General features: G+C 30.4%; 1 protein-coding gene across 1 annotated transcript; it reads left to right on the forward strand.

Annotated features, from left to right (window-relative positions):
• Positions 1–18,471: 18,471 nt before the first annotated feature.
• On the forward strand, positions 18,472–60,442 carry LOC116768125 (uncharacterized). Its single transcript, XM_061523629.1, has 7 exons — positions 18,472–18,681; positions 51,364–51,462; positions 51,950–52,308; positions 55,236–55,455; positions 55,823–55,997; positions 56,669–56,805; positions 60,243–60,442. Exons 2-7 carry the CDS (start codon positions 51,405–51,407, stop codon positions 60,440–60,442), a joined length of 1,149 nt encoding a protein of 382 aa, XP_061379613.1. The 5' UTR covers positions 18,472–18,681; positions 51,364–51,404.
• Positions 60,443–72,089: the final 11,647 nt, after the last annotated feature.

Below are 72,089 nucleotides of genomic sequence, written 5' to 3' on the forward strand. Positions count from 1 at the left end.
TGAAAGTTATGCTGACCATTGTCATTTGATCGTGCTGGTCTTTATAAATGCTACCGAACTTGAGCTAAGTGTAAAAGGATCTTAATGTGAGTAAAATCTATCATTGTATAGAAAAATTACGATGTAACTTTCAGTATTATCTACTTCATTTAATTAAAGGAATAAAACTTACAATTTCCTTCAGCAATATCTTTATTACGCCTACGCTAATGTTTTAATTTTTGGTGACTTAAAAAATTGAATTCGTGTTAGGGAGTGAGAAATCAATTTTCACTTCACCGATTTACAACGGCCGAAACTATGTGTTTTAGCCTTTATCATTGGCATTCTTCCAATTCTCCATTCCGGACAATAGTCATATATAAATTACGATTCAGAATGCATTGCTGGCAACGATGTTATCTATGTAAGTCATAAAAAATATTACTGCGTGCTTCAATATTTTTGTGTAATATAAAAACCATGTTCAACTGCCCAATGAAAAACAAAATTATCTTCCAAATTCTCTAACTTAATTTTTCATGTTTCTCTCATATTTGAAATTTTTTTTTTTTTGGAAGAATTTGCTAAAAAATAGACTTTATTAAGAATTATATCTTAACGGACCCTCGGAGACGTATGTCCCATTTAAAACACATTTTATGCTATTATACCGTCAATTAAAGTTGGTAAATATTTTGAACGACAGTAGACTGATACAGCAATTATAAGTTTAGCACCCAAGTCATTTAAACTAGTCGGAATTTCATTGGCTTAAACCATTCTTAAAAGTCGCCATGAACGACACAACATATATTATTGTATAATGTGCGTTTAAAATCCAATAAAAAATCGCTTTAGTGTAAATTTTTTGGGTAAATAAAATTTCTAGGCAATATTAGTTTTTTAAATAATCTCTTCCGTTTATGAAAAAACTAAAAGAAAGAAGATTGGACAAATTCTAATCCTATGACAGAAATATACTTAGAGCTAAAGCGTTTATTGAACTTGTTATAGAAATATATTAATTTATACTGAAGGGAATAATCCAAGGTCGTGTATAACTGAAATAACGACAGAGAATACAAATGAACTGATGTCATAGTAAATTCTCCCATAAAACGTTTTACTACCACTGCGCCGCTGCGGAATTAAGACGATGGCTGCTACGTAATATTTATAAAGAGAAATCTGATTTCATTGCCAAATAGAAAAGATTTTTTTAACTCTTGTTAAATTTATTTTATATTTAAATTTAGTTTTCTTTAAGTGCTATTTAAGAATAACGATTTAATATTGCAATGAGCTAAATATTTTGTATAAACCTTAGTTTATTTTCTGATAAAAAAAGTATATCTTATACATAGTGGTTGATGTTTTTTTTTTATTTATACAATAATTGTTGTATGGAATTTTGTCTTGATAGTTAATTTGTAATATATAGACAAAGAAATCAACATAGAAATCAACATTTAAATAACGAGCAAAATTTTTGAAGTGAAATGAAAACGAAGTAATTGAAGTTAAAATAACAAAATTATAAAAAGTAATATTTAAGTTGTAAAAATTAAGTCCGCTGAAAGCAAAGTGTGTTTTTACTGTTATGTTTATAAAACAAAAATAAAACTAATATTTTTCTGATTTACTGCGCGAATTTTATTATTTTAAAAACTACATATTACCGAAGTTTCGGTTACTTTTCAGCAACCGTGATCACGGGCAGACGAGACGTGAATATAATACGCGTACATAGAGAATCCGAAAAATATTAGTTTTATTTTAATGAATATTCGCGAAAGTCTTAGATCTTATTATTATCTTATATTTAGTAAGGTACTATTAAGTGTAGTTAAAATATGTCACTTACTATTACTATTTGAGCCTGTTATAATGATTTTTGTATATTTTTGATATAAATAACACTTGTTGTCTTCTTTAAGATTTTTTATTTTGGTATTGTTATGTACATATATGAATATTTTAATACATGTATGAGGCATTCGCTGTTATTTTAAATATTAGAATATCTAATATAATATGTAGCAACATTTTTTTTATAAAAATATTATTGAATCTGTAATCATGTAAAAGAGGCCCATGACAGATAAACTATTAAATTTATTAATAGTTTATCTGTCATTTCATTCCCCTCCCCTGTATGACTACCATCCACGAGATTCGTTTTTTTTATATAAGACAATTAATGTAATAAATTTATTGAGGTAAACAACCCTATTTCTGGTTATCAAAATTTATACACATTTACCTAGCTCGTGACACGATGACAAGCGTTGATCCACTTATAAAAGTATGTCAAGTATAAAAAATAAATTAATTCATGTTGGTTTATGGAATGATATTACTAATGGTTATTTCATTACTATATTAATCAAAATCTAATTTATACATATTATTATGTGAAAGATGGCAAACGAGCAGACGACTTGGTGGTCAGTAGCCACCGTCGCCCATAGACATCCGCAACATCTCTGTTGTGGATGCGTTGCCAACCTTGGTTTTTTAGGAACTGGGAGGGGTGGGAAAAAGGAAATGACAGGAAAAGGTGGGAATAGGGCAAGGGCAACCGGCTCTCTCACTCATCGGACGAAACGCAGCCATTAAAGGCTACTTCACGCCGATCTTCTGTGAGAGGTTTGTACTTCCCCGGTCGAGCCAGCCCATGTTCGATTTGTAGTTACACGACTACAGCTAGGCTCTACCGCCCACTTACATATATATATGATTTATAACTCCAACTTAATACTGGGAACTGTTAAGTATCAATAAATATTTGATGCTTGTAAAAATCTTGATGAAAATATTACAGTAAATTAAGAACTCCTTGCTGTCACCTTGAAAAGATTTGCTTAAGATTTTATTTTAATAATAGATTAAAAAGGTTTCATCACATTTTTACAACTAGAATATCCTATGAAGCCTTTAAGACTCAAGAACTGAATAGGGTAGTGTTGAGACCTAATATAGTGTATGGGGCTGGATGCAAAAAAGGAAAAAGAAAGTTAGATATGGTAGCATATATTTCATTATAAATTTCAGTATCCCAGTATGATTATATCACTATATGAAAAAGAACAGCTTTTAACCTAAATAATAAGACATATTATTAATGAAATTTACACATGAAAAGTTGTAAAGCAAAATCTTTTAAATCTTTTTGTAGTAAAAAAGACAAAACATTCAATATCCAGGAGCTCTTAACGCTGGTTTAATTTGTCATGTTTGATTCCCGATGGAAATCACTTTGATTAAGGTGCAGTCATTCTAAATATTTTTTAAATTCAACTCGGTTGTCGGGTTACATATAAAAGTAAATAAAATAAAGCTAAACTTGGATATTTGTATGTAAATATATAAATACATTGTCATTGAAGTTGCGTGACATGAAGGAATGTAATCTACCTTGTGTAAGCCTGGAGATCAATACAAGTAGATTCTTTTTGTACATAACATCTACGCTTAAACAAATTGATTAAAGTATTAATCTTTGACAAAAAGAAATAAGGGATCATTTTCAAGTTTAATGACAATAAAAAAGAAAAATAAAATTTCGAACAAAAAATTTAATAACGGCTATATTTGTAATAATTTTCCAAAATAATTCTTATTAAATCAATCATATTGAAGACTTTATTACTACCATTAATATCGTATTCGGACACTTAATACTTAGTCTTTAAAAGATATTAAGAACTTTGAACCCAACGTTGAATAATTGTTTTATTACTTTAGATGTTTCTTAATTTATAAGAGATTCGAAAATCCGTTTCGAAAGTTACTCAAACTTTTGTTTGATCATTCTCCAATACAAATAAAGTGTCCTTTTAAATTAAGAACTTTTCATTATTATTCTTTACAATCTTATGTCGTGTGTATGTTTTATAAATACCTTATCAATTATAAGATTCTTTTTGATAAACCGAGAGTATTTAGTATCAATTTCAAAAATTATGTGATCTCTTTGTTAAAGGAATGGTGAACTAGTATATTTACTGGTTATTAACTAAAATTATATCACGAAAAGATACTGCCCAATATGTGTTGTGTAATAATTTTGTACAAAAATCCAATTTGATTATAATTTATTATCAAACCACTGATTAAATAGACGATCGTAATTAATAGGTCTGAACGGATTAAATACATATGTATTGTAATTTTGTTTGAGCATTTGTTAATCACTAGTTTAATATTAAAATTGTAATATTTTAACTGCTATAATAATAATAGTTAAAAAAAATAAGTATTATCATATTATTTGTAATTGCAATTATGTCTTTACGTACATTACTTTTGAACAAGCTAAGTATTAAGATGACCTTCCTTACAATTTTTATACATTCAAGGAGTTTGCGTTTGCCTTAGCCGCTTTTACCAAATGTTGTCTGTTGTACCATGATCACGTATAGATAACTATAATATATTTAGTTCTAATGGCGGGTAAGAGTTTTGCTTACGAGTTTGACAATTATTAATTATGAACTGTAAAATATTTTTATAATTAAACTTACATAAAAGGTTAAATCTATAAGTCAAATATAGATTTCGATCTTGAAATCAAGTCTCTTAATAAAATATTTTATTTTTAATTAAAAAAAATAACGACTTTAAAAAAAAACAGCATAGAAGACAGGAACTAAAAAGGAAAAAATATTTTTTCACTTAAATACGACTTCCTAGCCTTATCTATCTTATAATAAATTCTAAATATCTGCATAAAAATCAACTCAACACCTAATGCAGCTAAAGGAACTCAATTTTTTTTTACTTCTCAATAATCTAATTTAATATCAAACGAAATAAATACAATTTCTTAATATTTGATCACATTTTGAAGTAGGTTGCCTTCTACAGAGTATGTAAGTAAACAATAGTATTAAATATTAGATTACTAAATTAGAACCAAGAATTAGTCTAAACCTTCAAGAGCCATCCAAAAAACTTGAACAACGACTTTATCAAATGCGTCTTTACATAAAAAGAATTGATTTCCCTCATTTTTTTTTATTTCCTTCAATTTCTAGAGGATCCTATTGCAGAAACTTGGTATGGTGACCAGAAGGCCACTTGGGAAGGCAATCTTTCAAATAAAGACATAATTTCCAAAATCGGTTGAGGAATATTCCAGAAATCGGGGAACAGGCATTAAAAAACAACCTCCTCTTTTAAAGTTGGTTAAAAAGAAGAAGACGTCGCCAATCAAATACAAAGATGCAGAAAAAAAATAATTCTGAAGTAAAGTTCTAATAATTGATGATGAGATATGAGAAGGTAAAACGATGTATATTTATGACTTACTAAAACTGCCTGCTGTGAAAGGATATTGGTGTGTTGACCAAATTAGTGTTATAAGTAAATATCAAATTCTTTAGTGAAAATTTTAAATACTAGATATACTATAAATACTCGATACTTATGTATGTTTTGTTTTGAACCAGTTACTTATGTATTTTCTTATTACACAAAGATAAATTTATGTTTTGACACCGATTGGGTCCTAACGCTTTGTTTAATTTTACTATTGGCCTGTTATTTGATTCATTCAGACTACATCCTTAAGCATTTATATTAATTCCTAAAAAAAAATCAATAAAAGATTTTTTGGAACTTTAAATTAGATTATGAAAAAAAAAAATAAAATATCAAATCCGAATTTTAATTCGATTATCTGATAAAAGGGACGAAGACATTGTGATTGAGAAAATTCTCGCAGTCATTTTACGATTGCAATAAACTCGGGAGGGCGACAAATGATCCTCTCTGATCGATCAATCTAATTTGGTGACAGATCCATAAATATTGGATAAAATTTTTCACCGAAAATTATGAATATAATTATATTATTCGAGTATAATATTTTTCTTAGTGAAACTATGTTGGACTTTATATGGTGAGCCGCAATGAAGAGTTTCGTAGTATAACATAATTCATTGAAAGCGGCGGAAAATATTCTCCAGCAAAATTTTCAGCTTTGCTATAAAGGCACTATGGTATCAAGTCTTGCGGAAGCCGCATACATTGACTGAACATGGAAACGAATAGACCAGATACGGCATAATAACTCGGCGAATGATCTAATTTAAAGTTAAAATCTGATTTTGCAATTACATATATAATTAGTAAAAAATATTATCATAGTTATACTTATAACAGTGTGATTTGTTCAAAATTTTATATTATAAATATTATTTTTTCGTTTCATAATAACAAAAAATCCGCTTATAATTTGTTGCTTAATTTTTACGTTAGAATTTTTTTATCGAATATTAATCATAACTTATTGTTCTTAGTAACAAATCTTGCTTTAGAGCCTATATAACGTATCTAACTTCCCGTGGCTAGATTGACTACGTCACTTCCGGCGACTATTTCGAACAATTTGCTTCAATAAATCTATTTTCAAAGCTATGAACTCTAGTTTATGATATGACCCCCCGATATTCTATGAATATACAATTCTCTTTCCAATTTTTAGTTACCCTGTCTATTTTAAATGTAAGTAATTCTTTACACATTAAATATAATTTGTTATAAAATATTAAAAGTTAGAAAATAACGTTCCACACGTTATTGTAGAAAAAAATGTTAGGAATTACAATTATATAACTTAATTCCTCTTTCTTTATGTCATAAGTACTACTAGAAGAAATTGAAAGGAAATTTTTTTTTATATGAATTCCAGATCAATAGAGTTAATAAAGGATAAACACAGATTAATCAAAATATTTTGCTCCACATTAATCTTTGTTTTGCTTAATAAAACCTTCTCTTAATTCACCTTTTGTTCCATTTCCCATTACTAAGGTGTTCTTCACTTACATTACTGGAACAAATAGGTAACAAGCCACGGTATTTTCATGTCACGGAGCTTCGCTGAATAAAGATTTCACTGTGTGTTTGACATCGATAGGGGTTTTATTGAAACGAATATATTAATTGTGTGCAACAAAAGATAATGTTAATTAAACTGATAAAGTTGTTTTTAAAAAATCTGTGATATTTCATGTGTATTTTTATTTAAGTTAAACAATTATTTTTAAAACAAATAATTAAAGTAAAATAAATGAAAAATCAAAAAACCCAAGCCATAATTTTGTTCATATGATTTTTTAAATCCAATTACAAAAAAAAATCCTATAATGAAAGAGATATTATATTTGCATTAATGCTCTTCTAAGAGATTTATATTTCATGTTCTCATATATAAAGTAACATATTTAAAGATAGCTCGTATGACTTTGCGATAGAGTATAAATTCGTACATACAGCTCAGTCTAGTGACATAGTTATAAAAGAGGAACAGATACCCTGTTTGGCGTTGTGGCGTTTTTTATGGCGTGTCGGAAATAAAGCCAGGAGGCACTTCAGACCGATGATATTTCGTTTGGTACAAACTCATGTAAAAATCTAGGGCTTACAAAATATGTTATTCATATTCTATGGAAATTATTTAAGCCGGTTTGTTACTTTTGTATTATATAGTTTAACATTTAAATTGAGATAGATTTGTTGAAAGGAAACTATAAAAAAAATTGTGTAGTAAAATTGTAAATTATTTAAAAATATGTAAATAATTTTATGAATTTTTTTTAATAGCCGATAGTGATTGCACCTTTTTTTTGTTATGACAAGATATAAGTCTTTAACTTAAGTCTTCAGTGAGTCGAAATCGAAATCGGATATTTCGAAACCTATGCAAAATATATGATTTTAGAGGGAATTCTTACTTTCAATCTATTTCTCTGCATCTTAAAAACTGTCACCATATTAAATATCTTCAATTTGGAAGTTATGTGTATCAAGCCACATATATTAATTTTATTAATTGAAAATTCTTTTATACTTTTCTATTCTTAATCAATGGCAATTCCGTAAACGTCATTGCAATTCGAAACAAGGTTTCTTTTTTGTCATTTATTCTTTTTGTCCTCATTTAAACCAAATTCACACTTGTGTATATGGGCTTAGTAAAAACTCAGAAACAAAGGCGTTAATGAAAATAAAAAACCTCAATGCTACAAACCTCCTCGAGCGAGTGACTTCTAGAGATGCCCTATTTATATCGTTCTGTTTTACCTAAGGTCACAACAGGGTCTTAAAAAAGAGGTTATGAAAACGAGATTTTTGGCAGAACGGAGAGTGAAACATTGAATAAAATGGGCCAAACGGCTACAAGCCAATGTCAAAATCAGTCGCCAAGTAGAATTGCATAACAACATCAAATATAAAGGTGATCTTAAACTGTTTTTAATGTTATATTTCTTTATATATTTTTAGATTTTTAAATTAATGGGCCGCATCTTCAAATACTTATATAGTATAATATAGCTAAAAGCTATTAATTTATCTTGTGCACCTAAATATTTTTAGTTAAGAGTGTTACTTTTATCCTGTTTCAGTCAAGTCCTAGCTATAATGTCTTCTTATCTTCGTTCTTATATAAAATCCATTTCTTAACTTCCCCGATCTCTTATATTTTAGATGTAACACATTTAACAACAAAGATAAAGTAAAAAGCCCGGAGCGTTTCCCTAAAAGTCAGATGGAACTGTACAAAGTACGATCGGATCCAATTTTTTAAAAGGTCGACCGTATAATTTAGTCCAGAGTTTACGATAGCCTTAAAATCTGTAAGAAGTGTGTCAAGAAAGAATTTGGCGCACAGCAGATATTTGGCAGAAGAAAGGATCTACTGTATGTTATAATGAAAATACATTTGGATCAGTGCCTAATTTTATTAGCAAAAAGGCTTTCACGCTCGAATGTGTACGGTTGACAACAATTCGTGAGATGGCGTCTAAAAGCGATACACGCTCTCTTCATACGTATTAAATAAGGGTACGTTAGTTTGTACGATGAAGAGTTGGCGATCCTTGCACAAAAATAGGTCTACTAGTTGAATAAAATTCACTTACCGATAAGCTTAACATTATTTGCGCATTTATTCTTAATTGTTGCCATTTATTAGAATGCTTAAATAGCAAAAAAATTTATTCTTTTAAACATAATGTTCGCATCATCTTCTTCTTTTCTAGTTTTAAAATAGAGTGTTTATTTTAATTTTATTATATATCTGTATAAATAAAATATATTTTAAGTAAGAAACATCAAATATTAAAATTATGCAAAAATTTTTGTTACAATATTGCCACTTCATATGAAGGTACATTTGGCTAAAATTTCTCTAAGCCTCTATTTTCATAGTGAGGCATTCACGTACTAAACCGGCTTGTTACATAATATTATGTGTAACATAAGGCATTACAGAAGCTCACAAAAAGTAGTAAATCGACTAAGGAATATATTTATGTTAGGATGAGATTTAACAACTACATTATAATAAAGGGTTACTCATTACACAAGTAGTTTTATTATTTATAACGAAAGATTAAACTAAATCTATAAATAAAATATCACAGCGGTATATAATATTTTTTTCAAATAAATACACTATACATATTAAGTAAATATGTTTTTAAATTGCTCTACTGTGTTAATAAAATTCAAATTGGTTTCAATGCAGCGCAAAACAAACATTTAAGACCAAATCATTTTATTTATTATTCAACATCCGATTCACCAACAAACGTAGGAAAATAACGAATTCTAAATGAGTTCATTTTAATTCCACAGTGTCCTTTATAGGGTTTTCAGACTGCGGGCGTATAATACCAAAAAAAAAAGGAAACATTTTTCGTGAAATCGACGAGCGCAGTAGACGTCTACATGTATTTGTTTCGCTTCCACTTACTCACATTTGCTATAAGACTTAATAAATTACTATTTTAATTTTCATTAAAGATTCCATTAATAAGACTTTCAATAGATATATAAGTTGGATAGCTGACATAAGTTGCATGCAATGACTTGTTTTCAACATTTGCTGTTGATCGTTACTCAAGTTAGAACTCCATTTATGTGAAACAGGCTTTAAAAATAAGTAAATAAATCACATTTCTTTGCGCTTGGGATACAAATGGGCTAATCCCACACCCTTATCATGCTTACACGATTAATCACAAAGGTTTTTTTTTTACATATATGTATATTTGTATTATAACGTGGATATCTGTACGTTATTCGAATAAATTCTTATTCATTTAATAACATTCCGAATGTTTCAGTGTTTTATTATTATGTCCTATTTATAAAAATAATCCTTTATCTGAATCACGAACATTAAATAAATTACGTAATTGGTTAATAGATTCTTTTAGACAATCATAAATACTCATGCCAGTATTCTGCGACGTGCTCTTAATTGTTATGTTGTATACAACATGTCTTATATATAAGAGTAGGAGATATATAAAGTATGTGTAATGTACCCATTCATATGATGTAACGTAAATAAATCTTAACAATGTAAACATAAAACCTACTTACTTACTTTCATTATGATATAAACTGTAACATCTTCATGGCGTATGATTCAAAATAACTCACGCGAAAATCGCGGAACAGATAGACGGTTTTAAATATTAAATGGGTATAATATCCCAAAGAGGCAACGTGTAATGACGTCATAATTGTCTCAAGGAATTAATTAATCCATCCCAATGGATTATTAAGATGGCGTCAACTGTTCTCGGAATTAGAATGACATTATCTTCTTGTGTCAACAAAGTTAAAGTCCTGCCCCTGGGTAAATATTAAGTGATTCTCGATGAGTGACTTCAGTAAATAAAACAAAAACAAAGTAAAAATTTGGTACGTTAAATACAGTTTAATAAAAAGAATTAAAAATTTGTGTTAGGATCATAGTGTTGTAATAGTAGTACTGAGTTATGATTTGGGGGTAGTTAAGAAAAGGGTGAATAGGCTGTTACTGAGACAGTGCGTTTACTACCCACTACTGGATGACGATGATGGAATGACAGTCAAGCTTAATCCGGTCCAAGTCAAATAAATTAATATATTGTAGGAATATGAGAGGGTAGAAGAGAATCAATGTAGGAATATGAGAGGGTAGGAGAGACTCAAACGACATATAAGCCGTTGTCAGAGGACATCAGGGCTCTTTTTTCGTTCGTAACGCGCGTTGGTGTGATAGTTTAGTCGTTAGTAGATTTTCGAAGTGTGTTTAAATCTTTCGATTGTATTATATTCGGATTTCATTTAACGATTAGTTTAAATCAAGATAGTTGAAAGTTATTCATTTAGAATTGTTTTTATTTTTGTGTAAATTTAATAAATTTGCAGTGGAATTGTATCGAATGTTATTTTTTAAAAAGCCAATTCTTACCTTGTTTCTAAGATCAGAAGTGGGATACGTACCTTGAGAACCCCGTTTGGTAAGGCCTTGTTATTTCAATTTACCCACACATTATTTTTTTTTGTGTTTTATTAAATATTTCATTATAACTTTTTTTAGACACTGAGTTATTTTAAATATCGTGTTACGTTATTATCGAGAATATTAATTTGTGTTAATTACTTTGTTTAAGCGGTGAGTAAGCTTTCATTGCGTTTGTTTGTTGATACGTTAATTTCTAGCGATCATACTTATTTAATTATTTTATTTTGTTACTAAAATGTCTGAACGTGAACGCAATTGTAGCCGCAGTGGTCTTGATAGTAATCCTCGTCGTGATCGTAGCTAGAGTCAGGGTAATAGTTCCCGTGAGCAATCCTTTGATGAGAATAACATGTTGAGACTTGATATGGAGGCAATGATGTCTCGTCTTAAAACGTTAGAGGCGAAAACAAGGGCTTCGTCCATGCCGCGCCGCGCGTCGGTGAATTCACACAACTATGAGGAATTGCGTTACAAAGGTTTGACGCCCGGTAGCGTTTGTAATAGGCAGTCATCACGACAGTTGCAGACACCAACGCGCGTCCGCGATATATCTCGCGTTTCCGATCGTCGTGTACCCTATAGAATGCGTGAATTATCGTCGATAGGGCATCTGGTTTCTCCGACGCATGTGACTTGACGTGAAGCTACCATTCAGAATGTTATCATCATCAGGATCCGGGACCTCGCTCGATCACGACAAGTAGGCGACGCGGGTATACCGTTGGAATTAGTACAGGCGAGTGTTACCGATTGCATTGCTAGTGCCTTCAAATCAATTAGTACGGCTGAAAAATTTCGGTATTACTATATTTCGAACTTTGATCCAAATCTACACAATTTTGACGATTAGTGCATACAAATTGATTGCGCGAAAGTTTAAAACAATTGGAATGATTTAGAATGCCTTTCACGAATAGGAAATTGTTTGTTAGGGGATGCGAAATCTTGGCTCAATAAATGGGTGTCTAGCTACCGTAGTTGGACCAATTCTAAGAAAGAATTCAAACCTTTATGTCCTGAAGTACCAGATTTTGCTGGAATATTGTTTGAAGTTATGAGTAAGAATTCCGATCACTATCCAACGTACGCGTAATATGTACGCCGGTCGTTACTTTGCTTACGTATAGTGCAAGGACTCGATGAGGAGCTTATTTCGGTTATAATTATTCGCAGTGTCATTGATCCAAATATTAGGGCTACGGCGACAAATGCTAAACTATTTCCGAATGATTTAGCCGAATTCTTTTCAATCTATGTTAAACCAAATACAATTAGTGTTTCGAGACAACTATACTCGCGTTCGGAATTGTGAAACGTTACGACAGATAGACGATCTCTGGAGTATTCACGTAAACGTAATCTGAGTGATATCAGGTGCTTTTTCTGTGGGCAGTTGGGGCAAAAAGAAGCTTTGTGTAGTAAGAGACCCAAAATCGAACGGTTATCAGGGAGTTTATCAAATAGTGAGGACGTTAAGTTATCTAGGCTCGAATCATGCACATATTTTATGAATTAATAGTGATGATTGTTCAGTCTGATGTTTCGATGACAATTGATACACCTCTGGTAGGTAACTATTTAGAGAGGGTTACTAAGAGGATAATTAATGAATTCTCTCGGTACTTGATTACGGGAACTGCTACATCAACCGTAAACATAGGTAGCATGTCAATTAAACTTAAATCCAGCATTCCTGTGTATAATCGGTCATATCAACTCTCACACGCTGAAACGATCCGTGGTCGTGACATAATAACAGATTTGCTTGAAAAGCAAATAATAAAGGAATGCTCGTTTTTAGCTACCACTATTGAATACCTGGGTCGAACGATTAGTAAAGGTCAGGATAGGCCAAGTCGTCAGAAAGTGCGGGCCTTAATTGATTCAGCCGAACAAAAAAAATCTTAAGCAAGTAAGGCAATTTCTGGGGTTAGCTAGCTATTTTAGGCGGTATATAGTTGGGTTTGCCCAAAGGGCTGCTTTCATAGCGGCACTTACTAAAAATTAACTTTCATTGAGGTGCTGAAAAACAGGCCGCTCGTGACTACATCATAGATTGTCTTACAAGTGAGCCAGTACTTGCCATTTATGATCCTACGCTGCCAATAGAAATACTACACAGATGCGAGCTCGATTGGTTACGGAGTCGTCATGATGAGAGTGCATAAGGGAAATCGTAAACGAGTACTGCCTTATTGTAGTAGACTCACTCAGGGGGCTGAGAGGAAGTAGCACTCGTACGAACTGAAGACGCTGGCAGTGATTAAGGTATTAGAGTATTTCAGGCATTATCTTGTGGTTGCACAGTTCATCGTGGTTACTGACTGTAACGCGTTAAAACTTACCCAACGTAAGAAAGACTTGTTGCCAAGGGTGGCTCGGTGGTGGGTATACCTCCAAGAATTCGATTCTAACCTGGAATATAGAAAAGGTTGTTTTTTGTCCCATGCAGATTATCTTAGCCGCAATCCGGTTAACTTATGTACCATTAAAAGACCGCTAAATTGGGCGCAAGTTGCTCAGGCTTCTGACGAGAAAACTCACTCTCTAAAACAAAAACTGGTGAATGGGCAGTTAAACCTCAGTCGTTATGACATCCTTTAAGTCAAGCTCTCACCTATTGGTGAAAATCCTAATTTTTGTTGTTATATTCCAAAAGGCCATAGACTGTCTTATGTGTATTTTCACGACGAACATGATCATCAAGGGGTTGATAAAACTGTAGACTTGATAACAAAACACTTTTAGTTCCCAGGGTTGAGAACATTTGCAAAGAAAAAAAAATACATTTCCCATTGTTTGGTTTGCCTTTCTCATAAAAAGGTAGCTCGTGCTCTTTCACGGCTCATTCATTCATGGGAGAAAACCAGACGTAGCATTTGAGGCAGTCCATATGGACACCTTGGGCCCCCTACCAGAAACTGACGGTCACCGTCATGTACTTATTATTATAGACGCGTTTTCAAAATTTTGTTTATTGTATCCCATGTTCCGACAAGACACTGACGAACTAAAGCAACACTTCACTACCATGGTGTCTCTCTTTGGAACTCCAAAATTAATTGTCACTGATCGGGGACGCATGTTTCAATGTTTCAAAGCACTGATTTTATTAATTGGGTCAAGGACTTGGCCAGCTGTTTTGTTGAGGTTACAGCTGATCCTAAACATAACAAAACGCAAGACAACTCAATATTCTGCTTTAAACCTGCTTATAGGTGCTGAAGCTGCTACACCGCTCATACGTAGTTTGATACGAGACGTTACTGTTGAAGGCTCAAGTGGTAATCGAGAAGTCCTTCGTCAAATGAGTCGTCAGAGGGCATCTAAACTCCTTCGTGCCAACTAAACTCGTCAAGATGCCTATGCTAACTAGAGACGTAAACAGCTCACTCTTTTGAACTAAATTCCTTAGTTTTTGTTAGCAAGGTGGCTCAGTCAACAAGGAAGCTGGACTCATGTATGCGGGGACCATACCGGGTTATGAAGACACTATCACACTGCCGATATGAGCTGCAGATGTTAGCTGGCTCATACGGCAAATCGACTCGAGCAGCTGCGGAATATATGGTCCCGTGGAAGTGAGAATGGACTCCCGATGTGTGTTCTGCTTTCTTTGATGGTGAGGTATTTGCCTTATTCTGCCTGAAATTTTGACTAAAACTCCTTTTGAGATTTTATTGAAATTTAATCCCATTGTGTTATTTATTTTAATTTTGTTTTGACACAAATCTCTAAATGTATTGGGGTTAAAGCGAGGAGACATGAGTTACTTGTTACGATGTGAGCGTTTGTCTTGGAGTGTATCGGACACGCTGTATTAGAGGTTAGATCTCTGGGTCTGGGATAGCTGTCTTGGAGTGCATCGGACAGGCTATGCCAGAAGTGGCGCTGTGCCTGGGACAACCGTTTGCCTTGGAGTGCATCGGGCCCGGTTGTCCTAGAAGTGGTGTTGTGTCTGGGATAACCGATTGCCTTGGAGTGCATCGGGCCGGTTATCCCGGAGGGGACGCTTAGGTTGGGATAACCATTTGCCTTGGAGTGCATCGGGCCGGTTATCCTAAGAGGTACGTTGAGCCTGGGATAGCCGTTTACCTTGGAGTGCATCGGGTTCGGTTATCCCAGGAGGGACCATAGGCCTGGGATAATTGTTTATCTTGGAGTGCATCGGATACGTTATCCTGAGGATCTGGTCTCTTGGTTAGGAATTAATTTAGTATGTTCGGAAGCTTGACTTTGATAGTGAGTTGTCTATCGACCTGTGGTTGTAAAAGATCATGAGTTTATTTATGGGATGTTGGTCGGCCAACATTGCCTGTATCAGATGGTATGTTTTGCAACATGTTTTTATAATAACCTTCACACACACACCAAGTCATGCCTCAAGCAATTCCTTGTGGGTCTCTGACGAGGTGTGAGGGGGCGATCTTCCGACAAGTCCCGCCCCAAGTGGTTGGTTATTGGGATGTTTTACAACCACTTTGTGTGGGCTATGTTTGTTTAGCTCACTTTACATTGACGTTAACCATGATGTTACTGTTGAGTTAAATCAAAAATCGAAAAGATTTCTGCCGTTATATTTCTCAATTTCAGACATAGACAATGAGGGAGAAGAGTTGTGTCATGACGCCAACTTGCCTCCGGAGGTTGACCTGCCTGTGGAGGGGACTGAGCCGCAATCAAGCCCGTCTGGAATGTCAAGACATTCAAAACTGAATACGTCTAGTGCGAATGAAAAGAATTTCCTGCCCTTGGTGCTAATACTACGTTTTGGACGTCAAGAAAGTTAAACACAAAGGAGCCCGGGGACGTGCTCATGTCAGGAAAGGCCGTGTAGGAATATGAGAGGGTAGAAGAGAATCAATGTAGGAATATGAGAGGGTAGGAGAGACTCAAACGACATATAAGCCGTTGTCAGAGGACATCAGGGCTCTTTTTTCGTTCGTAACGCGCGTTGGTGTGATAGTTTAGTCGTTAGTAGATTTTCGAAGTGTGTTTAAATCTTTCGATTGTATTATATTCGGATTTCATTTAACGATTAGTTTAAATCAAGATAGTTGAAAGTTATTCATTTAGAATTGTTTTTATTTTTGTGTAAATTTAATAAATTTGCAGTGGAATTGTATCGAATGTTATTTTTTAAAAAGCCAATTCTTACCTTGTTTCTAAGAATATATATATATATATATATTTGTGTGTAGTGGTGGCTTGGAGGTTAAAAGGCCCGCCTCTCATACGTGAGCGCGGGTTCGGAACCTGGCGAGTACCAATGTGGTTTTTCCGAGTCAGTATGTATTTTCTAAGAGTATTTAGACGGTGCTACCGAGCAGTGGCGGGATAACCAACAAGCCCAGCCGGGAAACCGGCTCGAAGGAGGCTACAGCATGCATCTTGGGTTCTATATATAAAGTGCTGGTGCAGAAGGCAAGGGGAAACCACTGCAACTATCTTCCCAAGAAAGTCATCATGTATACCGATCACTGATACGTGATGACCACGACGAGTCTGCAAAGACTCTTGCGACGATGATGATTCAAATAATAGAAGAGACAAATGTGTGTTTATCATATGTACATATATCAATTTAGTATGTGTGTAAAGTCGTATAAAATAATTTATAATTTACTCATATTCTTCTTACCGGAATAAAATATTATTTTATATAGTTAAAATATAATGTGGTTAGAAAAAAATATATTTTTTAATTTTTATTGGAATAAAATAAAATTATGCTCAAAGATAATATTTTTATGTAGATATTACAATAACTTGGCAGAGATGATTTGAAAAACTCAAATCACTAAGATAATTCAAAGTGCACAGTTGGCCACAATTTTGAAATACTAAAACACAAATGCTATGAAATTGGAAGTGTCAGCCCATATACGACCAGGGTTGAAACACAAAAGAAAATGAAATTGTAAGAAAAATCCTAATTTTTGAGTATCTTCAATAAATTGTTTGATGTTTTTATCACCTCTAATTAAACTTTCATGGGGTGGAGTTAAAATATCACAGGTTATTTTTTTGATTGAGCTACGAAATATATATGGGAAGGTGACCTACGTATGTCAACCCTGACCGCGAAAGTGAGGCTTATACAGCATTTTCGTAAAATATTCACATTAGAAGCTTCTGAGCTAAAAGTTGAAATAACCATAGCCATACTTTATGTACAATACAACTAAGAGGGATGAACATAACATTTGTTCAATTCGACAAAAACAAATGGGTATTGTAAGAAATATGGGTTTAAAACTAAATTAGAACAAATGTACGTCAGCAATATTGTTCTATATAAAAAATAACCTCTTTGTTACATTCCATTCATACCAAGTAATTAATAATAACTTACCTGCTTTTAATAACGGCCACAGAATTTAATATGCAGAAAGTAATATCACATACCATCGAATATTTTTATTTTTTATGTCTATTCAGCTTCTTTGAGAGATGTTAGTTGTTAGAAAGTAATTAAAATTGTCAAAAATCCACTTTATTATATAGATAATATTTTTAATAAATTATATACCCAACATTGTCTTTGCCAAGTAAAGTCAAATGGGAATCGAATTTCCAGTTTCTGTGCTTGTAGAGGACGCACATGCATACTTACAAAACTGAAAGTAAATTATCTGAAGTCATCTAAATTTTTCTGACACTTAGTATAACTATTGAATCGGGAACATTTGACTTAATGTTTTTCCTCAATAAATAAAAAAGCATCTCGAATATAAGACAAGACCATTAGGGTTCCGGCATCCATATTCAGTAACTTTGAATATAAATAACGAAAAGTATTAATAAATTTACTTTTCTCTCCCTTTGTAATACGAATATTTTAAGGAAAATCGTATTTTACAACCAGCATTATGTTAAAGTTTTTTTTAACTAAGCTATTAAGTCAGTGACTTGAAGGATAAGGTGTAAGTTTTTATAAAATTTAAAAGGATCGAATTCTAGTTTCACAAAAGAAGATTAAAAGTTTTCTATTTCTTAAATAAGTAAAACTAAACTTTGCATTTTTTTTTTCTAAATCAACATTTGCAAATCTCTTTAAATATATAGCTAGAAAATTAATAAAAACTTTCTTGCTTTTTCTGGTGTTGAAGTAATCTGTAGTTTGGACTTGCGCGCTCTATATAAAACCGTAGCAGTCAGCCGTGCTACCTCGAGCGCTACGCACGCTACGACCCTATTTCAATGCTACGGTATGTCTACGAACGAACTTTGTCAGAACCCATAACAAAGTGTGTGATCACAGTGAACGAAATATTGTGTGAAAAATTTACGTGTTGTGTTAAAAATGAATGTGTTTTTTAAATAAAATTATTTTGTCTCCGTTGTAATTTACACCAATCGGCGATGACCTTTCCATTTTACAGGTTAGTTGTGTATTTTTAATTAGGATTCTGTGTTTCGCTGTTTATCTTTACCCGAAATTATAATCTTTAAGGTCAAGATATTTTAATCTGCGAAATCAGCATAATATCTTATTAATATAACATAAATGAATCGCATTGGAAACTATTTCATAACTACAAATTATTTTGATAGGTTTTATATGAAGTTTTTAGCGTCAAATATAAATCGGAAATGAATTAAATCTTTATGGATGTCTGAAGAAATTGTATGTGTTCAATTATTAAAGAAAATATTAGCTGGATTTTAAATAAATATAAGAAATAGAAATTTATTTAAAACAGTAAACAAAACTTTTAAGTTACGACAAAATCATCTATTTAAAAAGGTTTTCTGTTTAATTTAGTTCCAACAATTTTCTTGTGATCAATTTTTATTTCGATTAAATGTATGTCTTTGTATGTAGAAAGTTATTAAATACATATAATTTATAAATATTTATGAAATCGTTTGTTATTGCATCTATATCAATACCTTATAACTATAGTAACCTCTAAATACCTTTTTACGATAGTAACCTTTGAGATAAAAGGTCCCATACGAAGTAAGTGACAAAAAATTTTCTAATCGTTTTATTAATACAAATACTCGTAAAATTATTGGGACTACTAAACAACGAAACTTAAATTCGGTTCTAGAGAGATTAAGGAGGCGTATACTTAAATGTATAATGTCATCCCGAGAAGGTTTTTAGGCTTCTTATTATACATATAACTATCAAAATTTTATTTTCACGCATAATAATTAAAAATTTTCTTTTACAAAAAAAAACAATGTAATCACACACTTTTTTTAAAAATAGTTTTCATTTATCATAGTAATAAATTTATTTCTGCATGTTTAAAAATAACTAAGATACAATAATTAGTATCAGATAAAAATCAAGAAAGTTTTTATGAAATAGTATCGAATTTCTACACCTCATAACAAACTATACAAAAAAAATATTACACTCACAGCAGACAATAGAATTCATGCTCTTTTGAACAGTAATAGGCGTTTCGTTACAAAGGTGTAAAACTGAAATCCTGTTTTACATTTTTGTATTTACATATTATAATTTTCACATTAAAATAAAGTAGTCTCTGCTATATTTTTGGATCAATGATATAAAAAAGTAATGCAATGCTCGGCAATGCAATATAAATTAAGTCACTAGTAAATTAACTTATAGTAATAATAATAACATGTTTATAGCATATATATAATTGGCAGTCTTTTTTTTCATTTATGTATAGTTTTAATGTCACAAAATAAAAATTCCCATTCTGGTTTATCACAAAGACGTATATTTTATTCGTATATACAGCTTCTAGATGGCTTATTTCTTAAGTCTTTCAGCCTCAGCATACTTCTAAGCTCAAATAAAAATTGACTTTCACATCATAAGAGAAATGGCTAGAAGCAAATCTTATAAATATTATGATGAAAAGCTTTTTGAGGCTTTCCACTAGCTGTTTTGAGTAAAACGGCTGTTTTAATAATTTATCATTCTGGCTTAAGGTTACTTTTGTTTCTCACAGCTTGCTTCAGTCTCGACAATATTCACTAAGTTGAATTTCTTATCTTGTAAGTATTTGATAAATTAAAATTTCACCCAGAACCGTATAGCTGTTGCTATTTTTTGGTCTGTCTGTATAATATTTAAAAGAAATAAATAGTCATGATAATTAAGATCATTTTTCATTATAAATTTATCAATCAATATTAGAAATCTGAATGAAAAGTCGTGAATCTACTATGTGGCTAATGTCAGAGTTTGCTAAATAGATCAATCGATGAGTTGAATAATTTAAGAGTTTATTTTTAATGGACGTTGTTTAGTCTGTATGCTCATTTATTCTTGGGACCTGTGGATATTTTAAAATGAACCTTACTTACTATTAACAGTTTTGTATTAACAGAAAAATTAGTATAACATTGAGGCAGTGTTATAAAAGTATAGATATAATATTTTAATATATGGTAATACCTCCTCAGGTGTCATCGGATACTTAACTAGCAGGTTTTAAAAACTTTACCCAAAAATAAAAGACTAATGGAACTTCCGCGCGTATTCGAATCACGTTTGTATATCTTTTACAATTGGGGCCAGGGAGATACTTCGGTTCATTCCCAATGGAGCTTGCGACTATCCATTCTGGATGAATCCTTTCACAGTGAGAGTTTTTGATGCAGTTAAAACAATTTGTTTTAAAATCCATAAATTTGTCTATATTTATACATGCATTATTACATATATATTGAATTGTAGTATTATAACTGAGGTAAAAATAGCACTAAAAAATGTTTATATAATAGAAAAAGATCTAAATTATCAATGACGGTAGAAAAATATATATTATCAAATAATGTGTATGTACAAAATATTTTTATATTATCTTAGATCCAATATGGCATGGCTTCGGAGAATATTCAAGAATATATATTATTTCAAAGCCACCTCTATATTTAAGAAGCCTCTTTTATCCCTAAATAGGATAACTACTATCGAATAATCGGGTTCATAAAAAATGTAACCGATACATTACACGAGTGATAAGCTGGTGAAAATACTTTCATTTGAATAAACATATAATATATTTGATATCATCTTTATCACGCCATATGTTGCAACCATTATGATAGTGATGTACATACAAATGCCACCAACATTATTTAAATCAGACGAGCTCTACTATGTCGTTACAACCCTTTAGGAGTGCTGGCTTATTTGTGTATGATGTGTATATTTTTTTAGCTCAAAACACTAGAAATAGAATAAATATAAATTGACCGATTTTACTTTCATAGTTTTTTTCGTTATAACATATCCATGACGTAGTCAAACGCGCTTCGTTTAAATAGATTTTCAGTCTTAATTGGAAATTTTTCAGATTTGAATATTTTTTATGAATTTTCACTCTACATATGTACTATAAAATTACGTCTAAATAAACCTGAGTGTAATGACTTAAATTGGTTACTTTATTATAAACACAGATTTAATGTAATCATATTCATCAGACATTCCTGAATCCATCTGTAGGCCATCGATCACCAGCACGTAACACTGATCATTGAAGGCCAATTAATTTAACTGAAATTGATTTAAGGCTAGCCTGCATTTATTTACTTTTACGGCTTTTATGACAACGTGAAACAAAATACTTACTTTTATACCACCACTAACATATTTACAACGTTTTGTTTTAGAAATATATTTTTAAAATTCTGTTAAAATAATAAAATATAATGGCTGGTGTGAATTTTATCGCTTGCACGTTAAACAATATTTATTTTTTAAAAAATTTACGACGAAATTTATCACGATTTTAATTTCTCACATCGGTGGATTTTCCAAACTCTTTGGTTTCAGAAGACTTTATTCTTTAATGAGATGAGGAGGGAGCCATAAAACAATTATGAAGAATTTTGTTTATACACACAAAGTTTTAAGTGTTATACTTTGAGAGTTGACTAACACGTCTTTCAAATTCATGCGTCACAGTCGCTAAGCTTAACTTTTGGAAATTCTGTTATTGTTCACGAGTAACATTTTAAGATAGGCGTACGGAATATACGGAATACGCATTGTTTAAAGCCTGATCGTATTAGTTTTCTGAAGTTACCTCTTAAATATTCCTACAAAATTGTATTCTACTTATTTTATCTTAATATTCAGTGAAAATTAATTATTAGTTTATTTTTATAACATCAGATATATTAATTTAAAAAATACAAAATTAAATTTTAACAAACAATTTTTTTTTTATTTGTTTTACTAATTAAGCGTTTTAAGTTTATTAAATACGAATGTGAGGTTATATTTTTAATTTGTATAGACTTTAAATTTTATTTTCTAATAACATTTTTGTTGCGAAATAAATCTTTTCATTGGAAATTTTTCATAATAATATTTTGTAAATTAAAAGTACATAAAAAAAATGATATTTATCTTATATCAATGCTAGGATATTTTACTTGAAATTGGATGTTTAATAGCAAAAGTAAAATTAATTTTATGGGTTTATTAAAATGTGTACTATAACTATAGCTAGTACGAATAGTGTAGGTGGCTATCGTATGTAACAATGTACATACCTGCTGATATTCACATAAATGGGGAGCTTTAGTCAGTCTCACGTTCAGATAAAAAAGAGATGAAGTTTCAAAAATAAACACATTTTAAAATTACGTGTGGTACTCGCAATTTAATTGCGGTTCCCGCAAATTATTCACGTTATTTAAATTTGCCATGCACTTCAAAGCATCAACGATAGATTTAAGATTAAATGTGTTATTTTAGGAATTAACTGTACTGTTTTATGATATGTTTTAATATTTTATTTTATTTTTATTACAATAAATTCGTAGTTATATACAAACTCGCTATCTTTTTGGTAATTTAAAATAATTTAAGCATAAACCTGTTCATATTTAAATTAAATATTCATTTAAATATTATTTAAGAACTGTAAATCAAAATTGTGGCTAGAAGAGTCCAGAGAAGAAAGAAATGAATAATTAATATAAGTGCATTTTGAACTCAGTTAAATATTTATTCCATGAATAATTCTGTCCCCTTCGGATAGTAGTTTAAAGTAGAAAAGTGAAGCAATTTATGTGGTCTGTTTGAATGTTTTCATTGCTGTTTTTATTTTATAAATGGGCATACTAAATAGACACTTCGTAGTTTAGGAGAGTTGTAATAGATATTTATATATTCCTTTAAATAAAAATCAAGTAAATATTTCTCGTCTTATTATTTGTTACAGTATTCAAAAATATTTGAACTCTAACTAACCTTTATTGTAAGGCAAGTATCAAATGATTTAAAATATATAGATAATGGAAATAGGGTATTTCCTTATATATCAATTTATTGTTAATAAAAATGATATCAATATTAAATGACATTGTAATAGCTAATAAGTCAGTTGTTTAAGATTTGTTTTGACATTTGATACTGGTGTTGGATTATTACAAAATATATTCCAAGCTAGGAAGCAATAATAAGAAATGATTCGTTCTGACTGTGATTTGTCCGGCGGTTTGTACCGATTATATTACGATTAGACGTAATTAATTCATATTGAAATTATGTGTTTTCAAAATATATCTCTAATAGAAACCAGACTTTGAAATTTTTACATAACTAAGGAATCGATAATGGTTAACGTTTCATCACTTTTTATATTTGTCTTTGAGATACCGAAAATATAATACCTTTGTTACCATGAGAACAAATGGCAAAGTGTTGTAACTTATCGCTTATTTACTATTACAATATTAAATGCTTTTTTAATTAAAGTTATCAGAACTTGTTGTTAAGTATGTTAGTGTCGCCATTTGTTATTAATTTTTTTATTAACAACATGTAATTTTTATTTAGAAATTATAAGGTTATATAGATAATGTAGCCAACTAGACTGAGTTGTAGTCTAGATTCTTTTTTATTACATGGTTTGACCGCGGTCAGGTTCCATCGAAAAATATTTTAATAGTTTGTAGCTTATAATCAGCCTATACATAAATAGGAGCCCACTGCTGAGCAAAGGCCTGTTCTCCACTTGGAGAAGGTTAGAGCATTAATCACCACGCTTGCTCAAGACGCGTTGGCGATTTCAATCTTATAATTTGAAATTGTAAGACCAGGTTTCCTCACTATGTTTTCCTTCACCGTTGGTCAGTGGTGTCTAAATACTCTTAGAAAGTACATTTGACTCGGAAAAGATCACATTGGTACTTGCTAGGTTTCGAACCCGCGCCCTCGCGTATGAGAGGCGGGCCTTTTAACCTCCAGGCCACCATGACTTTTTTTGTAGCTTATATATGTATTAAATTATAAATTAATTGAAAGTTGGCGTTAAACATTTAAAGTTTGGGGTAATTAATATATTATTATCATGTCACAATGTGTCCATTTCGTGCTAAAGACCACTGTACACTTATATTATACTCCAATCTCGTTAATGTCATTGTAGGGTTAAGTTTACTGTGCTCAACCCTTAACTTTGATACTATAGAATTTCTAAGCACATATAAGTTAGTAACTTAAGCATAATTGTGTTATAACTTGAGTGTTATATAATGATTGCGGTAGCTGTATTTACTTGGTAAATACATAAGTGTGTTTGATTAAACAATAAAAATGTTTTTGATTGCGTTGTTTGTGTTTTCAAACATGGCAACATATAATTAATTGAGACACTATTAATTATTCAGACTAAACAAGTTGACTGGTAATAATATTGACGAGTGCGATTTACATTATAATATAAAGAACTGCGTGGAAGGAATCCTGTCTAAATTCCAATTTTAGGTAAGTTGAATAAGAATATATAAAGTATTTATAAAGTTTAAGCCACAACATTTACCTTTTAGACAACAATCCAGAACTCCACATGCCATTGAGAAAGTTCTAAACCGCCTCGTTAGAGTAATGCGTGTACCAAATCGCCAAATGTTTGTTTAAACCGCTGTGGGCCTGATGGACAATCTGGTTTAGTGAGAGGTATTATTGCATCTACATGCATAGGTGACCCATCTTCGTTATATGTGTAAATAAATATTATTAGTCCTATTCCATATAAATTTATGACATTACATTTGTATAAAGATATTTTACTTTAAATATAAAAATGTCTGCTTTAATTACGTACAGGTAATGTATAAATTTGTGCCAAACGTTGTGCCTTGATGTGTAATTAAGTTTAGTTGAGGGTGCCTAACTGCAATTGGCTAAATATTTGGTACGAGTCAGGTTTAAACTAAATGTAGTATGCTTTCTGGATTGTTAGTTTTCTAATTATCGTTGAATTTCGTGTTACAACTGTAATTGGATAATATGCTATCATTGAATTGAAATGAAAAGAAAATTCTTAGACGTTTAAACCAGATCAAAGAAGCTTGTGCATTGAAAGATAACACCTTTCACGTTCAAAGTAAATAGAGCGAACTCTTTAGTTTTACCAACATATTTTATTTATTGAGCCTTGAGACGTCGATTCGCATTACATGGAAATAAAAAATAATAGCTTGGATAATATTTGTACTAGAAAATATATTTAGAGCTAGTATCATTAGTCTTCAGCTAATTTGTTTTCCACAAATCTAGGTGATCGACCACGACAAACGGGATTTAAGTTTTTAGATTGCCTCTATCTCTTAAAGCAATGATACTTAGATGAAACTTGTAAGAAATAGAAAGCATGACATGTCTCAAGAAATGTATGTGATTTAAATTATATCATAACAAAGTGTGTATATATTAAAATATATACTAGGTATAAGAAAAAGGAACATGTCAAATAAGTAGTTGTACAAAATAAAAAAAAGATTAATAAATTATTTTCATTTTCTTGATTCAATCGATTCACTATTTGAAGTTTGAACAATTTTTTGTGGCCCCTTAAGGAATTGTTAGACAATAATCCTAATAGCTATTTCATATAATTTTGATATATTAACGAAGTACGGTAATGTTACAGGAAATTATTTCTTAAGTGGTTCACGTAAAATCCATCAGAGATCCTAATTTGATAAATACTTCTGGGAATATAAAAAAAGTATGTAAGCTTTTATTGTTTGTGATTCTTGCTTTTGATGAATTATGTAGCTAGCAATCGTAGGTTTTGACCTCATTTAAAATTTATTATCTTATTTATATTTCATCAATTTTATATTATTTTTTCTCATTAAATTCCATATGTTTTTAGTTCAATCAAAACTTTTATATAAATAAAAGACCATAACATCTCAATAAGTTAAATTCACCTTATCACAGTTACATAGCATTACCAATAAAAGATAAATTTCGTTGAAGCTTTTCTCCGTTACAATACGAGGTCGATGGTCCAACAAAACAGATCCTCTGATCCCTGGAATTACAAGTAAGCCTGAACGTAAAGTAATTTAGACCGCGGACGTACAGCTTGTTTACCTTTTGGAAACTATTTTTCTAGACTCTATACACTTGGATTTGTAACATGTTTGGTATGAAAGAGAAGTATTTTGTTATATTTTTAAATTCAAACACATGTAAGGAAAACAAATTTATAGGAATTCACTAATGAAATGTGGAAAAATTCTATTACAAATACTTCAGTCCAATGTTAGTTAAATACAAATAAAACTATACAAGTACGTAGAGGTAATTATGATATCACATTTAGTTTATATATGGCATTAAATTTAGATGAAATGAATATTAAAAAGATAAGAGATATAATAAAACCGAAATCGCTCTTATAATTTAATATCAACTTTAATGTTATTTATCCAATTTAAGTAATTAGCTCTCGTTGTAAAATGTCACATATTTTTCCAATTAAAAGGCAGTTTTCATTTTAAGTGACGTTTTCAAGAGATCAGATAACCTTCAAAAATTTCATGTTTAAAATATAAAGTCGTATTTTTTAGTTATACGTATTGCAATATAGTTTATAAATGTGGCATCTAATTGAAGAAAAAATAATTTATAAGACTTTTACCATAGCAGGACTTATTCTGTGATGTATGATAAAGTATTGAATTAAAAATCAATATATATTTTTTGTTTGAACGATAACTTAATGAAAAGTTTATTAATTTTAGAAGAAATTAAAGCTCTGAGGAAGTCTCGGTTTTTTTTTCACGTCAAAAGGGATGACTGCTTTAGCTTCTTACAGACCTTTTCAAGTATTTCCATTAACTCCAGGCAGCTTTAAGCTAAAGTCTTGAGCCCTGTTACCTTTAGCTGGAATTAAATCTTCTAACTATTTTTGCGAACTTAAAAAAAGAACTCATTTAAAATAGTTTTATCTCTTTATGTATTTTGTACCAATTAGGAAATTTTATGAAATTTTATCTGTTTTTAAATAAAATCATAAAATATTTTTGTTTAAAATAAACTGTAGAACGTTTAGTTTTATTCATATGTCTACTCCACTATAATCATCCTCAAGAAAGCAATGTAACTTTCTGCTGTTTACTTGTGAATTATATATTGAAAGTGGGTATTTTCTTATCGATCTATGTCGAATGCTCTCGGCTTTTTGTTGACGTTACATGTGTGGCATGCAATACATTTGATCGAAAGAACCACCAGGGTTGGTGTAGATAAGGTTAGATTTATTTTCATCGACCTTTTTGTTGGTCTTCATTGCATAAAACGGATATTTCATGTCACAAGGAAATGTTTACTTCTCTAAAAAAGAATACAATAACAACTTCTCACTTCTTGTTTGAATGAATTGTATATATGTATGTAATTTTTGGGAAAGTTTCTTGTCTTGCCCTTAAAGACTATCAGATGCATATACGAAGAGTGAGAATATTTCAAAGAATCTGACAGAAATTCTTGATAAATTGTTAATAGTAAAAATCAAGGCAATCAATTATTTTTTTCCACAAGTTTTTTATAACAATTTTATATTTGTTTAATTATGCATTGATGAATCATCAGTAATTTTCAATTTATTTTAAATGTAACGTACAGATTGAATACATCGACGTAAGTTATAATGCTTATTAAAGCGAACCTCCAGCGGCGGCTGACATGCTTGACCTGTTTTATAGTCAAGACCTTGTTCAAAATATATATTTGTTAAAACTGTAAAGCGCACAAGAGCAATAAAGGCAATTTTCTATTATTTTTAATGTCGTTATGAAACAAAGAATTTTATACAAAGTGACAATCGTTCTTACTGTACGAGTACATGTCGGTTTTATTTCAACGTTAGATACTAGGTATTTGTTTCCTTGTGATATTTTTTAATAATTGTTTTTGTGCATCGTTTCAGGAACTGTTCATTTGATTTTTTGGGTTCAATTTGATAAGTAGAAACAAAAAGTATCATCATTATTATAGATAAAAAGTTTTAACATATCTTTGATTAAATTAGAAGTTATATCTACTAGAATAAAAAAAAGAACTCGGAAAGAAAGGCCTAGAATTCGGATTTCACGTTTATACTATATAACGTAGACTCTTCAACGTCAATTATCTGTGGTAAACAAAGAAAGAACAACATGATTTTGTGAGTTATTTTTTTTTTATTAATAACATAAATATGTTTTTTATCAATACATATTTTCCCTATCCATCTTACTTTTTTAAGTATAGGTAGGATAATTAATTATAAGAATATGAAATAGGTATAATGTAATACTTTTTAAGAAAGTTACATAAAAAAATAATTTAAAACCTTTACTTACTCATAAGCAGAACAGTGGTAGAGATGTATGAAATTACAAGTTGTTCGTTTTAATACAGTGATTGGTAATACGACTAAATATGTTTTATTTAAATTTACAAAATATGTCAATTAATATAGAAGTTGACTAAATCAGTGAAGAAGTAGTTATAAAAATGAGATTTCAATATAATTGTATCATAACAAACGCTTAGTTGTACTTAATATTAGATAAAAATACTTAGTACTTAGATTCAAGAGTAATTTCAGAAATGATAGCCTATGAGGTGAACTCATATAACCTTAAGATATAATCTCAAACCCAAGTATCATCACTATTGATAACATAATTATTACATTGCCTATCTTCTCTTCTTTCACCGAACTTACCAAGTCACAACTCAATGAATAGGCAAAAAGGTTAGAACTTGTCTGTTCATCCTACTTTTTTTGTCGTTAATCTAATCGACATGTCTTAATTTATTGCCTGAAGGTTTCACCCTAAAAGATGAATTGCCTAACTAAAGGAAGAAATATACAGGAAAAATTTCAAATTCATGATGTGAAAATTATTATGACATTTGGTCTACTGCTGCTCACTGCTGTATTTTCATCTTTCTTTGATAATCCCCATAGAAAGTTCAGGACTGAAATTATGACCGAAAATTTAAAAAAAAAAACATTTAATTAAAAAGACTAGGTGAAGTACACTCGACTCGATCGATCTCGGTGTTCAATAGACCCGGAAGATATATCAGGCATTGCTTATTGATCAACATTACCACAACTATTAATATATTTGTATTTTTGCGGATGATTATTTATTTTAATCCATTTAAAATGAATAATCATCTTTTATAAATACTTTTATAACATAATTTAAATGGTATATAATATGCTAGTTCATAATATACACTGCTATACAAACTCTCACGTACGCACTCAATCACCCACATATGGTTAAATATTTATAGTTAACTGGGGTAATTTTGCATTTTATAAATCCAGAGCCTGTCTCCTTGACATGCTTAATCAATCTTAAGAGACCCAAACTAGATACGATTTACATCTTCTATTTCGACATTGGCCACTCCAACCCAGCTTGGCAGTTTCGGTCGTTAGTTGAACCCATCGCAGAATATAGCATAATTATAGATCCCTTTTAGCTGAGGATATTAAAGAGGGAAAACAAGAAGCTTCCGTTTTTTTATTTTGATTAAAAACAATAAAAAAAGTTCTTGTATATATGTATACGACTTAATAAATTTAGTTAAATTATACAAAAAGCTTTGATGTTGCTTAGATTTAAAGCTTCGAAAATATTCGATTTAACGCTATTGCAATAAACATATTTGTTTCAAATGTTGTTTTTTTTTTCAAGTTATTTCAAACCTTCAATGAATAAAGTCTACAATGATGTAACTCAATCTTAACAAACGGTTGGACGAATACGTCAATCAATGACTGGTTATTTTGTGAAGACCATTATAATTTGTGGCCAACGCGATATATAATTTTAGTTTGTTCAGTTCTACTGCCAGTTTACTTTATTACTTTTACTTACCACTTAGAAATATTGTTGAGTTATATATTTTCCCGATATTTGATTGTAGCAATACATTTATAGATCTATATAGTTACTTCATTTTAATTTTGAAACAGTATGATCGTAATTTTTACTAATATATTTGTTTACTTGCCAGTTTGTTATTCTGAAAATACTGTTACAAGGCAGACCTTTTAATAGAGTGTGCAAATTTAATTTAGAAGTAGTAGTTTTAATAGCTCACGTGTTACACATATCCAAAACACGAAAGTAAAGCCGATAAAACGTTTTGGCTTTTCGTTAAAGCAGATAAACAATGACCGGATAGAATGAAAACACATATGTGTGTTATGTCAGCAAGTAAAAGTTTGCGGCTTTATCTGAATCTTTTACTCAACTTGTTCGGTAAATTTATGGAAGATATAGATTTAAGTTCAAGATGTCAAACGAATTGTGCATACTAATCTTAAGAAATAATAAACGTTTTAAAAAGATGTCCTGATATTATGACACGAATATATATATATACATATATAGTAGTTTTTTAATAGTTATTCCAAATAAAACTTTATTGGAACGCTTTTCCTTGATTACACATAAAATAATTCTGTCAAACCAAAAATGTGTTGAAAAGCGAGGAAATACAACATTTTACCGAGTGAATTGTATTACGGTATCCACGCGTAGTGTTGTCTAGAACATTTTTCGGAGATATGCAATGGAATGTAAACGTAGATGCCATTGCTATTTGGCTTAAATAAATATTCATGTGAAAATTTATATTCAAGGTTCGAAATCTTATTTACTGTACGGAATAGTGACGTACATGTCTATGATTATCTTGGAGAAGTAATTGCAAATATTAAACATGCCTTTAAAATAAGCTTAGTTTGTGCTACATTTTTGAATTTAAGGTAAATTATTTTTTAAAAGTACGTATTCATCATCAGCCTATCGGAGCCCACTGCTGAGCAAATACTCACTCACATGGAAAAGTTAGAGCATTAATCACCACGCTTGCTCTAGACGGGTTGGCGATTTTAATCTTAGAATTTGAGTTGTTTAAAAATTAAGTAACATTAAAATAAAACTAATATTTTTCGGATATACTGCACGAATTTTATTATTTTTAAAACTAAATAATCCCGACGCGACGTTTCGGTTACTTTTTAGCAACCGTGATCACGGACAAACAAGATGTGAATGCCTGTCAGTTTGCCCTTGGTATTTACGAACTACCGCCAACGATTTCTTAATTTTCTGGCGTACCGCTCTGGATGCCGGCAGAATATAAAATTCACGTAGTAAATCCGAAAAATATTACTTTTATTTTAATGAATATTCGCGAAAGTCATAGATCTCATTCATTAACGTTGTCAGATTATAAAATTTAATCTTACAAAGTTTGTGAAACATTTTAATTTTTATTAATCATTTGAGAGAAAATACAGTAAATTTTTGTCATCATCCACCATCACCTCGCCCCTTGTACCATATATTTCCGCTTCCATTTGCTTATCTGTCCTGAGTTTGCGAGCGCTACATTGAATGGCATTCGAGTATCATATGTTACCATTGCGACTTCATAACATCTCGCCGCGTGAACATAAAACGTGATGTTTTGTTTGATGTCTAATATTCTAGCAGCCACACTTGAGCTCCGTGCGCTATGGTTTTAAATACTGAGATAAAGGACGTTTGTTTGAGTGTCATGAACAGTTTTAGAGAGTACTCCTGTTTCCTACCCTCGCTTTTATGATGCGGTTGTGTAAATAATTTTTATTTGAATTATTTTCTGTTTTGTTAAACACGAATTATGTTTTAAAATTTGTAGTCAAAATATACCAGGAAAGGTTCGTTTAGAGATTTAGATTGACCTAGATTGGCTTGAAAAGTATCTGCCTCTCGCAAATAATCCGTGTGAAGTAGCTGTTAAACAGAATGTGTTCGATTTGTGAGAAAGCCAGAGCCCCTGAGTGTCCATGACATATTCGCCATTTTTATAATGTTTTATCTGAAGTACGTTAAAAGAGGAGCCCTTTCATCGTTTCGATAAAACCCTATAATATATCAAAATAAAAATCTTTTACTCAAACAATCAGAAGTACTTATAAATTTTTAGCTACTCGAATTATTTTTATTATCATATATTTAATAACTATGACTATCCCACTTGTTTAAAATGTCATTCTGTCAAGAGTAGCTTACGTGAAACTCGGCGGTTAATGTTTAAATCTTTAAATCTTTAGTGTACATAGTTATTGTAAATATATCATAAAAAGGACATTATAGATATACATACTCGTTATGTATATAGTGATTTTATATGCCATTTTATGTTTTTCATCATAAAGCGATCATACTACCCACTTCACGTTTTGTATCTCATTTGTTCGGGACCTTTTATAAGTGGGCGATCTGTCAGCGCAGGTATAATGTATGGCATTGATGGTTACAAATGCTGGGACATTTGGTAATTTCGGCCATTTTTTAAGAGATACTGGATTTTTGAACAGTTCTGTAGTTTATATGGTACGGGACTTAAATTAATTTTTAATAATTCTGTTGTAACACACTTTGGATCTTTGTTTTTTTTTTTTGCAAAACAATTGTTAGATGTAACTTTAAATACGGGATAAAATATATGTTTTGAAATTAAGTAATTACTCTGATTTTATTTAAATACATATACTTTTTGATATTTACTTGGTTTCTATGCAATAATATTATAAGCACATAAAATAATATGGTTATTAAAAACATGTGATGGAAAGATTTCGAAATAAAATACTTAATCAAGTGTATATTTACTCAGCTTTTTCAGAAGCCTAATCGAGTGTGAATGATTTCATATCACATAAAATGAAAACACCGAAGATAAATCTCTGGCTGTCATATAATAAGAAACATTTATTTCACGTTGTTTCTCGATGGTATATATATAACTTTTAAATATAAATATCATAAGGATATAATTCTTGAAAATCAATTTAATATAAACAATAAACAAAAATTCAAAATAATCTTATTTTATTAGGTTGTGACGAATACGTTGAGTGTATTTTATAAAGAGCGTCTAAACATAGAATCAAGTGTTATCTTTAAACGACATGTTCCCGACGTGATCTTGAATCACAAATTGCCTTTTAGAATGAAGAAATGCTCGTTTCGGATACAAAATAGTTACCTACTTCTGGCACTTTACGAGGTGACGTATCCGTTGCTATACTCGATGTAATTATTACGACATATCTCTTACTAATATATTTTATTGTAAATATTTAAATTGAGGCAGCTATTTTTGTTGCATGGTAACAAAGTACTAACGTTTTTTGTGTTTGTTTTGCATTCAAATCTTGTAATGTTTCTCATTTTGGAATAGATATCAAGACCAATTAGTTTACACAAACAAATCGCAATACCCGCACTAGCACAATTAGAGCATATTTGAAAAATTACTACTACAATCGGTAGTAGTATTTTACAAACACATTATAGTTATATAAACTTAATGAGCGATTTGAGTGGAATTCTAATTGTTTCCAAACAAGTAACTAACAAGCGATTTACAAACACTAACAAATAAAACAGTTTATATGGCGGGTATGTGGCATGGAACCGTTATTTATAATATATTTTATTTAATATAAGCATTTGGGAAACAATATGTGGTACGATATAGCGTGTTTTCATGGTATCGATTTCACATAAAAAGATATGCCTTATGAATGCGTGACGAGACGTTTTAGACAACGGCATGCCAATTGTGAGTAAATTTTTTTAATGGCATCATATTATCGGCTATGAAGTCGTTCGAATATTACGCTACGAGATTGTCATGTTAGATTTAGAGATTATTCGTTTTTATTATAATGAGTTCCTGTTTTTATTGTTCGATTATAAATATATTCGTGTACGCAAACAATAAGAATATTTTTATGGATATATTGAATTAATAAGAAGAAGTTAACATCATGGCGAGTGTATACTAGTCAAAAGTGTTGCTATAAAATGTTTTATTATAAACGTTGAATATAACCGCTATCATATGCCACAAATTTTTAGTCCACAATTTCTCATATAAAATTTCATTCAAGACTGTTTCAATGTAATCCTATACATCTAAGTGCTAGTGCGTACGTTATGAACGTCGTATCCGTGTATACCAGGCACCGTCTTTATGGATATTAAATCAAACGTTTTTGTTCGTAGAAAAAGCCAATTCTTTTCTATGACCCGCTTATTTCGGTTTTATTTTCCTCTTTAACATTAAATCTATTGAAGTACTAAGAATGGAAGTAACATGGTTAACTTTTGTTCGTGCTTAACGCTTTCCAGTTATTATTGAAAATGTATTGTGTCGTGTTACGCGTTTTAGAGTATGATAACTTTCTATACATATGAAATGTATTAGATTCTTATTGAATGTTTTATATATGTATATAAAATTTCAAATATGTATGAGAGGGACTTTTCAACAAGTTGCCATGTTCACTTTTAAACTAACACACTCTTTCTAATAAGATTGAACAAAAACTATCTGCAATAAATTTACCAAGTGAGCAACAAAGTATAATTCTATAATATATCTCACTTACTTTTTTTTACAAAAAAACATTTATTGCAAGACGCTTTGTAGTTTTAAATCTGTCTTTAATATAGTGTGCTTGCGAGGGATTAATATTAGAAGCCGCCAGCGATACTGCAACTCTGTTCATATTCTCATATTTTGGGCTGGATTTTTGAATTCATATATTTACCTTCCTCCTATATTTCTTTAGAACTTAGTCATGGTTCACCCTGATTGAATATGTATTTTCTAACGCACATATTAAACTCACCGAACATTCAAAAATAAGTTATCTTAAAAACTTTGAATGTATTATTTTTATAATGAAATATGCGGTCGTTAATAAGACCAGCAATTTTAAGATACAATGCGCACAATAAAAACATTTAGTAAATAGGGACAATGGAACGATGGTGATGTTTTTTCCAACCAAAAAAGACGGTGCCAAAAAATTTTAAATGCAGCCAAATAAAGGGTAAACTTTAATTTGGCACAATAATATAATATACAATTTTTGCCAAAAACTCTTTTCAAGGAAATATAAATGACACAAACGTGTTCAGATATTTAAAAACTTATATAACGTGGCACTTCTCGTATCAATATTATGCAGATTAATTTTTTTTCACACCTGTTCTAACTGACCCAGCTTCGTTCGTTTTATTTTAGATCGTGCTATAACTTAGGATGAAGGATTTTATAAAACGCAATATATTACTAGCCATTTTAACGAGATTATTAAAGTTTGATCAGATAGTCGAAGGCTAACGGGTTTTATCGCAATGAAGTTATTATCAGTGATTAACGGGCCATACATCCCAGCTAATAATAGTTTCAGTTTGTTTGGAGATTATAAATTAAACAGCTTTGATTAGTTGCTCACTAAGTTGTAAGTTGCTTTATGTTGCTTCGTAAGTAATAATATTAATTGAGCTATTATTTTGTGTATTATAAATATCTTGGACTAATTAATATTGCACTAATACTTTCAGCTTTGATAAATTATTTAACAGAATTCATTGCGGACCGTCTGGGCACTTTGGTAAAATACATACGATACAAGTAGTTCGAAGACCAATGTTCAACGTAAATACACATCTGATAGAGCGTAAATATTGCTACCAGCGTTGTGGAAGAGACACCAAGAGATAGTGATTCTCTCAGCTATATCCCAATGTGACCAACTTATTAGTTATGCAATCCGATCAAAGATCATCGATCTGTGTGATTCCGTTCTAGAAATAAACCAGTATTTAAAATAAATCGCTAAAAGTAGACAAAACCTTAAGTGTTAGGTTAAGTTGGGTTAGGTTATGAACTATAAATATTAAAAGTAGCGATTATCGATATGGCAAAGACCAAATTATCTCTTCACCAAATTTAAATAGCACAGCTTGTCTGAAAAACGTTGGAAAGTGGAATGAATATATTTAGATATTCCTCAATCAATACTAATGTTTCACCGATATTATTTTCACTTGAATTTGATTATAGATATATTTAAAATATGATAAGATATTCCTTACGAATACGGAATACCATTCCAAACATAATTTAAAATTTAAGTAGGTTTCCAACTAAATTTACTTTGTTAATTTTAAGGAGTTCAATATTTGAACACAATTAAAGGATTTTAAATGAAATTCTTAATGAGTATAATATTTTTTGGAGCCATACTTAAAGAATATCTTTAATGTTGTTTTGAAAGAAATTTTATAAAATTGCATAATATGTATTGATGTGTCAGACCGAGTGAAAGAAATAAGAAAATAAAAATGGGTTATTTTTGACAGTAGTAACTTTGGAAATTCTTTGTTATATTCTAAATTATTCTGGAAGCAAAATATTTAATCATAAACACAAACTCATTTTCCCTATATCCTCGTATATGTGTATTTTAAAACACATGATTTTCAGATTTCCAAAATAAATTAGAACTTCGACACACCCATCAAAATGTTAAACAAATTGACAATCGATAAAGAGATTACAGAAACAATAAAAATCAATTTACCATGCGCAAAATAAAAGACATCAAATAATTTCCCACGAGAGCCCCGCTAAAATTAATCATGGTTGACACGAAAGCCGTTTATATCACACTGGAGCTTTTGTGTGAAACAGGTATCAAGGCCAACTTTGTAATTCTGGACTATATCGAAATACATTATAAAAACTGCAGTAGCAAGGGATATTGTTATGCCTAATTTAAATAAACAATGTTCAAATGGTAAGATTTTTTATATTCTATCCGTAATTGTTCAACTTTTGAGTCTGTTTAACGAATCATATGGTTTATACATGCAAATTATTTCTTCGATACATTTCTAAAAAATATGCTATATTCCATTGAAGTTGAGTATTATGAATAATGTTATATGTGACAAACCGCAAGTACGAGTATCTTGGTATTTCAAATGAAGAATCTCGACCAAGGAAACTTATGTTGATAATTTGTAAACAGAGAAGATAGGAACATTAACAGAGGTAAATCATATTTAGAAGGTTCTTTTATTTTTATGACGAGATTTTATGTCTCTCGCAATAATTCTAAGATGGTCAGTTTGTTGAGATGAAATATTGCAGGTTTTATCTCGATCAATTGATGATTCGGTTATAATTTAGGATTCAGTTTAATTCCGATTAATATTTTTTTGCAATATTTTCACTATATGGAATAGGGAAGTCGGGGGGATATTATTAAATTGTGTAATTTTTAAATTGGCGAATTGTAACATTAAAATTATATGAGACATGTTTTTGGAGGAAGAATGAATATGTATATACTAATGAAATTTTTGCATAAATTTCGTTCTATAATGATATAATAAAAATAATACACAGCGCATTGCCAAGGTTGGTGGTTTGCTGAAGCAACTCTAAGGCGAATGACTCTTGGGAAATAAGGAGAAAACCAACATCAAGGTCGGTTACAGCACTACCACGATACTGTACGCTTAAAAATTTTCAATGTTGCTTTTACATGTATCAAAAACTAGTTTTTCCGGAGCTTAGCTCTCGATCTCAAGGGATACTAGGGACAAAAGATGTATGTATATACTAGAGCTATAACTATGTTAAACTGTATATTTTCATTGAAAATATTATCAGAGATGGTCCAACAGTTCGTTGCATAACTGATTAAGAAATAAACATGCACACATAATTAAAATGTTAACCATTCTATCATGCGAAAGAAATACTAAATAACCAAAGAACCAGACTTGTCTGTGTATATTTAAGGTACACGTTTAACCTCTGAGGACTTAAATATATTTTCTATTCAAATACGTGTCTTATCTACCATCACTTCTAATTCATAGTTCGTGAGACGAAGCCTGATCTTGGGAATTCAGTAATTTTGATCAAAATTCACGCAAAATAGGCGCATGACGCGTAAGTGTATTGACTTTACTTCAATGTCATTTTAATACTACATGACAAGTTCTACTACATTTATACATATTTAATATTTATACAAATTTTATTTTATTTTATTATTATATGTCTTGCAAGACAAATTGTTTATTAATTATATATATTATATTATGATGTAATATGGTTATGGTTCCTTAAAAGAAAATATATTATTAAACAAAGATACCCATGTAAACATTTGATTTTCTAATATATTTGAACAAGGATTTTAACTTAAATAAAAAAATATAATTTACAAGAAAATGTTTCGTACAACAGTAACATGTGCTCGTATTAAGCTAACACTTACATTACAACAACAAAAATAAAACGGATGACAAAGATAATACATCACGTATCCGAGATCTGAATCTCAGTGACTGTAAGAACATTTATCTTTGCGAAGTGGATTTTAAAATGTTTCGCATCCGTGGTTCTGAGATGGCCGAACTTGTCTCGAACATGCGCTTCACCCATTTATATCTTTATAGATAATGACAGTTCCAAAGACCGCATCTCTTTTATATTTTTCAAGAAATTTTCCTATTATCTTTACCTTTTCGACGACAATTTAGATTTCTAAAAGGATTCACTTTATAAATCAAGATTTATTGTTGCTGTTTGTGTAGGACCAAAAAATAAATGTCGTTACTTTAAATCATGCTTTTGAAAAATAAGATATTTACGAGTGAAATATTTGTTATTTTTTGAGTGTGTGTTAACGTTCATCGAAGCACACCATAATATTTCTTTCAATAAATTAATTACAAGCACTCAAGGAATGCGAGTGTACAGAACTCTTATTTTTTATATACAACAAATATAAATAGCAACACTTAAGTATGATTAATGAAAAAACCTTACATACAAGCATTTTTAAATTTGATTTTTGATATTGAAATTTACACATGTTTAATATTTTAATTTAACACTGTTAAGGGTTAGTCATTACCAAATATGATATTTCAAGGATCGTAAATTCTTTTCAGAATCAAATCCATTCATATATTGAGGTTCTTAATAATGTAATGCCACGAATTTTCCACTTATTCGAAATTTAAATTATGTTTTTATTTGGTAAAAAAAAACTTACGAGAGCTTTAAATTTATACATATAAAATTAATAGCATTTTTCGAAATATGAAATAACTGTATAAGTTTAAACATAAAATAATATGCAAAATATATTTAACCCAAATACATCCTGGTTATTTCGATAAAACATGGTCAGAACTCATGACAGTCGCAATCGGAGAATCCGAACAGATAAAGAAATATACATAGTCCAAACAACCCCAGCCACATGTCTTTATATAAAGCAAATATGACTAAGACGATTGGAATTTTAAATCCACTTACATTTGGTTATAGGGTTGGAACTCTTTTACTATTTGGTCTTTGGTTTTTGTATATCGTTGCTTTGATAAAAATGTTATCTTGAGTTAAATTTATGTCGGTATTATAAGTTCCTATCATAAATCCCAATAAAGTTGCCTCTTACAAAAATTTTATGTATACATGATTGTACATGAGTGACACTTTCACTATTTTTGTTTATAAAATAATAAGTTGGGCTAATTTTATTTAAGATATATATATATTTTAAATATCAAGGTAAACTAATCGAATACCAACCGAATTTTTTGTATTTGACCCACTTAGAGTTCTACTTAAAATAACAGAAAAACTTTGATTTGCTGTGTTCGTTTGAAATTTGTCTATTAATGAAAATTATCTGAAATTCTAAAGTGAATACAAAGCTTTTAAATACTTAACACGAAGATGTTGTTGATATATACTTTTGTTAACATAGATTCTAACTTAATTTATTAGGTTCATGTATTTAAAAAGCTCGTAATACTGGGTGTTCACTGGTTAAAGCAGAGTTAATTGAGGCGTCGATCAGTCAAGGCGTGGTCGTTAATCAACCGTTCGCTCTCATGTTGTGGATCAAATAAAACGAAGCCCAATTATTTTACGTCATGAAACGATCGTCGGTTAGCGAATTGATAGATTCTGTGAACAAATAGGCGCTATCATTTATTCTAACGATATAGTAACTGATATTAGGAAATTCTCTTCCCCTGATTTTTTAACTCTCATTAGGTAGATTTATCACTTTCGAAATCCTACTTTTAAATGGCAGTAAATTAAAAAGTTAGTTTTACCTACATAATTTTACGTTTTTACTAATTTTTCACGATGAATGGTGGACGTCATAGTAAAGTACATTTAATAATTATGCATAGTAACACGCAAGCCTCAGAAACATTTAAAAAAAAGTAGAAAAGTACATGCTTTTTTATCTTATTTAGTTCCGCGGAAGAATTTTTATTGAGAGATCAATAAACATTAATATCTTATTAAAGGTTATAGTGTTCTTGTAATAGAAAAGCAAAGCGTAAAGGACAATAATCCCAATGATAAAGTTAGCGATAAAACTGTTTCATTTTTCACACAACTGGAACAATTACAAAAGGATCTTGTGAGGACACAAAATAATCCAGCATTGTTGTATCTTACTATTGTGTCCTGCTAAGTCTTTTATATTTTTCTTTTCTTATTTTTAAGATAAGATCATAGTTTTGTAAATAATTTTATCACATATAAACAAAATAGAGCAAGCAAGGTATATTCCGATGATAGAGAAGGATGAAGGCGCTTTTTCTAAAAAAAAAATTGCAGATATCTTTGTATATTTAAGGCTTTGTATATTGAGACTTTCATTTAATAGCCTATTTTGTATCTATTTGGCCACTGAAATATTTATTCATTATATATATAAGTATCATACCAAAAGATATAAATAGCTAGTTATGGTTTTGTTCCTGAGATATATATATGGAGTATAATCAAAAAAATATATTAAAAACTATATTAGGATAAAATTTTTATGTAAATAATGTAAGGTCTTTTAAATTTGTTATACAGAATAATGTATTTTAAGCCTTTGACCAAAGCAGCAATCCAATTTAAATAGACTTCCTAACCATAATTGAAGGAAGGTTAAATTTTTAATTTGGTGCGCTCGCAGTGCCTATTTTAGAATGAAGAAATTACTTTCAACTTTAATTTAATTATTAATTAGCCATTTTAACAATTCCATTAACATTTTTTCTTAATAACAAATTAAGGAATTAAACTTTCTTTATTATTTAGCCGGTTTGCTTGATTTTGTGATTATGTCCGAGGACGTCAAATTATTCTCCTTGCAGATATATCACTTATCTTCATTAACTGCTTGATGGAGAACATCAGTATAAATTAATTATTAATTAATTAGAACAATATACATGGAACCTTAAAAATAACAAAAAGGGTGATCTTTTCAGTATCTGATATACATAAACAAACAATTCTACAGCAACATTATAATGTCAATATTATTAAACTATTAATTAAAGTTATTATAAAATGGGCATTGAAAATATTAAAGCTCTCCAAAAGAGCCATATCAATTACCTTATGATCATACTCGTACATATTATAAAACAAAGTCCCTCGCCGCGTCTGTCTCTCTGTTCGCTATAAACGGAAATACTACTGCACCGATTATCAATCAGTTATCACCACTCGATAGAGGAATCTCGAGGAAGGTTTTAGTATATAATTTGTTAACTTTTTGTATTTACTTCTGTGGACAATATCGATATTTTTGTTAAAGTTGACGGGAAAATATGAGCCGTCTGAGAGCTTTGAACGAAAACGCTGCCTAAAGTCTTTGAGATATAACGAAATAATATATGGTGCAATTGTGTATCTTATATAGGTCTACAGAAAAGTCCACGGTGGCATATGTCTATACCTTAAGGATAACATACTATATCCATTTTACAACTAAAAATTAACATTCCTAAAGCGTTTATTTGCAAGCTATTTCCATAAATACGGTATTAATTCTTTTTAAAAAAAATTGCTTCGTTTTCAAGCCTACATCTTTGATAGTTTCATATATCATAATATAAGTTTAATAATGCTCAAATTTAAATAGGCTATTTTATATTTTTTGTAAAGAACCCGTGCGAAGCCGGGACTGGTACCTAGTCTACAATATATACTTTAAAAGAATCCTAAGCTATTGAATTATCATGTTAATACACATCCATTACTTCCAGGAAATATATTGTATTTTTTTATATAGGATTTATTTGTAGTTGTTTTGAAAGAAGATTCACATATAAAGTTTGGTTCCAACGGATAAAAAGTGAAAAGCACCTTGGGTGTTAAGCTCAAGGAAAATCTATTGATCCCTTAAGCCTTCTGGAAAATTTATAATAATAGCGGGATATATTCCCCACTCTTTCTAGCAAGTTATCTTCAAAAGTAAAAGGTTCCAAGTTGGCTGTGACATACAGTATACAGTTTAAGCTTAAAGCATCTATCAGAAAGTTCAGAATTTTCCAGATAAAAGATTAAAAGATTTTTTCAAAGACAAATAAACTTCAATTTTTTATAATACTGTTAAGTAATTCAATTAAAAAAATACAGCATCTTACTTCCTCTAACGAACGAAATTTTTTGGACCAATATAAAATTATATTATTCTTGTTTAGAAATATCGGACATATTAAGTATACGTACTTACATTTTTGTTGTAAAAATGTTAGAATATGTGTAAATTTTGGTCTTTATTTGATATTGTCAAAAATATTGATGCCCATTATTTTACTGAAATTAATTTTAATATTTGTGTACTATTACGAAAAGATCATTAAAACAGCAATCACAATCATTTTTGCTATTAGATTTTAAGGACTGCATTTTAAAGATTGCAATATATAAGAAATAAGCACATATTTATTTTTGGTAAGTGCTAGGATCAACAATGTTATTTCTGAGATCATTATACTTTCAATTATTTTTTACAGTCAATGAAAAATAGATGTTGAATTATTCCTAATTGATATATAAATCAAATAAAATCCGTTACAACTTCTCATCGATGGAACTTTAATTGGACCAATACATAAATAGGTAAAATAACAGATAAAAAAATAGCATATTTTAACCGAGATTAGATATGGAATTAATATTCTCGAGTGCGATACCATTTTCATTGCTCTCATCTCAAGCCCTTTCATGGAGCTTAAGGGACAATAACCGATTTAGACAATGGGACTGATATTAATCCTGCGGAGACCTATTGAAAGTTACCAAAACCTTTATTGGTATCGTAAGTGTTAATATTTTCTTTTATTGCCTTTTATAAATACCGTATCGACAAAAATATCTAAATATATCTTCAAGACATTCTGTAATAAAATTTTCAAAACATGAAACCTGTTTGTTAAATATCTTGCAATAAATATTGTATAAAACGATTTTTTATAAATTCACCTATTGTTGTTTGGCTTCGATCACACTTCACTTTGTAAGTTATGAAAAATAACTCAATTTTTATATAAATATTTTTTATTCAAACAAATCCCAAAGGACACTGAAACAAAATATGTTCGTGCTGTATTGCCGGGATATCGATAACAATTTTTTATTTATTACTGATACTATTTTTTGTGAAATGCACACCATTTTAATTTTAAAACTTATAAAATAAAAAAAATCTTTCCATCAACTTTAACAACAGATTTATTAGGGATTTTTTTTTGTTGTACAAGTAGTTTTTAGGCCCTAAAATAAAAACCAGAAGTTTATGGTGTTATTCCGGCGGAATTATTATATTTCTCAACATAGAAAACATATTAAAAAATAAGTTATGTTCCACTAGCGTTACGAAACCAAGAAATAAACGTTTGTAGAGGCTTGTAGAGGTTTGTAGAGGACTCTCTTATTTTCTAATAAAAAATATATCGATGCTAAAGAAAACTTAAATAATAAAGTAAAATGTATCAATATAAACAGAAAATTTCTCGCTCATCTACAATTTACTAGAAAAATTGAGCTGTCGATGTCAAAAGTGTTAAAATATTTAAAATTCACACCTTCTGTACTCTGTATTCAGTCTTTGTTATTTCTTTTTCATGGTTATTTCGTACATATTTCATGTAACTGAATTATATATGTGCTTAGATTAGATTTAAATAATATATTACAAGTATTATCAAGTCAACATATATGTATGATAATAGTTATTATTTATGTACATATGTAGTTATTATGTATTTTTCTTGTAAAAAAACAAAAACGTGCCTGTTATTTATTTTAGACATACTAAAATAAAGTATTTTGCGGTTTATGACTATACGAAAACTAAGTTTTCGTTCCTACCCCAGAGGAATTCTCATGACAATCGTTATAGACTGTACACTCATTTTTCAGTACGAGGCTTCATGAACCTCTCTGAGTCATGATATCTTCGTTATTTTCCAAAATATACGTTGGTTTCTGGCAGTCAATATGTATTATATGCTTACACATATTTCAGTCTCGTACATATACTCGTATTTATGTCAGTAACTATGAGTATGTATATACTAACAATATTCTTTTAATGTAATGAGTCTCCTTGGTCAATGTGTATGTATTCGTCTCATCCACTACTCTGAAATCCATGTCAATGAGAAACAGTTCGTTTCTATACTTTAGCTTTTCGACACAGGTTTGGCATGACATGACAACTCACATGATTTATGTGGGGTTAGTACAATCTATGGCAAATGGCTTAGTCCATGAAAGCTGTCGAAAGCGACTCAGTGACATTTTTCTGGTATATAAGGTTATCATTTGTTAAAAACTCACATGACACCTCTCACTTCTTTTCACAATAGTGTAATTAAATAGCTTTTAAAATGCATATTTTTATTTTATATGATATTCATGAGCTCCTGCTATTGCACGTCGGATGACGCTGAGTATTCTATCGTGGTTGGACAATGTGTTGTTTCTATACGTGGCAAAAGATCGTTAAATCTATATGTTGTTGTTAATTCGCTTAAGAATAAAAGTCGTCTAGTCCGTCTTGTACTTTGTTTATTCAATACAAATCTTTCGAACAACTTAAAGAATTCCAGTATACTTGTGTATATTAGGGAACCATTGCATATTTTTTGAAACATTTTGTTAAAATTATTATAATGATAGTATTTTTTTAGCACTACGATAATGAAATGCAGTTGAAAAATAGCCAGCTGGCCTCCACGTATTATTTGCATATTGTTGGAATACTCCTTTAAAGTTCCTTCCATGTGTTCAAAGCATCGGCCATAAACGCTAACATGGCATCTGGTATCAGATGTTGAATTGATTGGATCACGACCAATCATTTTGGTGCGGCTTAGTTAAGATTTTCCTACAATAATTTAAGTTAACTCTATAAGGCATTCGTTTAGGAGAATTTTCTTATAAAATTTACACATTTTTACTATAAATAAAAATTTTGTAATTATCTTTCTGGGAATAGACTTTTCGGTATTAACGATAACTCGCTTGTAACATCGCTGAAATAGCACTGAACTGAAATTCAATAATGTAAAAGTCTGGACTTTGTATAATACATTATATACTTAACTATATTTTCCCGGTTGGCATATTTGAAAAACTCAGCTGCTACACGAGTACCATGCATCTGACGAATAAATTTCTTTGTATGATATTAAAATAAACTATTTATTTGCGAAATAATACAAATATTTACCAATATGAAATAAATTTTGTCATTTGAAAACTTTTGTCGTCGCTATATAAAATGTCATTAACTTATCATTTATTATTATTGAAGGAGTTTGAGATTTTATAATATTATTTATATAACACGATTTCTACGTCAAACAACTTTTTTTCTTTGTGCTTGGATGTTTAGAATCCGTTTATATTCCCTAATGAGCGTTGCCTTTAGTGAACAATATTTCCGTTGGCATAGGCTCTACAAAGCGTAATGTGCTTTCATTCGAGTTACGTAACTTTCCATGGAAAAAGTGTCTTTGCTTTCGATTTAAAAATCCTATAATATTTAGTTTTTAAAAATGTTGTAGGAAACTATGATATTTTTTTAAAACTGTAGTATGTGTTTGCAACGCTAAAAATTTATTGTTTTTCAAATTTTTTGAGTACTCTTACGCCCCTAAGCCTCTTGTTTATATAATTTTATTGAAATATATATTTTTCTGTTCTAAAAAAGAAACATTTATAAACATTTCATACAAAATTTAAACCAAAGTGGTGTAAAAATTTAATTAAATAATATATTCTCAATAAATGCGTCACATTATCTAGAATATTATACATATTAAATATTTTATGTTATAAGCTAAGAAATTTTAAAGCAACTCATGTACAAGAGTGAAGTTCACATATGATGCTGCATTTAAAATCTGTTTTGGCAAACAGCGAAGCTTTTATTTAATCTTTAATATCAAAAGGAATAATTTTCACCGACCATTATAGTGTTAACGCCAGCATCAGCTTTCCGTAGACGCTATTTTACTGTGATTGCATTTTAGATTTGTAATGTGTGTTATTATTCTACAGGAACTCCACTACTCATAAAAATTAAACTTCTCTTAGAACATTTTTATATATATTTGGTTAAAAATGAGAATCGAGAACTGTAGAAAAACTGAACCGTAATCCTGTACTGAAAAACTGGATATAATATGGGCAATTTATAAAATATAGAGTTATTTGATATATTAAAAGCGACATTATCCAAACGTGTGATTAAAAACTACCCTGGAAATAAAATACACTATACCAGTAAACAATTTTATTGTTTTAATAGCTTATGATCAACTTTTAACTTTGTTTTGTTTTTGTTATCATATAAGTGGCTTGTGTGCCTTTTATAAAAAAAAATACATTAAAAATAAAATATTTCAGTAGATTACATTTCATTCAAAATTTTAAATGGCATAAAACTATAAAATCTATCTTTAGTTAGAAAAGGCATTGTCAAATATATGTTCGGTAACGTTTTTTTCATATTATAAGTTACTGGAAGTCTTATTTATAGGAATATAAGCTATTTATTAAATGCTGGAAGAATGGGTTAGCCAAGTTAAGCTTTAAATGCTAAAAGCTGTACCATGCTGTTTCGTCGATAGAGCCGTTATCAACAAAACGAGACATAGAAAACCTTTCATTTGGAGCCTCTTCACTATTTATTTTTGTTCCCCAATATATCTACTCAAACGTCCCGAGATATTACACATCACTTTTTATTGTATTGAGAAAATAAAAACACTAGTATGAACCTAATAAAATATGCCAACATAAAATTAATTTCTTTAATATCAACTAAATTTGATATTGTAAAATTTATAAAGTCAAATTGATTAGAAAAAATAATGATAATAGAATTAAAAAAGAGAAATAAATTGTAGGAAATGAATAATTTATGTATTAATTATTATTTTTATTTTAACTATTTTTATAGATATATAAAGCACGCAAGATTTAATATTAAAGTCATTTTGATAACATAGAAGATACCATAAAAATCCAAATATCCAAAACTAAAATTTTATATATAAATCACACGAAGGAAGTTCAAGCGTAAATAACCAAGGTAAAAAAGCTACTAACCTACTCAATTAACTTTGGGAATATACTAACGTAATTAAACTGTTTGTATTTCATTAATTGCTTCAGAAGAAGTAACTTCTGATTAGTACTAAAATAAATAAGATCATTAATCGCAGGGCTTGTGCTATTTAAGAAACACGTCGCTCGATATCGAAATACGACGGAGGAAAACGAAGCCTTATGATTTCTGATACAAGTTTTGTTACTTCTTTATAAAGTAACACGCTCAGGGAATTTCTAAGTTTGAATCTTCGTTATTGCATCACGAAGTTTGTATTAGTAAAATTATTTCATAGCCACTGCTTTGATACCGAGTTATACAGATTTGATTATTATAAACTATCAGAATTCTGCAGATTTGTTCGCATTGCTGATTTGTCACAAATCAAATAATGTACAAAATATTTTGAATAGAAATAAAAAAAATAATTGATTTTATATTTACATTTAGAGCTACATACATTCCATTACAGCTAAATTATTGTTCAGATAAAAGGATAGTTAAAAGTGTGCTACTATAAAATACATTTAATAAACAAACAGCTCATTAAAATTGTCAACATTCTCGAGGGCTTATTAGTTTTCTTTTACTTCAGAAATATTTCTGTGACTTGTAATACGGTTTCGATAATTCCGAGTTTCACGTAATAATTTTAATGACATGTTCTGCTTCAGAATAATGTTAGTTTTAATGATGGTTTGAAACTTGCATTACACTGTTCTCATAAAATTATACTAACGAGATAAAATGAACGCTTGTAAAGATACACTATTTCAACGACAATATTTTTTCAATACAGATATTAAAAAAAAACGCATAAAAAATTTAACATTTTATATAATAAATTCGTGGTGGTGGCCTGGAGGTTAAAGTCCCGCCTCTCATACGTGAGGCCGCGGGTTCGAAACCTGGCAAGTATCAATGTGATCTTTTCCGAGTCATATGTACTTTCTAAGAGTATTGAGACACCACCGACAGACGGTGAAGGAAAACATCGTGACGAAACCTGGTCTTATAATTTCAAATTATAAGATTGAAATCGCCAACCCGTCTTGAGCAAGCGTGGTGATTAATGCTCTAACCTTCTCCATGTGCGAAGAGGCCTTTGCTCAGCAGAGGGCTCCGATAGGCTGATGATGATGATGATATAATATAGTATAATACATACAATAGTATAGATATCTAAGTAATGATATCTAAGATTTTCACAAATATTCATTTAAATGAAACTACTATTTTTCGGATTACGTCAGACGAGATCGTCTGACCGTGATCACGGTTGCTGCAATGTAACTGAAACGTCGGGAGTATGTACTTTTTAAAATAAAAAAATACGCGAAGTTATCCAAAAAATATGGACAGAATATATGGACGTATCAAATACCGCATAGCAACGAACACATATAAGTGCTTAGATAATCGACAACGATTTGACAAAACTACTGGTTACTTTGTTACCATCCCCAATAATCGTACTATAAAAAATGCCTATGTTATTTAGTTATATTATCTGAGGTGGTCTGTAGTTGCAACTATGAACCATTTTGAAGATGAACATGTATTTTTTACTCAATCAAATATTGGAATCTTTTATACCTCAATATTTTGTTGGAATAATACAGGTTCTTTTAAAATTTATAAAGAAATTCGTATTAAATTTGTTTCAGGTTTTTGGTGATTGTTATTATAATAAAAGCCTTCACTTTTTTATAACAGGTACGGTTTTTAATTACGCTAATAAATTAAACTTCATTGTAACATAAAATAAATAGGACTCTTGAGAGCTCCAAAATTTAGATGTTTCTACTTTAGTCGTGAAGTAATTACAGAAATGTGACAAACGTTCTTAGTTCGTTTACAAAACTTAACAGAGTTCGTTTTTCGACATTACAAAATACTGTTCTTGGATTTTAATTATAATTATACAAAAATGAAATGACTATTACCTTCTGTTTCATATTTATTGCGGTAGGTGGTAGTTTTATTAATAGGATATAAATGAGTTTTAAATAATAATTACATATAATTATAAAAATTTGTACAGGCTTATGTTGGAAAAAATATTTGAAAAAGGTTTACACATTTGCAGCTTTTGTACACTAGAATTGTTGACATGAGTGTACGTGTTACATTAAAATTAAAGGCTTGAGAGGACTTTCATTTATTTAAAACGTAATTTCGCCTAATAGCTCGTCATGCTCTCGGAACAGAAATTCCATACATTGTGAAGGGAAATTCCTGTACTTCGCACATTCCCTTTACTTTTCATTACCTTGGCTCTTAAGGTCTCTTACTGTGATTGATTATTTGCCTCTGTTTCAAAGAGGCCATGAAAAGGCAAATTATGTTTACAAAATGAATACCGTTTTAATTTCTTATGTACACTTCACGATGTCTACATATGTCACGTAAGAATATTTAAATTATTATTATTATTAAAATGACTCAATTACAGTTAATTCTAGGATATATAGGGTAATGATACTTCATAGTATGTTTACAAGTTTCATAACTTGATATACATAATGTACAATATAGTATGACTCGAATAATTCCACCCAACCAACCTTGCTGTTTTTTTTTTCGATATGATTACATTTTAAGTCAATTTGAAGGTAGATGCTCAAACAAAATTTAATTTTAGAATATATTTCTCTAAATTAGTTCTGTAATGTTCTCTAAAATTAAACAATAAGTGAAAACATAATTAAATGATAAATAAAATGTAGCAGTGCCATAGTTATCTTATTATATAAGCCAAATTAAACTAATTAAGGTTTTGCGACAAATCCTAATAATTTACGATTTTAATATTTTACATAACTCTTAAATCCAAGGGGACGAGAGCATGATCCCATTTAATGAGAGGAAATTAGAAATGTAATCAGTAATTGTACACAGATAACCATCTCAAACCGTGACGCGGTTTGAGGAAGGTGTATTTGCATAAATGAACAGTTAACTCTAGACGGAACAGATAAAATTAAAACAAAGGTACGCAAAGTATTTTGTTTGTGATCTTATTTAGGTTCAAATGTGTTTTTTTTTTGTTATTGTCTTGGTTTGTCGCGAGTCGAATACGTTAGAAAAACTGTTAGTAGTATTCTAAATGACAAATAAATAAGCATTTTTTGTTATATATCGATCTATTGTTTTGTCAGTAAAAATACCAATTTTTAGTTGAATTCTTAATTTGATCCAATAATTGATATGAAAATATCACTCTGTTGTTTTTTTATTTTAATCTAATAAAAAAAAAACGCACTCATCATTCTACAACACAATTTAAGAACATCGGATATACTTTATTTAAGCATTAACCAGTATCTTTAATATTTATAAAAGAAAATATTATTTTTTTAAAAGACTGGGAATTGAGGCTTTAATTCCTAAATATTAGAAAAAATATCAGTAACTATTTTCTGTGTTTTATTTCATATTTCGTAGTTATTTGCTACTTAAAAATATTTGTTTCAGATTATGAAGAGCCGAATCGGGCGCAGCCTTATTCAGGCGCTATGTGGAGTGTGGGAGTATTTTTATTTACTCAGATAGCCGTCTGTCAATTTACAACAGGTACTGAGATACTATTAAGATATTAAATGAAAGTGAGAGCTTCAAGTTTGTTGTTTTCTAGCCATATAAAAAATATTGGATAATAATTATTGAACATTGTTAAGTTTAGAATATATTTTATTAAAGGCTAAACCCTTTTCTTCTGTAATGCTACGGAATTGTGTTTATAATTTCTTATCCTCAGACACAACAATAAATATTAAGGAGAGAATTAATTAGATTATTAACATAAAATAGAGCTAGCTCGTCCACAGACTTTAATTGACTTAATTCAATCTCGGTGTTATTTAGATATCTTATTAGCATAAAAAAATAATAACGTTGTTTTAAGCTAAACAACATTTCTATGAAGATTATATAAAACTTAGTATTTGTTTAAATACGCTACTTGATATTACACTAATACTCAAAGAAGTACCAAGTGTTCGAGTGAAGCAAATTGTATTAACTCGATTCATATATATTTACATAGATTTTTTTTTTTCAGAAATATCAACGTCAACAACAGAAGAAGATCAAACTGTCACTCCATACTACGCTCTCAGTACTGGTGTCGTACCAGCTCCTGTGATGCTTCGCCTTGGAAACTCAACGATCGATAGCACAAAATCATTCAAAGTACCTCCACCTTCACAAGAAACGGATACAGGGACCACAACATCACCACCAAATGCAAACGCAGAAATGGTACCACATGTAGTACCAGTCAAAAATACTTACTTCGATCATGACATAAGATATGGTCCAACATTTGAGGATTCGAATGCAAATATGACGAAGATAACTATACAGCTGGGTGAAGACGCTCATCTGAATTGCAGGATTAGCCTCCTGCAAGATAAAACGGTGAGTGGAAAAGCATTTACAGTGCTTGAAGATTCATAAAAGAGCGTTTAAGTCGTTAGAAATTTCTAAATTACTAGGTATCTTGGCGAGTATCTGGACTAAATTGCGAAATGGAGGAACTTTCTGAAGAGATGCAATTTTAAACTTCTATATATAACTAGGGAAGTAACCTTTGGAATAATTTAAAATTGTACGCGGTCCTACCTTCTTTTAGAATATGAATATAAAGTAGGTAAAAAGACTTTGTTCTCGGAGGAAACGGCTTTTTCATAAAGTTGAGCAAGCGTGAAAGTCCTAATTTTTAAAACATAGAGCGTCTTTTACGCAAAGGTAATTTCTAAATTACATTATCAGAACTTTATCGTGTTGTTTAACATTTGTATGTAGAAAACTGTGTTAAGGTTCTTCAGTAATTCTTGCACGCGAACACAACAACACAACTTAAACTTGACCGGTTTCTTTTGTTTTTATAACAACACTGCAGCTCAACATATCTATTTATAAAACTGAATTCACTTAGGTGATTTAAAATTATTATATTTTTTTCGATACGAGAATCATTTTAAAGATTCAAACGTTATGTGTAATAATTAATTAACAACGGAGCAGGCTTACGGACAGCTGGAACTTGATTTATGGCTTATTAAGTTCGCGAACGCCGTCCAGATTATTTCTGTCTTCTTTTGGGCATTATTAATTATCTTTATATTACGTCTACATCTTTAAAATTAATTTGGGGGTGAGATTTATGATTTTGGTAAAAAAATACTTAATTGAAATTTAAATTTCCTCTTTCTATAAAATTAAAATGTTGAGTTTGTAGATATAAGTCACCTCGACAGTTTTATTATTCAAAACTTTATTCCATACGCTCAAACGCCACTGGACACAATTTCATCAACATTTTGTTCGCGTTTATATTTCTGCATTGCCTTTTGAATTGCCTTTCTAAAGGACTAACCGAAAGCTATTTCGCTTGACGGTCAATTTGCGTCTTGCGCTCCACCATCCCCTGATACGTTTAAGATACCTTTTCCTTGTTATCGTTGAGGTTTTATATTTTATTCTTTTATTAGGTATTTTAAATTTCTTATTATTACGATGCCTAAACATTTATTTATTTCGTTTGATATCTAGCTATGGTTAGTTAATTAATATATTCATGGAAATATGACGGCTATTTAATTTATTATTTTATAAGGTTAATAAGAAATTGTAAAGTATTACAGCAGAAATAAAATGTATCAATTTATTTTAATAAACACGGTTGTAATGTAACGTAAATAAACGTATGAAGTAGATGTGACAACACATCTGTCATCTAACACAGCTCCACAATTTTTAGCAATCGGAAACTTGTTTTTTTTTAAATACTGCCTGTTCTACTTTCTTGTCTCTTTCTAGTCTTATTCTCGGTTTCTGTGTGAGAATATGGAGCATGAAAGGGTTGAGTAATATTTCGATGATCGACATTAAACATTTTCAACCCTTGATAATATCTAAAGAGCTCTTTGTTCCACAACCATTGTTATAATTACCTTAATTGTTGGGATCGTTGAATAAAATTGGAAACAAAACTCTTGATACCAATTATGAAAGATTTCCTAAATGTATTTCTTCTGTTCCTGTTTAGATAAGAAAATATGTTATTTAAGGATACAATAAGCTTTCAATTTTGCTTTGTTATGAGTATAATTTCCGGATTTATTACGGTAGCGTTAAAAGAAATACAACAGGGTGAGGGTATAAATAAATAAAGATAATAATTAATTAATATTTAAGCAAGCTTTTGAATACTTAGGATCGAGTGAGTAGGTTAAATATTTTCTGGTACCTACTATTCTTTCAATTAATTAAAATTAAATAAAAAGAGTATTTTTAATAATAATTACTTGAAATCAAATTTAAAACATTGTCATCATTATTTAAGTAACGTAATACGATGTTTAAAGGAGCTCTGATATTGAAAGCAGGCAATTACGTTCGAACAAAGGAACTGAGTCATCGTCGTTATACTCTGATGTCCTTCTGTTATGTAAAATATATAACGAAATTCATCTTCGTTTTCGCTTTTTAGTCATTTATCTATATAGAAAAGTTAAAGTAATGTAAAATTTCAAGAAACATACCGTAACATTTTTTTATAATTAGATTTTTTTTTTTGGTAAAAGTGTTCATGTATATATTATTATTAATATTGTGGAAATAGTTATATAAATAATGCTCAAACTATAAGATATTAATATCTTAGACTTAAGAGGAAAAATGTTGAATAACTTTTAAAGGTAGAGCCTAGTTGTGGTCAAATTTGCTGCAGCTCGAACATGGGCTGGCTCAACCGGGGAAGTACCACCCTCTCCCAGAAAATCGGCGTGTAGCAGTTTTCAATGGCTGCGTTTTGTCCGATGAGTGAGAGAGCCAGTTGCCCTTTTCTTGTTCCCACCCTTTCCCTTTTCCCTTTCCCCAACCTTTCCTCTCTCTCTTCCCCAAACAAGGGTGGCAACACATCCGCAAAATAATTTTGCGGATGTCCATTGGCGACGGTACCACCTAGATCAGGTAGTCCGTCTGCTCGTATCCCCCCCTTTATCATAAAAAAATAATAATAGGAGGTTGAACGGCTTTGTAACGTAATACGCAACAGTGCCACTGATTTTGGCTTCCCTTTCTCTCACGTAAACAACATCGGCATTATACACATGCGACAAAAGTGTTTTAAGTAATGTTTAGTTCATTCGTAAATAGATAGTCATTTTAATGTAAAACTTCAGTAATAACCTAAACTTTTTTAAGTTACACGATTTCTACATTCAATAGTTTGAGTTATCACTTCTTTCGTGTGTTGCAAGGCGCACAATTTTTTTTTTATATATATTTTAAATTGTTATACATTTCCTCGTAAATGTATTCATCATTTATTATATTAGGTTTCCTGGGTACGGCGTAGAGGTAGAGATGAGATACCCGAACTTCTAACAGTTGGTGCAGTGACATATGCAGCAGACATGAGAGTATCAGTTGGTAAACGCTATCCAGGGAACTGGAGATTGCTGATAAGGGAAGTGAAACCCGATGACGAAGGGGTTTACGAATGCCAGATATCAACACATCCACCACGAGTTAGCAGAACCTACTTGCATGTTAATAGTAAGTGTATACAAAATATACACTATTTAGACTTCAAAAAAGCTCTTTTGAAAGTCAGTTTATTTGTAAAGAGATATTTTTTGACAAAATCTGGACCATTTTAATATGTATTCAGACATTAAGAGTAAAATAGTATTATCACAATAGTCTAACATGAAAAACTTTTTTAAGCCAGTAAAAAAATTAATGACAATGGTTATACAAGAAAAATTAAAAAGTTCAGTTACTTGGTAGAGCGAAAATAAGATGGAACTCAAAGCATGAAATTTTGGTTCACGACTCTAAACGTTTAAACATGTTTTATTTTGTCACTCATTACCTACATAGCACAAATTATTTATACATATTAATTAATTTTCTTATTTAGCCCCGCAAGTTTGGGTGGTAGACGAAGCCGGAGGTCCGTTGCTAGAGAAGTACTATGAAGCGGAATCTACGTTAGCACTTATGTGTCGAGCCAGATATGTTGAAACACCATCAGTTCTCACTTGGCTTCATGAGGGCAGAGCTCTCAATTCTGACACGACTAGAGGAGGAATTAGGTAATATTAATATAATAGTAATAGTTATAGCATTCTGTTATAGATATTAAAAGTAATATTGAGACATAAATCTTAATAGAAAAACATTTAAATGATATTTCGTTATATTCGTTTCACACAAGAGTCCAATCAAAGAATTCAGTATATATTTTCATTTCTGCTGGAGTACTGTGATATATTGCTTGAGCTTTTTGTATACGGACCAAAATAAATTAGAGCATAAATAAATGATTGGCTTTATATAACTTGACACCTTAACGAATTAACAAATGTTGTACCTGGAGTGTTCCCAGAGCTTAAATTAGGCCATTATTTATTTAAATTGAATTTTCATGGCAAAGGTTGAAGTTGAAGGAAGTATAATTATAACGATGCTTAACTTAGTTCTTCTTTTTAAATAAAATCCAATTTTACGAAATACAACCTTAAATAGAAATATTATTAATGCACCAAAAATTTTATGGTTTTTTTATTTCCCTCTTTGTAAACAGTCTTTTGACTGGTTTTTATTGAACTTATAAGGTATTCTAATAATAATTCCTCTTCAAATACCTTTGAGCAAGTATTTCAACATGTGGACATCCTCATATGCCATTGTAGGAATAGAAGATAGGCAAAATTTTATAGATTAAAAACCAAAAAAATGCTTACAAAAGAAATTCGTTTCACAGTGTAAAAACAGAGCAAGTACCGGGCGGGGCGGACAGTGTGCTGCGTCTAGCTCGCGTCAATAGCAGTGACGCTGGCAACTACACGTGCGCTGTGCGAGGAGCTCGGCCCCACACAGTGGCTGTGCATGTGCTTAATGGTAATATCCGTAATAATTTCAACTACATTGTCCAAGAAAATCACAAAGCAATGAAACAAAAAAAAAATCAACGCAACCAATTAGAGAGATTAATGAAATTCCGTTCAAAACAAATAACAATAGAATTGGCGTGATGACAAGCAAACACTGCCTCCAAATGTAGATTCAATCGAAATGATGAACAGAATGGAATCAAATTAATTAAGAACTTGTCTAATATATTATCGAAGTTGTTTCAATCTAGTAGAACTTCCATGATTGAATTAAAGCGTTCCATATGTGTGAACGTGATAGCATAGTGTTAACGCTTACATAACTTGGCTTAATTGTATTAAAATTTATATTGAAACCTTCATAATGTTACAATGAGTATTCGTTTCATTTAAAAATACATTTAAAATAAAAGTACATTTTATGTTACGTATAGTTGCTGCAAAGTAATCGAAATGTAGGAAAAATGTAAAAGAAAATCGAGCTATATCCGAAAACAGTTTCATTTTATATGTGTACTCGCGAAATAATTGTGCATCATTTTAAAAATATATACTTTTTCTTATTTAGATTATAAAAGTATACGAATCAAAAAGTAATCCATAAAAATGAGCGGTTGATAATTGTTAATATGAAATGAATAATTTTATATAAAATATAAATCTTGAAGATTTATATTTAAAATTTATTTAATTTAGCCTGTCTTTGTTCAGTGCTACGCTATGCCATGTGACGGAAGTGGCTCTTATTCATAAAAGCTTACATACATAGCTACCGGGCTGCTTAAATCTCCTGTAACTTTTAAAAACTTAAAATCTTTAAATACACTCCTATATATTTATCATTCCAATGAAAGACTGTTTTGTAAGGGAAAATAAACTCTTTCGTTGTTTCATCTTTTACTTTTTCACAAATTCTTCTAATATGATGCTCAGTAACGAATTGCCAGCCACATTTGTTGCTATAAAGACATAATGGTAGCTTCGCTCGAATACCAGAAAGAAATTCCAGAGCGCAATTATTATATACATGCGTATGTGGAATGTCAAAGTAAATTGCTACTGCGTTAAGGGCATAACAAAGTATCCATTATGTGCGCCGTAACTTTCAAATTTCAAAATGGTAACAAAAAGTGTGCTAAGTTAAATAAAAGGAACATTTTTTTAATTAAATTCTGAGGGTGACAGCGCACACTGACCCGTCATATGCAAAAAGAACCGTACATTCGTAAAAATGGTATTTATTCGTAACGTAAAACACTTTTGTGAAATTAAAATGTAACGTAAAGGATTTTTTTTTTTTGAGACGTGAAATGAGAAAACACGGAAATAGTTCATTTAGCTGGTAATGAAAGCAAAATTTTAAATTTGTTATTTTTATATATATAACAACATTTGTTAGTTCAGTGTCAGCGTATATTTTTTTCTCCATTTCAATTATACATCGAGCTATTATGACAGATGTAATAAAAGACAAACTATCTCTTCAAGTGTTATTAAAAATCAATTTTTTATTGAACAATAACATATACATATAGTACATTTAATGAGTACATATTTATAAAGTATATATATATATATGTATATATAGTATACGATTATACATATATAGCACATTTAATGAGTGATATATAGTATATAGCAGCAACATTATTTAAGATTGATTGTTATTTATGAAACTTCTAGAGCTTTTTAAAATTTATATAATTTCCTATAACAATATAAAAAAGCGATTCTACTAAAAACATTGTGAGCATCGTATAAACCAGCATAACACTATTTCTTATAATTGCCAACCGCTCATTTATTAACCGTGTCCACGGGCTGACGAGATGAAAATGTCGTGATCACAGTTGCTGTAAACGAATCAAAACGTGGGCATTATGAAGTTATTTCAAATAATATATAGTATATAATTTTTCTTTAAATGAAAACTGGTGCAAGTTTAAGGTATCGTTATATAATAATAAATATCATTATTGTTACTTTTAATGTAAAATGTTCAGATGTTGCTTCCCGATTTACAAAAACATAAATTCTTTTTCCTAAACCTAATCATCATAAAAAACAAATAAAGAAATTGATACAAAAAGTCTTCAGCATTTTATATCTATGACATGTGTTATGTATGTAAAGTAAAATTAAACATTATTAACATTCAAAATATTAATATTATCTAAGTTTAAAATAAATAGAAAATTTTACCAAAACTTTTATAGGTTCAAATATAACAAATACAAAAAAATATTATTAAAACATCAATTTACTCATGCGTCATAATATCTTGTTACATTTTAATTACTATTTGTTTTTGTTACAATTCTAAATAAAAATATATTTTTATTTTTATATGTACGTGGAGCTCGTTTTTTATATTATTTAAATATGTTAAAAAACAAATACTCTTTCTGGCAGCACAAGGTTGTGAGGAAAACGTTCCGTATGTTTGTATGTACAAAACGTTACATAGATATACACAAAGACTGGCATTTTAACTACTAGCTGTTGTAAAGTACTTTGATGGATTTCGGGATGGCTAGCTGGATAGTTTAAATACTCAGGACTTTTTGTTAATATACTAGCCTAGGTTCAAAGTTGCTTTAGAAACAATTGAGACTATAATAGCTTTTACGCTCATATTTTAGAATAAGTAACGACTTTCCAAATATTTTACGATTCTGCCTTAACATTTAATTCAACATAATTGTATAAAATTTTTGATTAGGAATTAGGATCCTCTTAGTTATCTAGCCCCAAATTTTCTTATTCACACGACTATGCTCTAACATTTCTTTATCCTAAAATTGTTTTCATGTTATTATTATGTGTTATCCCCAAATTACATTATAACCTATTAAAAATACGTTACGTTAAATAACACACCGTTAGCATTATAGCGTCATAAAATTTCATGAGAAACGTTCACCTTTTGAAAGCTGTCCCCGTAATAATTCAGTTATATTCACAACTAAAATATCACAATTTTATTACAACATTAAATAATAGAGAAGGAATAAATATAAAATCTGTAAATAATTAGTTTTCTAATGGAGTATATAATTAAGGAATTCATTAATTTTTCTGTGATACTGTTACGAATGAGCTCGTAATTTGGGACGTATTTCTAGCGGAAGATTTTTAATTTAAAGCTTTTATAGTTGCTTCAGTTCCCCACAAGAGGCTTATTTTGTATAAAAGGTTAATCGTCGCTTTTCATTTAATTTACCGTTATAGCTTTACAAAAGTCGAGAGATTGAGGGCTTGATTGAAGAGGGTTATATTGAAGTGAACCTCGTGTACATTTAACTAAACAATCTGTAAATACACTGCCATGTAATTTAATTATAATAAACATATTCTGGTTAATTGGAGCCAGATTGATTTACTACTACGGAACGTATTCATTTTTCTCATTTCATGTGACTAATACCTTACCATTTGTTCCAGAAGAAAGCCTAGCTGAGCTACACGCCGGAGTGACGTCACTTAACCCGTCACTGCAAACTGTTACGTTATCCGTTTTAACTTTAATAATTATGCAATCTACGTTTATGTCTATTCAGATCTCTTTCACGATAATAGCATATAGATTTAGAGCCCATGGCAATACTATTGAATATTATCCTGTTATTCTGTTACCAACGTGATAAGATGTAAAATATATTATTTTAAAGATATACATATATAGTTACTCGAAAATAAAGTTTCATTATATAATGTGTTTGTTTTATTTAAAGCTTACCAGCAATAAAATATACAAAAAGCACGGGAATGAATTGGTATAAATTAATGTAGGACAATGAAATCATTAAAATTACGTATATGAATAATAATTACAAGAAAAGTACTTTAGATAAGAAAAAAACTGAAGGCTGGTTTTTGCCCTACTATATATAATTATAATATTTCATAATTTACATATTCATGCCAACATAGTTATCTTCGTCATCTTTGTAAACTGTTTAGATTGAAAATATCTGTTAAGTAACAATAAAATTTCAAAGTACTCACTGAGCGTATTAAAATAAATTTTCCGTGAGCTTTTCGTACACGTTCAGATGAAAAGAAGTGTTCGCTTAGTTTGAGAATATGAAAGTATGTGTTGAGTGCACCTCACTGGTCCCATAAAAAAATTTACACCTTTCCGTAATGACGTACAGTGCTATTGTAGAGTTAACAATATCGTAGATTTTACAGCTTGCTGTTTATATTCCAACGTAATGTTGAAAATAAATGCTCATTTATAAGACCTTTTTTAAAACATAGTTTTGAGTATCATAACTTGATGTGCTTAACGCCTAAAAATTAAGATTCTTTGATGTCGGTTGTCAACGTTCAGATCCAGTTGGGAAAGTATGTTTAAGAATATTAGTTTAAAATCTTCTTAGAAAGCCTCTGAAAATTATTACTTTGACTTTTTGATCGTCTCTTGCTGTATATAAAATATAGTTCAAGGTTTCTTTATTGTGATTCTTATTTGAGAAAGAATTTTTAAAGTTCAGAACGCTTTAATTAGTTAATAAAATATTTTTTACTATTTATCGTTTTTATTCGTTTATAAGAAATATGTACCTATATTTATATACTTCACAAAAAAGTTTTGTGAAGGTATTTTGTGCTTATGATCGTACGATTGTTTTTTTCTTTTACGTAAATATCTTTTATGTCTAAGGTTAGAGAGTTATAAAATGAGCCATGAGATTTCAGACAACCCATAGAGACTATGTTCTTAGAAAGAGACAAATAACAGAGTCTTAAAAATAAAATGATACAATAACGTTAATTACACAACCGCCTTAAACTACATACAATAATTTCATATTTGCAATATGTCCGAGGGCTGGCTATATGTGATGGACTAATAATATATGGACTAAAAAAAAATAATTCGGTACTAAGTTATTTACTAACTATTAATTTCCAGCTGTGTGAATGATGAATCGTAAGTAAAAAGTATATTATATTATTACAGAACATATGTACATATAATGTTCAATTTTATTTAATAATCATTCAGTTGAATTTGATTAAATACGTATTTTATTTTAAACGTATAAAAGGCATTAAGGCAACTTGACGAAATAGTTTCTTTTGTGTTGTTTGAACCTTTTAGAAAACATATAATTTAGTATAGTTTGAAGTTAATAACGGCTCAAGTTTTACAACTATAACATTAAGCGTTTCTTTGTTTAAGTTGTTAGTTATTAAGCTACGTTTTATTAACAACTGTAATTTTATTTCTCGACCAACGATACAATTTCACATGAGAACAATATTATACAGGGAAAAACTCAATTAAATCAAAATAATTTTATAAATATGAAAGTGATTTTGCTAGTGATTTATAGACATTAATAATAATATTAACGAGGAAATGAAGTGTCTGTAGTTTCACGACTCAAAAATTTTATACGAGAAACAAATACACTCTGAAAATACTAAGTTCGAAGGCCAATGAAATCTAGGAGTTAGATTAGGTAGACGTAGAAATTGGAATATGTTCACTCATGTATATTTGATGTAAATTACATAGCTACGTGCAAATTCGTTATTTACAGAAGCACAATGCGTCTTTTGTATAAGAACTATAAACAATTTAGTTTAATTCATAGTAAACATTAATATCACGTATTGGTTGGATGTTGGCATATCGTTGAATTCTGATGAGAATAGCTCTGTGTTTGTCTGATGTAATTAATGTTTGATTTAGCTTTATGAGACGTAAGTTATATATTTATTTCAATATACAAGACACTTATATGAGATTTATTGTTTGTGTCTTTTAATTACTTCATCTTGTGGTATTCAGAATTACAGAATACTATGAAAACTGTGAAACATAAGTTCAACAATTGTAGCAAATCATAAAAATTTATTTCTTAATATAAATCTTATATGTCTTATTTTGCTAAAATTTTATCTCAATGCGTTCCAAATGACTCTCCCAGATCAGAGAATTTTAGTAAGATTGGGTAAATGAACCGAAAAACTTGCTATATCTCTGGGAAGGCAGATGGAACTGCTAAGCATTTGCTGGTGGGATGTAAGGTACTCCTGGATAGCGGTCAATACTCACGTCGTCAAGATAGGATTTCTAGAAATCATACGTGAAGCGGTTAGTCTTTCGGTAGCCTGAGCGCAAAGGGAAATAACCGCAAACGAGCGGTCAGTAGGTTTTGTATGAGAGGGCACTAGGGCTATAAAATCAATTGTCAAGCCTCGATCTATACTTTAAGCGGCTTTGGATTGGACAATAATGATGGATACGTATGATAAACGACATAAAATCCTCAGAGGATATTTGTGCGTCGGCCTCCAGACCAGGCATATTTATGAATTCGCGGATTTTAAAGCGCGTTGTGATGATAGAGCTCACGGTTCCTTAGGAACCAACATCTCCAAAGACCATACCATCAAGGCCAAGAAATATTACGAGCTCACTAACGAATTCACTAGAAATAGGTTCGTCGTGGATTTGTATGTGGTAGAAGTGGAAGCGAAAGTTATAATGGCTAATTCTCTCTACAAACTACTAAAAGACTTGGGCCTGTCTCGAACTAATATTCATTCATTCTTGGAACGTACTTCGAAGGCAGCCCGAGTAGGTTCTTTTCAAATTTCGTTAGGTAAAGAGAGGAGCTTGGACGGTGGAGGTGAGACGCATATGGACGCGTTTAACGCGCGTTAGACAGCGGCCACTTAGTGTAGGTTACACCTGGGTCGCAAGTCCCAGGCACGTCGGGTGCCGGGTCCATTGAATGCTAAGAGGTTTCGTCTCTTCTTAAGTATAAAAAAAATAACTTCAAAAACAACAACATAGGAGGTAAGGAACTAAAAAGAAAAAAAATCACTTAATTACTATTTTTAAACCTCACCTATCTAATAATAAATTTTACATTTCTGCACGGAAATCGACTAAACTCCCAGGCAAATAAACGAACACTATTTGTATTTAAATTTCCAATAATGTAAATAAATACTTAACAACACCTAACCAGCACATAACAACAGCTCGGCTGAAATGGAGTGTACACCACACGAATTTAATTTATTAAATTTTCACAAATCTGCTTTACATGTCTTCATAATTAGTATAAATTTTCAAAATCTATAAAAAGAAATATTTCAGGTTTTTTTAAAACATTTTTTTTTAAATAAAGAATAACAGATAATAAAAGCCACCTAATTAAGCGACCTCTTCCTATTGTTTCTTTACAATGAAATATTTATAATAATACGAAAAGCTGGATGAAAACAAAAATATTAAACATTGAGTACTATTTAATTAAAAGAAAAAAAAATATTTGACATATGGTTATTCAATTACAGTTATGCCATTCATATGTGGTATCTATCTAGATATACACATGTTTAGTGCCATCATAATATAAAACCCACACCAGTAACGTTAATAAAGTAGTCTTATATCAACATTCGGGCGTTTCATTTCCCTCGTCCTTATATGGCGACCCTGCCAGCGCATTATGCGCATCGGTAACGCGAGATCCTTTAATTTAAATTACCGACACGTGTACATTCAAACTCGCCAAAGTTCAAAAGTTAATAATGGTCACTGTAGTTTAAAATATGTGTAATTCGAAAGTAGAAAAGGAGGACATTTTTATAAACCAAAATTCTGCAGCTGCCGAAAATAATGCATATATAAAAGAATTGAAATTCCATGCGTCCACCACAAACATTCTTTTACTTATAATATTACTGTTGATGAGTCTGTTTATCATCTACGTTGTATGGAGAGTATACCGAAAAATGCATCATCGCTGGGTCCAGCAGGGTATATATCAATATGTACTTCGTGGATCGATCAGACGTCAACGGGCTACCCTACACGGTTCTCCAGCTGTTGCTGAACAAGAAACATAAATTGAAGTGATTTTAGATTGGAGCCGCGTCTAAAAATTGTTAATATTCAAGAAAGAAAAGCTTGTGATTTGTCCAAACAGTGCGCGAGTAACGTGACTCCGGAATGCAGAACATGCCTATATAAGGGATGCAACGTAGAGACGGACTTTGATAGTTTTATATAATTATAATAATACATATTATGTAGCGATATATTTGTAATAACTAGATAATTAGTGTTAAGGTATTCATATTATTTTTGTATAACTTCAAAATACGTAATTAGTAATAATGAATTTTAGTAATATGTATAATTTTTATATTTTGATATGGCAGATGATTTAAAAATATTGTGCCAAGAGTTAAAATTTATTAAAGAATACTTAAGGAAAATTGGTCCTGAGCGTAGAAAGGGTAACATTTACATTGTTAAGTTAAGCGAAGCAAATAGTTTGTATAGCCAATATTTAACATTAAATTCTTATTTGCAAAAAGAAGTAAATTGTGGTAATGTTAGTGCTAGCGATAGTGAATTGATTGTCGATTACTCACAGCAATTTCTTTCATTGTATAAAGATATTGTTAGATACTCTTCAACGTCATCCGATTCGAAAGAATTTATTAGTAATTCAGGTCAGACTATAGAAACTATAAACATGGAAAAATTTGATTTTAAGGTTGCTCTGAGTTTGTTACCGGTTATGAATGACGACTTATCTGTAACTAAACAATTAATAGATTCCGTTGAATATTATGAAACCACCCTTACTGCCGATTCTAAGCCCCAATTAATAAATTTTGTGTTAAAAAATCGTTTATCGCAATCAGCAAAACTTAAATTACATCCAAGCTATTCTAGTATTTCAGACTTAATTCATGATATGAAAAAAGAGCTTTTGCCGAAAAAATCTGCTACGGCCATCCAAACACGATTGCTGAATTTTAAGCAGAATGAGTTGACCATCGAAGAATACGGTAAGCAAATCACTGAAATGTTTGTTGACTTAACTATTTCACAGGCAGATAACGACCCAGAGACTTATAAGGTGCTTAAGCCCTTAAATGAAAAGCAAGCAATCAAACGATTTGCTGATGGACTGCGAAATCATAGAACCGGGACTATTATTACAGCACGTAACTTTACATCTTTAAAAGACGCTATTCAATCTGCATTAGATGAGGAGTTGCCATCCACTTCTAATTCCAATTTAATGAGCATAAATAAAAAAGTTTCCTGTTTTCGAAATTCCAGGGGACGTTATAATTACCGAGGTAATCAATATCGAGGGTACCGTGCCCATCCACAGCACGGCGGTGGTATGCGCAGAGGCCAACAACCAACGTGGCGTGGCACACAACGAGGTAGATCATGGCGTGGTAATTCCCGCCCGTACCAGAATAGAGGTATGAAAAATAAAAACAATAGCTTAAACGCTGGGCAAAATCAAAGTTATGTAAACATCATCGATCGAAATAATTCACAGTCCCAACCCACCCCATCTGTTGATAATAATAATCAGTTTTTTCGTGAGTAAAGGTCATATATTTTCATGTAACAATCATTCGCGTTTAGTTCAATTTACTTTTAACAATTGTTTTGCATCACATTGTTTAATTGACACCGGCGCATCAATTTCTGCGCTAGAATCGAAACTTGTTTATAATTATAACATTCCATTCCATAAAGAGAAATGTGAGTTTAGCGGAATTGGAGGTAGTGTTGAAGCAATTGGATATGTCTTTCTTAATTTGGAAGTGCCCCAAGGATCTTTTAAACATAAATTCTTTGTATTTGATACTCTACCTACTAAAGTTTCTGCTATAATTGGCGATGACTTTTGCAAAAAGTATGCGGCGGTAATTGATTATGAAAACAATTATTTTTCATTGATTAATTCAAATAATGATCGAATTTATTTACCTACTTTTAGTAATATTAATAATGAGGTTTTGTATATTCCGTCGCGATCGGAATCTATACATTTTATAAATACTGATATGAAAGATGATTGTGTGGTATGTTCGAAAGAGTTATCGGAAGGTGTTTACTTAGCCAGTATGTTAGTAAGTCCAATTAGAGGGAAAATACCGATTCGAATAATAAATACAACCGACAGAGATTTTTGTTTGAGTGACGTAAGCCCTAACATTTATAGTACGAGTGAGTATAATATATGTATGTTTGGAAAATCGAATAAGAATTCGGAACGCGTAAAAAAATTATTTTCTGTTTAAAATTACACGAATATCTTAAGGGGGAAGAACAGGTATCAATCGAAAACATATGTGCGAAATACTGTGATATCTTTTATTTACCCGGAGACAGCTTGACTGTGACTGATATCTATAAACATACAATTACATTAAAACCCAATGTAGATCCAGTTTATGTAAAACCATACAGATTACCCCATTCTCAAAAAGTAGAAATAAAAAGGCAATTAGATAAAATGTTAAATCAAGGAATAATTGAACCTTGTAAGAGCGAATGGTCAAGTCCCATTCTACTAGTGCCTAAAAAATCGGAAAGGAACGATAAAAAATGGAGATTAGTAATCGATTATCGTAAATTAAATAATTCCATAGTTGATGATAAGTTTCCTTTGCCGAATATTACAGAAATACTCGACTCTCTTTCAGGTTGTATATATTATACACATTTAGACTTAAATCAAGGTTTCTATAATGTAGAATTAGATCCAAATAGCCGTAGGTATACAGCATTCTGTTCTGGTCAATACCAGATGACCAGAATGCCAATGGGTCTTAAAACCAGTCCCAGCTCTTTCTCTAGAATGATGAATATGGCTATGGCAGGCTTAACATTTGAAAAATGTTTTATTTACCTTGATGACATCATAATTTTTGGTAGAAATTTAGCAGATCACAATAAAAATTTAACGGAAGTATTTGAACAATTAAAACAAGTTAATTTAAAGCTAAACCCCGATAAGTGTACATTTTTAAAAAAGGAATTACTGTATTTGGGTCATGTTGTATCTGGAGATGGTGTTTTACCGGATCCTGATAAAATCAAAGTCTTACAAAATTATCCTATTCCTACTAATACAGGCGAGGTAAAACGCTTTGTAGCATTCGCGAACTTTTATCGTAAATTTATTCGAAATTTTGCAGAGAAAGCTTTTTATTTAAATAAATTATGCCGTAAAAATGTACAATTTCATTGGAGTGACGAGTGTCAACATTCATTTAATTCATTAAAGCAAGATATGATGTCACCTCCGTTACTGCAATACCCAGATTTTTCTGAAAGTAACCAATTTGTAGTTCAAACGGATGCATCAGGTTACGCTATAGGAGCCGTACTGTCCAATAAAAATGGTAAACCTATAGCATATGCTAGCCGAACTTTAAATAGAGCGGAGAAAAACTACCCAACAATCGAAAAAGAATTATTAGCGATTGTATGGGCTGTTAAACACTTCCGGCCTTATTTATACGGACGTTCTTTCAAAATTTATACGGACCACAAACCTCTCATTTATCTTTTTAACATGAAAGATCCTTCGAGTAGGTTATTGAAATTTAGACTTGCTCTCGAAGAATACGATTATATAGTAGAGTATGTAAGAGGAAGTGAAAATTCCGCCGCAGATGCTTTATCTAGAATACGTATTACATCGAAAGACTTAAAAGATATGAGTGAGTGTAGTTTGAATGTGTTGACTAGAGCTCAGAAGAAAAGGATGGAAGAGGAGCATAGTATGTCAGGGATGAACAATGATTCTTTGTGTGATAGTGTGAATACTGACGATTGGCTTGATCACCCAAGAGTCGTAGAGATACACAACAAACCGAAGATATCGATAGAATTAAGATTTATCAACAAAAGTAATTTACAAAAATTACGAAAGGACAATGAAATCGCATGCGAATCTAGAACTTTTATATACGTTTTAAAGAAAATGACAATTTATATAAATCCAGCTATTCGATCACAATTATCGCGAGGCGAATTTGTGAGGGAGCTGTCTGATTTTTGTAAAAAAATAAATATTAACGAAGTATACTTCATGAAATGTAAAGAAAAAAATAAATTTATAGAGCAAGTAATAAATGAAATTAATAGTATTGAAAATTGGCCCGGTCCAAGAATTATTGTGTTAAATGAAATTGAAAGAATTGACAACAAAGACGACCAAAGAGTAATATTAAATGATTTTCATCTCCTCCCCACTAGTGGCCACGCGGGTATTAAGAGGATGTTGAATAACATTAAAAAATATTACTTTTGGCCAGGTATCGAACGAGATATAACAGCATTTGTGAGACGCTGTGACAAATGCCAGAAACAAAAGTATTCTATACCCGTTAGGGAGCCTATGACTGTAACTTCTACAGCTCAATCTCCCTTCGAAAAAATTTTCTTAGATATTGTAGGACCTTTAGATAGAGATAGTAATAATTATTCATATATATTAACACTCCAATGTGAGTTATCTAAATACGTAGAAGCATATCCGTTAGTTTCTAAGAGTTCAGTTGAAGTTGCACAGGCATTCGTAAATAACTTCATTCTTCGACATGGAATACCCAAGGAAATAGCCACAGATCGAGGTACCGAGTTTATGTCTACAGTAATGAAAGAGGTATGTAGTTTATTAAAAATTAAAAAATTAAATTCCACAGCATACCATCATGAGAGCATCGGCGCTTTAGAAAATTCCCATAAGAGTTTAGGAGCATTTTTACGCATACAGACTGACAACCACTCCGAGTCTTGGAGTTCCTGGCTACCCTTTTGGTGTTTCTCGTATAATACTTCCGTTCACCGTGAAACAAAATATACCCCATTCGAGTTAGTTTATGGCAAAAAATGTACTTTACCTAGTAACTTAACAAAAACCGTAGAACCCCTCTATAATTACGATGATTATCCATTAGAATTAAAATATCGCCTACAAACCTCACAAAAAGAAGCAAGAGAAAATCTTATAAATAGTAAAATTGTTCGAAAATCAAAATATGATACTAAAATGAACCCTATAACTTTTAAAATCAATGATTTGATATTAGTTAAAGAAGAAACAGGCAACAAACTCAGCGCAATTTATTCCGGTCCATATTTAGTTATTAAGGATTGTTCACCAAATGTTGAAATATTGAAAGATGGAAAAAATTATGTGATTCACAAAAATCGAACGAAATTGTATTACCCTTAAAATATACGTAAAAAATTATAATATGATATGTATACACATTGTAGTTGATTTTTTTTGTAATTATAATAATAGTCTTAAGTTTTTATTATGATTTCTTTAATGTTGTACCTATGTCAATAATATGATGATTTAAATACTGTTTTAACATAAAAAAAAAAAGAAATATATGCAATTCTTTTTTTTTTCTTTGAGAGGGAAGGTGTGGTATCTATCTAGATATACACATGTTTAGTGCCATCATAATATAAAACCCACACCAGTAACGTTAATAAAGTAGTCTTATATCAACATTCGGGCGTTTCATTTCCCTCGTCCTTATAATAGTAACATTAATTTTTCATTAGCCTGTTATGCTAACACAAATACCTCACTGATCCTTGACTCAAAGACGGAACAATGGTGTGAAAATTTAATACCCCCAGCTTTACTAAACAGCTGTCGGAGTAACCGCATGGATCGGATACGAATAGGTTAATCTAACGTTCAGACTAAAAGGATCAACAATCAAGCCGCTACATTTTCTTCAAAGTCTTTTTAAAATAATAATATTATTAAACACTATAAAAAAATTTAAATCTATATATATGTCTATACATATCTAAAATTATTATGACGATAAAACCACTTATTGTGATTAAAACCTGACACGTGCTTCGATTTATGAAAACTTTCGACGAGAGGTCAAACGTTTTCGGAATACGTAATATATCCCAAAACTATCTTTTGGATTTTAAGGGTTTCTAATATTTTAAAATATGAAACATACAGATTTATGTTTGTTATAAACAACGCTTTTATTGTGCCCAACTCGGTCATGGTAAGTGCAGTTTTCTTGAACGGCTCCCAAATCGGTTATTATATAGACCGCTCCAAAATAAATAAGATGAACCTAGCTTTACAATTTCATTTCTGTTGTGCAGGCTGTAGCGATATTATTTTCTTAATACGAGTATTCTTGTTGTAAAATGTTTTACTTAGTACGAAAAAAAAAATGTAACTTAAAATATGTAATTTAACGATTTCAAATATGTACAGTTTGGGTTAGACCCCAAAAGTTGCCTTTTGTTTACAAGTCATCTTGTTTCGCCATATTTTATACAACCTTATTTTTTGGTAGTACAAAAAAATTTTATCTAATATTACAAAATAATAATAACAAAGGAAAAATTTATAACGTAAATAATTAACAATGAATTTCTTAGAATTTCGTTTACGAAATTGAGGATCATGGTCGTGAAATCAACAAATGAATAAAAGTTAATCAAGGGAACAAGAGCAAGAGAGTCTAGGTAATCCACATTTAAAAATTAAGACTGAGTAGTGAAACTGATCCTGCCAAAGTAAAATAGACCAAAAGACATCTATTATAAGGTTTTGTTAGCTAGATTGCGAGTGAGCTAGAAACTGTTGTATTATTTAGCCACAGCTAGTTTCTGATTACTAAGAAGTCGTTTTGAATGGAACGTGTGAATACAAAAAAAAATATTTGTGGCACTAGAAAAAACGTTTCAAATATTTAAAAAAAAAACACAGTCAAACACGTTGTTACAATGAAAGGAATATAAATGAGTATTACAAAAATTGTAAACTTAATCATCATAGAGAAGATCAGTTTTAAGGAATCTAAATGTAAATAAGAACCACTCGCATTAGAGGAGACTACATTTATTGTACATAATATTTTGACTTTACTGATGTCTGGATGAATAAACCTGTGTTAATATGTGAGAAACTAACTACGAACAATAATAAAGTATTTCTGATTTTACTTAAAAATATATCAATACTAGGAACCAGCCCCGGCTTCGCACGGGTTCTTTACAAAAAACATAAAATAGCCTATTTGATTTTGAGAATTATTAAACTTATTTTATGATAACTTTCACATGGTATGCCCGATTTATATGATTAAAAAAGTTATTTACAGATACTGATGTTGGCTTGAAAACGAAGCAATTTATTTTGATAAGATTTAATACCGTGTTTATGTAAATAGCTTTCCAATAAACGCTTTACGAATGCCAATTTTTAAAAGTTTCAAAGGGATATAGTATGTTATGTTTAAGGTATAGACATATGCCACCGTGGACTCTTCTCTAGACCTTTATAAGATACACAATTGCACCATATATTATTTTGTTATATCTCAAAGACTTTAGGCAGCGTTTTCGTTAAAAGCTCTCAGACGGATCATATTTTCCCGTCATCTTCAACAAATATCGATAATGTCCACACAAGTAAATACAAA

This window comes from Danaus plexippus, chromosome 19, assembly GCF_018135715.1.
Source record: "Danaus plexippus chromosome 19, MEX_DaPlex, whole genome shotgun sequence".
NCBI classification, from domain to species: domain Eukaryota; kingdom Metazoa; phylum Arthropoda; class Insecta; order Lepidoptera; family Nymphalidae; genus Danaus; species Danaus plexippus.

Bases quoted from the DNA above. Each gene is read 5' to 3' on its own strand.
- LOC116768125 (XM_061523629.1), top strand. From the start codon at position 51,405: ATGTGGAGTGTGGGAGTATTTTTATTTACTCAGATAGCCGTCTGTCAA. The intron at 51,463-51,949 runs GTACTGAGATAC...TTTTTTTTTCAG, and splicing joins CGTCTGTCAATTTACAACAG to AAATATCAACGTCAACAACA. The intron at 52,309-55,235 runs GTGAGTGGAAAA...TTATTATATTAG, and splicing joins GCCTCCTGCAAGATAAAACG to GTTTCCTGGGTACGGCGTAG.